This window comes from Metopolophium dirhodum, chromosome 1 (assembly GCF_019925205.1).
Source record: "Metopolophium dirhodum isolate CAU chromosome 1, ASM1992520v1, whole genome shotgun sequence".
Taxonomy (NCBI): domain Eukaryota; kingdom Metazoa; phylum Arthropoda; class Insecta; order Hemiptera; family Aphididae; genus Metopolophium; species Metopolophium dirhodum.
The window spans coordinates 145,519,196-145,573,115 of record NC_083560.1 but is presented as its reverse complement, the minus strand read 5'-3'; the positions used below and the strand labels follow the sequence as shown (position 1 = coordinate 145,573,115).

General features: G+C 28.9%; 3 protein-coding genes across 3 annotated transcripts; all 3 read right to left on the bottom strand.

The window, feature by feature from the left end:
• Nucleotides 1–6,728: 6,728 nt before the first annotated feature.
• LOC132933162 (uncharacterized) lies at nucleotides 6,729–7,442 on the bottom strand. The gene has a single exon (XM_060999480.1). It carries the CDS (start codon nucleotides 7,440–7,442, stop codon nucleotides 6,729–6,731), a length of 714 nt encoding a protein of 237 aa, XP_060855463.1.
• Nucleotides 7,443–7,467: 25 nt separating this feature from the next.
• LOC132933161 (uncharacterized) lies at nucleotides 7,468–9,607 on the bottom strand. Its single transcript, XM_060999479.1, has 2 exons — nucleotides 7,982–9,607; nucleotides 7,468–7,929 (listed from the first exon to the last, which is right to left on the bottom strand). Exons 1-2 carry the CDS (start codon nucleotides 9,605–9,607, stop codon nucleotides 7,468–7,470), a joined length of 2,088 nt encoding a protein of 695 aa, XP_060855462.1.
• A 28,739-nt stretch (nucleotides 9,608–38,346) lies between these two features.
• On the bottom strand, nucleotides 38,347–46,377 carry LOC132936886 (uncharacterized). Its single transcript, XM_061003670.1, has 11 exons — nucleotides 45,931–46,377; nucleotides 41,608–41,807; nucleotides 41,296–41,529; nucleotides 40,471–40,527; nucleotides 40,151–40,297; nucleotides 39,921–40,070; nucleotides 39,679–39,837; nucleotides 39,544–39,591; nucleotides 39,236–39,468; nucleotides 38,660–38,819; nucleotides 38,347–38,577 (listed from the first exon to the last, which is right to left on the bottom strand). The coding sequence occupies exons 2-11, from the start codon at nucleotides 41,795–41,797 to the stop codon at nucleotides 38,444–38,446; spliced, it is 1,512 nt and encodes a 503-aa protein (XP_060859653.1). The 5' UTR covers nucleotides 41,798–41,807; nucleotides 45,931–46,377; the 3' UTR covers nucleotides 38,347–38,443.
• Between the last annotated feature and the right edge of the window lie 7,543 nt (nucleotides 46,378–53,920).

The window sequence follows — 53,920 nt, the reverse complement described above, 5'->3', positions numbered from 1 at the left end:
ACTCTTTTGACACAATAAATGTACTGTAGCACACATTTCTAATATAGTGTGGATGAATCCAAAACCGCCTCTTTCTTTGCCTCTTTCTTTTTTTTAAGTATAAATAGGCAACAACAACGTCATCCTCAGATGAAGACATATTTAATTACCAAAAATATTAAATTACTGACTTCACTACTTGAGATACACTGGGAGACAACTGACTACTGAGAGGATATAACACTCACTAGACAACATAATAATAAAAAACAAACAGTTGCAGTTGCAAAGTATGTAAATAATTCATTCAATGAGAACACTGAACGCAATGCAATTTAAACTCGACTGCAACTCAGCGAGTTGCACGATCGAGTTGCGGTTGCAAGTTGCTTTGGTGAGAACAATCTCATAGATTTGAACAACATTTACAATTCAATTCGTAGGTAGGTAGGTTAGGGCTTTGGACAAATAACACTAGGGACGACGTATCGAATGCGTGTCGGACGGTTAATAATAATAATAAATAAAATATAATAAACGTTACACGCAATGCTACAGTATGGCCATTATTAATTGATACGGGTTTGTCGGTGGAGTGGTGGGCCTTATCACCGACCGTTTATCGTCGATCCTCTCGCTATCAGCGAATAACTTACAGTAAGCGCGACTTTTAACAAGCCGACCTCGCGTAACGTATCCCCACGATTACACGATACGGGAGACCTTGGGTCTAACATCATGTTGGTGCGCGGAAACGTTTCTGTGTTTTTCGGAGGTTCGTATGGGAAACAGAACCCCGATCCGCTGATCGAGTTTCGCTTCTATATTGCTCTACTCTACTACTAAGCTTATGACGACAAAAACTATTAACGTGACCGCTCGAAATTTACATAATATTTCCAATATATAATACGCATGGAAATGTTTAATGTTTTTGTAGATCGTATTGGTTATTATAACATTATATGGATTTGCTTATTATGTACCTAAAGTTTATTTAATGTGTTATAACCTAAAAATAAACATATATATTATTATCTGGATAACTGAGATGACTCACCTGCTAGACACCCAAAAAATACGGCGGCTATATGATTTGCATGGACGCCCGAAATGTTTTAATTTTTTTTTCACGTAATTTATCACTTAATTTTGCATTTTGGTGACAGTAATGAACGCTGCATACCTGTTGCTGAGACATAGAACCTGATGAAGTGACCCAGCTGCCGCACATTATCCGACTGACCTGCTAGACACCCAAAAAAATACGGTGGCTATATGATTTGCATGGACGCCCGAAATTTTTAAAATTTTTTTACACGTAATTAAATACTTAATTTGAGTTTTCTGCAGCACTAATGAACGTTGCATACCTGTTGCTGAGATATATAAGTCACACGTTGTCCGCTATCCGACGAAGTCGGATTGCCTACCAGGGCGCGACTACGTCCAATGTCGAGGTAGGTGACTGACCGGCTAGACCCCATATAAATCGAGGCGGCTGTATGATTAATTCGACTATCCGAAATATTTGAATTTTTTTACTTGATTTGGCGTTTTCGAAGGCAGTAAGAAACATTTAGGGCCTGTTTTACGGTCATAGTTTAAACCTCGGTTACGTCTAACTCACTGATTTTACCAGTGACTATATGATTTCCATGGACGTCCGAAATATTTTGAATTTTTTTACGTAATTTTTTACTTAATTTTGCGTTTATATTATATTAAAATATTCTTGATAATAGTAAATTAGTTATATATATATATTTACCCATATATATTGGCTTGAAAAACTTGATAATTTTATTTTCTAATGATATAGAGTTGAGGGTTTCGTCATACGTAGTACAGTGTTTGAATGTTGTAGGATTTATAAGTTTTTGCAAACGTTTTTCACTACAAATAAGCTCCATTTTAATTCTACGCATTAGATTTTCCATCGTTTTCCCTTTAACGTTGTAGAAAATGTCAGTAAAAGAATTGAAAAATATAATAAATATAAATATACCGAAAACAGCGTTGTTTAAAATTTTAAAAAAGTCGTTCCTGGCTTTTTTCCGCAACTCAGTGTTTAATGTATTTTACGAAGTCGGATAACCTACCCTTATTACTACGGCGAACGTCATTCGAGGTGACTGACCTGCTGGTAAGGGGTCATGTGTTCGAATGCTGTATGTTCGAACGTTATGTGTACGAAAAATTGTCTGTTCGAAAGATTATATGTTCGAAAAGTCGTATGTTCGAAATTATCGATAAATGAAACACGAATTTTACCAAAATATTTATTATTCGTTGATTCGATTTTCTGCGTATAAAATTAAATTTAAAAATAGGTATCAAAAAGTCGTAAAATAAATTAGTCGTTAATATACGTAAATGATTAATAAAAAAAAAACTAAAAACTTAAATTATATGATATTCCTCTTAGAAACTCAATAATACTTATTCCTAAATTTTTTAGTCTTAGAACTAAATTTTTTGTTCTTCGTTGCATGTTTTTCTTTTTTTACTTGTTCGGCCTTGAATGATTTGCTCTATAGAATTTTCAGTTTCACTCTGAATTTTTCGGAAATTGTAAACTCCCGGTTATTTTGATACTAATCTATAAACATTTTTTAATAGTTTAGTTGTTACAATTATGTTATGGTTATTGATATATTGTTCCTATACCTATTCGATACCTATACCTATAGTCGACGGTGCCATGATTCAGCTATATTTGTTGTTCTTGGCAAATTTGCATCAATTCTTGAAGCTACTGACCACAATATGTCAATTAGAAATAAGGGAGGGTGTCGTTAAGGTTTAATACGTCCGCGTAGTCTCATAGCTGGTTTACCATAAATGTAAGTATTTTCGAAGTATTCTAAAAGTGATTGTTATCTTTCGTTATCACTAAATAATAATTTCACAATTTCCCAACCTTCAATTACCTAAAAAATATATTAATACATTAAAAAAATTGCAAGTTCCCACGAATAATATTATTAACATTGCATGACTCTGAAATATTAGATAGTTATAAAATAAATAATAAAATTAAAGAAGGTAAGTGTTATGTAATTTTTTTTAATACGTACTTTATTTACTGGAAGAAAAGAAAGAGCAGGTAAATGCCAACAAAACAAATTAAATTCCGTGTCTTCCATATACTTTGTAGATAGCCCTTCTTTTTGAATATGGCACCAGATATTTTGACAAAAGTGAAAAAACAAGCAGAATGGGTTACAAAATGGAAAGACGTCATTGATCGCGTTGATTGAAGCTTTTTCAAAGTCCATTATTATTTCAAGTTCCTTATTAGTTTCGAAATTAATATTATTTTTAATCGCAAAATTATTAAACTCGTTTTGCACTGTTTTATAGTCATCTTCAGTTTGGTTGGTCATCAGTACGTATACCAATGGTACACAAATGTTGTTATTAATACCTCGTGAAATTGATTCATGTATTGTAAATATTTGTTTAAAAATTCCAGGACAAGCTTTGAATGTTCCATCAGCGAGCCGAAAATTTGATTCCCTCAAGTATATACAATTCTTAATGGTTGTAAAAATCATAAATTTATTATTTCCTTCGATTACATTTTTCAAAAGGAAAGGTTGTCCTGAAATTGTATTTTGAAGTTCCAAGGAAGGTATAAAATTTAATGAAACTGGTTCTAGTTCTTTTCCTTTTCTTTGTCTTTTTACGATTTGCTTGGATGCGTTTTTAGTTACTTGAGATGAAATTATATCGTTGCAATTCGCAATTTTGTTTTGATATATTTGATTTGGCGAATCTTGTGAATTTTGAACTCATTTTTTAATTTAATTTTTTAGAATTTTGCAATGATGTTTAACTGTATCTGGTGCGTGAGAATGATCATTATTAATAAAAAAATTATCTTGTTTATGTTCACTGTGCTCAAAATAATATTGTCCGAAATGTTGCTCCACATCGTTTTGTACATTTCCAATAATATAGATTATTTTGATCACGTATTCGCAGTCTTTCCTTATCAAACATGTATTCATAATTATTTACAAGTAACATTTCCTTGTCATGTATACTTTTAAATGTCTGTATACTAGCCATTAAAAAAAAAAAAATCACTTGTCTTACACAAATTGTATAAAATATTATTTAAAAACAACGTTCAAACGAAATTGTGTTCGATACTTTTGTAATGATGTATTAAACTGGACTGATAGATGACAGAAAAAAGAACTTTTAATAATATCTATAATGCTTTCTCCACGTAAAATCAATAAAGATAAGATTGTGTGAAATCCAATATAATGAAAACGCGATATTAGTGTTTTTTTTTGTTTAGTTTCATTTATCGACAATTTCGCACATACTACCATTCGAACAGATAATCTTTCGTACACTAAACATTCAAACATACGGCATTCGAACACATGATTTTCGAACACATGACACGCTACCGACCTGCTAGACACTCAAAAAAAGACGGCGGCTATATGATTTGCATAGAAGCCCGAAATGTTTTGAATTTTTTTTCACGTAATTTTGCGTTTTCGGCGATAGACATGAACGCTGTCCGCGATTCGACGCAGTCGGATTGCATACCTGACGACGTGACCCCGCCGTCACACATTGTCCGATATCTGACGAAGTCGGATAGCCTACCCTTATTACTACGGCGAACGTCATTCGAGGTGATTGACCTGCTAGACACTCAAAAAAAGACGGCGGCTATATAATTTGCATAGACGCCCGAAATATTTTACATTTTTTTTTTCACGTTATTTATTACTTAATTTGCGGTTTCTGCAGCAGTAATGAAAGTTGCATACCTATTGCCGAGACATATATGTCTAACGTCGAGGTAGATGACTGACCTGCTAGACCCCAAATAAATCGAGGCGGCTATATGATAAGTTCGACCGTCCGAAATATTTGAATTTTTGGTAAACGGACAGTTTGTACTATCTATTGTTTGAGTTTCATATCGCTGACACTTTGTACTATGAAAATAATTTGGTAAAAATCGATCGCGGACACTTTGTACGGTGATAATAAATTGGTAAAATTCGATCGCGGACGTTTTGTACGGTATGAATAAACCGGGATATATACCTTAAAAGATGAGATAAAATTTAATTGCTCAAAACTTTAGATTGCGAATTATGATCGCGATTAGTATGTGTTTGGTATCACAGGCCACAGCATTAAAAGTATTAAAATATTAACATATTCACTATATAAAATGAACAAAAATCAAACTAGCAAACTCAATCCAAACATTTTTAAAAATGGGTATGAATATACTATTTTAAGAAAAAATCAATCCAATATTCGTTGGAAGTATAATAAAGTGATGTGTACGGGGAAAGTTACAACAAACCTTAATGAACCGGTGAGTTATAAGTTAAAAATCATATTATTTTCATAATACCTAAATCATATTATTATCATATTTTTTTAAAATACTTTTGTATGTTTTCATAGTATGAATTATTTACAAAATGATATGATCATAACCACGAAATGAAATATTGAAGTTGAAAAACCTTGCATTAACTAATATGAAAAGCCGATCTCTTAATAGTAGAGAATCAACAAATCAAATTCTTCTATTTTTAGCATTTTTACCAGTTGAAGAAATACCTAATGAAATAGTTAATATGTATTTAACTTTTACTCCAGAACTATTTTCATTAATATTTTATTTTGAATCAACATACCTATATTAACGGAAAGAATGGTGCACCAAGATTTCCTCTTGAAATTTGGAATGTCAGACACCAAACAATTAAGAACTCACACAGGACGAATAATTTTAGTAAAGGATTGAACAGTTCGTTCAATAAATTGGTTGGATCGGTTAATCCAAGTTTCTGGACTGTTTAGCGGTCTTTGCAATTAGACGAATGCTCTAGTCATTTGAATAAAAACACAAGAAATAAAAACCAAAATACACAAAAGAAAATTCGTAATGCCTGTGTACAGCATGAAAGTAAAATAATAACTAATTTACAATTGCTCGAAATAATTTGCCATACGTTTAATTTTTAAATATATATATTATGACTAGCTGAATAACCCGGCTTCGCCCGTGTACAGTTTTTTTGTGTAACCTACTATAACTTTTATTTTATCAGTTTTTATATTTATTACAAGCTGCTTTTAGATAAGTTTATCCTAGGTTGCCCATGTATTGGAACAATCAGAAGTCAGCAAAAAATTACTTTATTTTAATATTTTGAAAACAAATTGTAAGATACAATTCTAATCGACGAAATGTTGAAATAAAATATACCCAAAAAATTATAACTTTCTGTAATTGAAAAAAATGTTTTACGTATTATTATAATTATTATTACTATTATTCCTATTATTACTATTTTTACTTCTTATTATTATTGTAAAATTATTATATACATTATGGTTTTATAAAAATCCACCAATATTTATATTGACATATTTCGTTCATCTCAATACCTCTTTATAAACAGTATTTTTGGTACTGCCTTTTGGTGCTAAAATAACCAAACTACTGGCAGAGCTAACTCTAGAACATGCGACATAGAACTGTCCATGTGAAAAACATTCTTCTCTTCAGTCAATCCCTGCCATGCTCAATGATTGTCCTTGAGACTTATTAATAGTCATAGCAAAGCAAACTTTGAGTGGGAATTGTATTCTTTTAAACTCAAAGGGATAATCAGTTGGAATTAACGTTATTCTCGGGATTAAAACTATATCTCCTCTAGCACACCAAGTGATAACTATAACTTCTATTACATTTTTGTGCAGAGATTTACTTGCAATCTAGTTCCATTACACAATTTAGGTGGGTTAAGATTTCTTAGTAACATTATAGGCGCTCCAATTTTAAGGATAAGTTTATGTGATGGAAGACCAGAAGGATTCAGAGTATTAAGAAATTCTAAAGGGTAATGGACAGCATCATCCGATTGGATCATAGAATCAAAAGATTTATATTCAACAGCTTTTTCATTAAATGCCTTTAGTAGAATTTCATTGATTTCGGCTGCATTGTCGTTCTTTGGAGTTAAGATGGCTCGCTCGCACAACCATTCGATGGGTTTCATCTTGATATTTATTATATCTGGGTAAATTCTGGAAGTTAGTTCTGATAAAGAGCTAACAACTGTACACAAATTTGAGGGAATAGTGATCTCACCTTCCAATGAAGGGAAATTTCCGTCTCCTATTTTAAGTAACATCTCAGCGAAAATCCCAGCAGATGTGTCACCTTTCACATGAACCCTCATATTTTTATGAAGTGCAACTTTCTGGATATGTGGCCACAAATACGAAGCTTTTAGACATGACTTTACTTCATCAGCCCTTGTACCCCTAGGTATAACGGGTAATGTTTGCCGAAAATCTCCTGCTAGCAGCACAGTGACTCCACCCATCAAATTATTATATCCTCTTATATCTTTTAATGTTCTATTGAGGGCTTCAAAGCCACCCTTGTGGGCCATTGTGCATTCATCCCAAACTATTAACTTACAGTCTTTTAGAACTTGTGCTCTGTTTGGAAATATTGCACATAGGTGTCTCTACTCTCGTTAGGTTTAATGGTAATTTAAATACAGAATGAGCTGTTTTACCTCCTTCTAACAATGTAGCAGCGATGCCTGAAGAAGCTACAGCCAAAGCTATTCCATGATCTTTTCGTACTGTGGCCAATAAAATATTTATGACAAATGTTTTACCAGTGCCTCCAGGTGCGTCTAAGAAAAATGTTTGGCCAGTGTTCTTTTCAATGCCCTCTAATATTTTGTTATATACATAGGACTGTTCATTATTTAGTAAATGTTCATAAAAATGTATATACTGTGCCAAAATATTTGAATCATAATTGATCTCTCGAAGGTAATCTTTATTTTGTAAGACTGCTCCACATCTTGATGGCTGAGGTAAACCATAATGTTGCAAAGATGTACCTCCCAGAGATAAGAACAGTATCTTCAAGAGTAACTAAGCATTTATTGTATACTTCATTAATAATTGAATTCACATTCTCGGGTTGTATATCCAACTCCACTCGATGTCGTATATCTTCTGAAAGACTGTCCTTGTATTTTTCCCAAAGACTTAAAGCATCTGACAATTGACAAAATATCAACATAATTGCAAAAAGTTCCCGTAATTTAAATGGAGAACCACAAAGCACAGTTTCTTCCATAGTTGTATCCCAGTGCCTTTCGTCTTCCAGTAAGCCTAGAGGCTTACACGCTGTCTGATAAGTAGGTTGAATTGTGCCGTTAACAGTTTTTAATTTCAAAAAAGATGTAGGACCTCGGACTTCATGAAGTAAAAGGCGAAGATAGTAACACTCGGTATTATTAGGGTGAATGGTATATACTCTACCCAGAGCTTGATCTCGTTTTATTCCCGGCCAACCATTTACGTTAATTCCACGTTTTCTTCTCTCAAATCTATTATTTTTCCATACATAGTAAGAGGGAACATCAACATAAAGAAGTGTTTTTGCAAAATCATCTGTTTTACATAAGTCGAAAAATGCTAAAAGAGTAGTTTTTGGTGGATTGTTAATCATGTCTGTTAAACGACTGGAGCCATTAGGGTTGAAATAAACACGCTGGCCATTTTCTAAATGCACGGAAAGATGGAAGACTGTTGGAAATCTCTCGTGGATAGGAAAAGCCAGAATTCTCCATACAGCCTCAGAGCTGCTGATATATCGACCACTTTCATAAAGCTTGACTTCATCATTATCATTTTCAAAACCAAATGCTGCTTGATCACTTCCTTTTGTAATATATTTACAAATGTATTTTATAGATTTTACAGAGTTACAGTACTCTACATTAATATGAGCACCAAATGTACGTGAAAGCACTGGGTTATACGGTACTACCCAACGATTATCAAGTGTATTACCATTTATTTCAACAGTAAAACCACCATTTTCTGGAGCTCTTCGCCTATACTTTGGATACCCGTCGTCTCCTGTCTGTGTTTCTTGAATGAAAGGTCTAGGATACTTCTTGCTACAGCTACCTGACTCCATACAGGGTGATCTATTGTTTGAATTACCGCAAGGCCCATGGATCATATTGGCTTTGATAATATCGTAAAGGAGAGAATCTTTTTCAGGATCAGGTATTTCCGCACTAATGATACAATCTAATTTATCTGGAGAAATGCGCTGTTTTAGCCATAACAAAATATGTATGTGTGGTAAACCACGTTTTTGCCATTCGACCGAATACATAAAACATTGCACTTCCCCAAACAAATTCCCTTTTGTTAACAATTTCATTAACGTCTTAACTTTTAAATGAAATATCCTAGCTATAATATCATGACGATCGTAGGACTTTTGTTCAGAAAGTAATGCATTTGAAACTTCTTTCCATCGAGGATTACATGTAAAAGTTATGAATAAATCAGGACGACCGTAATGACGAACGTATGTCATGGCGTCCTGAGTTTTTTCATGCATATACCGTGGTGAGCCAGTAAAAGATGACGGAAGAACTACCATCTGACCAAGATGGGTAAGATCGGTATCTTGTCTCCCAATAGCATCTCTGAGATGTATGTAATTATCAGCTCTGAGTTGCATTTGATTGTTTTTAATAAAATTTAAGCGCTCTGTTTCAATTTTAGCGTACATATTGTAGTAAACCGACGGTATTACTAATATTCTAAGTACATTCCCACGATAGGACAACAACAACAAGAAGGTTAACTACATCAACGATAGGACAACAACAACAAGAAGGTTAACTACATCAACGATAGGACAACAACAACAAGAAGGTTAACTACATCAACGATAGGACAACAACAACAAGAAGGTTAACTACATCAACGATTCCAGGAACCACGTACAATGTACGTACCTAGAGTTGACAGCGCGATTAAAAAACATTTTGCATTTCCACGAAAATACGAAAACAACCTATGAAAATAATCCGTGAGTGACAGCGCAATTTGAGGATTAAGTAAACGGATTATAAATATCTGCAAAACTTAATTAACTTGGTACCAATAAGTGCCAATCATTCGCTCGGGTTGTTTTTGCAATAACAACGTCCAGCCCGGTTCCTTTCAAATATCCACCTCCTGGACTCTACCGTGTACGTTTGTATCCGTATAGATTTTATATAAATATAAGATAGAATCTATAGTAAGATTAGATTTAGTACAGAGTCTGCACTACGCACACGCTGAGTCTCGGGCAGATGCTTTTCGCTCTGTCCTCAAATTTATATATGAAATTAATTACTTTTAAAATAAATTACTTATAACTAACTTGTGCAACTTGTCTCTCTACAACCTTCTCTCCTACATTAAACATCAACGTCGACGAACTCAAAAATATAAGCGAGCAGTGAGGGATCACTACAATATCAACTAAATATTGATTAAAAAGTGATCTAAAGTACAGTAAATGGTTGATTTCCGTTTGTCTAATCATGATGTGGTAAGAATAAAATTGCGATGCAGAAACTGTTTTCTGAAGTGGTAATTTAGTTTTTGGATCAATCTGAGAGATATTAATGGAATAACCATTCTCCCCATGACAGAAAAGTAACGGGTACTGAAGTGTATCGTATGAACGGTGCAATTCACTAATCCGTTGCAATTTGTTATCACGACTTTGTAACACAATATCTCGTTTTTCAAACTGTTGTCCAACTATGACCAATGATACTTCACTTGTTGTTGGTGCATCATAACGTCCTCTGTGAACATTATCAGGTTTTCTATCAGCGTGTATTATAATTTCAAAGTTTTTACTATTTTGAGGTACTCTTTCGAGTGTGGTTTTCAAGTCCTTTATGTATGGGTTATTATGGTGCAACATCGCTTGTAATTGTTTTACTAGGCTTTGCTTTACATCAGCGAAGTGGCTACATCTTAAGCGTGTTTCTCTCTCATCATCTCCAACGAAATAAATCTGTAGAAATTGAGGGTTTTGTTGAGGTAAAGCTTGCAAACTACCAATTAAATGATACACCTGACCTTTCACTTTGAATGTGGGCATAAATCCATCTTCGATAATTTGTTTCGCTCCAAAAGATGTCATTTGGAAGCAGTTATTGTATTTTCTAATACGGTCCATGAAATTTTTGTGATCAGGATGGAACCCCATAATCAAACTGTAAAGAGGTTCAGGAAGAGGTAAAAAAGACGGAAGTTGTACTTGACCGGCACTACAACACATTTCAGGCGCCTCTTCTTTGAATTTAAGAGCATCGCAGTATACGCATTTATGACTCATAGTACCCAAAGATACAGTTTCATCCGTCTCATAAGCTATTTCCGATTCATATTTCATGCCGGAAAAAGCTTTTATTTTCCATGGAAGGATTCGCCTTTCTGATCATCCTCCTGAATTATTTTGTTCATATCTATGAACTTGCACTCTATTTACTTCTGGATTTTTTTTTTTATACTTGGCTGCTGCTACTTTATGAACTTCTTTATTTTTGAGCTGATATTTAGTAGCAGATTGTATAAGCTGTTTTTTTCTGATATTATTTGTAAATCTCTTCCGTCGTTTTTTAGTATGCTTCTGAGAGCTGGGTATGTTATCAAACTCATCAGATACAGAGTTAGTCAATTCATCTTCATATGGTAAATAAACATCAAAATGCCCATTAGATAGGTTTTGCATAGAACTAAAACGAAATCTCTTTACGGGGTTCCTTTCTGAACCAAATTTTTCATACAGTTCACCATTGAGGTACACCTCAATAAATACCAAAAATAATTGTCCGGCTGCCACCAGCTCACATAAACCTCCATAAGTATTAAATTTTAACATATCACTAAAGTAGTCAGCAGAACTACGATAATTATTTCCATCACTATCATGTGACATTATTGAATAATCTTCCCAATTATTTATCACATGGGTTACTATCTTTTTACGTACTTCTTGGGCCTTATCTTGAGTGTCATATAACACAAAAGATATTGCCCTAAACAGGCAAGCTCCGTCACCAATAATTGGAATGATAGTGTGGGACATCATTATGCCATTTATGTTCAATAATTCGACAACCATATTAATTATTTTTTTATTAATTTGTAAGTATGTAAATTTTATTTTAATACACTTCAATGTTTAGAAAGAACCGTACATAAACTGGGGTGTGTATACGATGACGCATTAATATTCGTAATAATAAGTAAAACACCTTGTCCTTGTGTATGCGTAGGATATTTTACGACTTCATTTTATTTAAATACACTTTAAAACTTATAAAAAACCGTACATAAACTTTGTATGTGTACGTATACAAAGACGCTTATTATTCAAAAATAATAAGTAAAACACCTTGTGTAACTATACGTAAACGTATAGGATATTTCACGACTTAACAGCGTGTGTCGAATACGGCAATGATATCAAAAATAATTTACAACAGAAAGATATCTAAGATCTCACGACTTCATGTTATTTTAATACATTTCAATTTTCAATATGTAGAAAAAACCGTTCATGAAGTATGTAGGTAAGTGTGCGTATACGAAGACGCGTTATTATTCAAAAATAATAAGTAAAACACCTGAAAATAAAAAAACGCTAAAGACGTATCACAACTTCACAGCATGTGCCGAATACTACAATAATAAGTAAAACAGTTCGCAAGCCGTGAGTGTCGTTATACAAATGAAATATAAACGCTACGCGTATGTTGGTCAGTGGTGCGAGCGTAGGACAGCATGCCATAGAGTACAGCATGCCTACACTTCTACTCCTGTTGGGAAAGCCTGTGTGCGTCGTCGATTATTGCGGCAAGCGTTATAATAGAATCATAAATGACACGTCATGCCACCATGTTAATTTAAAATCGAAATTAATAATATTATAATGTGTTATCGATAAAGTTTTGAATATCCGAGACATATCTATATATCTGCTCGTCGGTCTATTGCTCTATCGTCTGCTCGTCGGCGGCGCGGCGGTTGGCGGTGTCGGCGGCGGTGACATGGAAGGGGAAATTTGGGAGGCCACGTCTAGCCACCGCGCGTCGACGGCTGCCGCACCGCGAACCCCTCACCAACCGTTAAAAATTAACTATTTTACCCTTTAAAATGCGAATTTCGAAAAATCCTTTCTTAGTGCGCCTATACATAGTAATAAGTACATTTACTGAAAATGTCATATCCATAGCTTCAGCAGTTCCGGCTAGGCGATGATGAATCACCCAGGACAAGTCTTTTTATATATACAGATTTATGTGGTAATAGTACAAACTGTCCTCCATATATATTTAATTACTTTTTGAAATAGTACAAACTGTCCGTGGTTTTCATTTTTTGTGGGTGACCGTACAAAGTGTCCTACAACCAAATTTTTTTAATTGATTTGGCGTTTTTGACGGCAGTAAAAAACTTACAGCTATCCGGTTAACTAATCCACCATCCTTATCACAAATCCACCATCCTTTCCATAATTCCAAAATCCTTATCACAAATTTTTTCACAGATCCTTCTCACCAGACCGACGTATACACCGTGTCTGCTCGAGTTGACGACCAGACCACAAGACCACTGCAGCTTCCGACATCGAAAACACTCATGACAATCACTAATCGACCATCCTTATCACAAATCCACCATTCTTATCAATAATCCAAAATCCTTATCACTAATTTTTTTCACAAATCCCGGGGGGTTTGGGGGTCTCCCTCAGCGAGGGGTAGTCTCCCTATATAAAGCATGTAACCCTGGGCGCCTCCCATGGCGACTTTTCGTACTGACTTAGTGAACCGCCAAAGAAAAAAATTTGACGGGCGGACTCCCGGCGGCGGCGGAGCCGTCGCTGCGTTATCAACGCTCCTTATCACTTTTCACGATTTTTTTCAAAATTTTTTCAGATTTTTCGTCTTTACGCCGTCCGAGGACTTTCTGCGTCCCCGCTCGGACCTTATTCACGTTCCTCGGTAAATTTACAGGCCGCGCAAGCCCTACGTTTCTCCCGGCATGCCCGCCGCCGCCGCCCGCGTTTTTTGCTGTTTTTTTCAAAATTTCGAGTTTTAGCCCTTTTCGACGCGTCTGCCCTCCCCGTCGAAGACTTGTTCGCGTTCCCCGCTAAATCTATAGGCCGCGCCCCGTTCGCGGAGAGCGCTTCCGTGGAGAAATCCATCGCCGTGGTTGCGACGTCGTTACGTTTTTAACGATTTTTCGAAAATTTTCGACGCGGGTCGCCTCAAACCCACATTTGAGAGGTCCAACCTCCGGGACGAAGACGTATTCACGTTCCCCGCTAAATTTATAGGCCGCCTGCAGCCATACTTCCTCCGGGACGAGTCCCGGGGCCGCGGGACGACCCCGAGAGCTGAGTACCGATATCGCCGACGGCGAGTGGATATTACTATATACGGGCATAAATACGTGCGTCGGAGGGTTCAATTTTTTTCGAAAATCTAGTCGTTTTGACGTCCGAGGGTGGCGGAGCCGGTCATCCGCTGCCCAAAGCTGTGGGATCGCTCGCTCAAAAGCCCTCTGCGGACGTCGAATCCGCGTTCATAATTCGCCGGGACGGCGAAACGGCTTTAGAGTCATAGATTCGAACCAGTTTTCAACTCAGTAGGTAGGTAGGTAGGTAGGTTGGCAAGGCTTTGGCGCGGATGACCCGGGGTCGTGGTTACGATGCCGGCCGCCGGGACTGAAGTTTATTTGCCACACTTTATTTATAACACACAAATGAAATTACAAGTAAACATGAGTTTTAAAAATAATTATATAATATACCTATACTTAAATGTATCTTCATATTAGAGATTGGTTATTAATGAAATCTATTTTAAAGAATTAAATATATGTATTCATAAATAAAATAATAAAGTATAAAGAAAAAAAAATACAAAATTATAATAATCTCCATAATATTATTAGAGATTTGTTGTTAATGAAACCTAGGTGTATACTTAAAATAAATACAATCAAAATATGTATATTCAAAACAATTTTAAATTTCAATAAACTGTGTGTCCCACATTAAATATATGTACAGAGAAAAGAAAAAAATATACAAATTAATAATAAATACATACTTTTATATTTACGTTTGGAGATAAGTTGTAAAATAATAAAGTACTAAAGAAAAAAAAAATACAAAATAATAATCTATTTGAAATAAATACAATTAAATTTGTGCGTGTACATAAATAAAATAATTAAGTATAAAAAAAAAATAATACATAATAATAATAATCTCCGCGTATTAGAGATTTGTTGTTAATGAAACAAATTATAAAATAAATACAATCAAAATATGTATGTTCAAAATAATAATTAATTTTAATAAACTGCGTATCCCACATTAAATATATTATGTACAAGGAAAAAAAAATACAAAATAATAATAAATATACATACTTTTATATTTACGTTTGGAGATGAGTTATTAATGAAAACTGAGTAGGTAACTATTTAAAGTTAATTTTATAAATGGTCACTAGTAGAACCAATATTTTTAGCAGCTTGTTTTTTTAAACGAGACGGAGCTTGAGCTAACCAAAGTTCTATTGGTTTTTTTATTTCTTTTAATGGAGTATCCCGAAATTTTTTCATCTTATTTATGGACTCTGTCAACAAAATTACAAGATGTCAAAGCTTTGTTTACTTATAAAGAATAAAAGATGGACTTTAAAAATGACTTACCAAATATTAAGCTACAACATTGCAGAGTGGAAAACTGATGTTTTCCTTTAAATCCTATGTACGAGTATTTAGAAAGAAACTTATCAGAAAATAACTTCTGCATAATTTTTCTAATTGTTTCTGATAAGGAATCTCCAACTAGTCGATTTAATGATACAATCTGAAATATTGGTACAATGCCAGTTATTATTATTATAAAAATAATATATTTCAGTTAAAATAAATAAATTAATTATTATTTTGAACATACATATTTTGATTGTATTTATTTTATAATTTGTTTCATTAACAACAAATCTCTAATACGCGGAGATTATTATTATTATGTATTATTTTTTTTTTATACTTAATTATTTTATTTATGTACACGCACAAATTTAATTGTATTTATTTCAAATAGATTATTATTTTGTATTTTTTTTTTCTTTAGTACTTTATTATTTTACAACTTATCTCCAAACGTAAATATAAAAGTATGTATTTATTATTAATTTGTATATTTTTTTCTTTTCTCTGTACATATATTTAATGTGGGACACACAGTTTATTGAAATTTAAAATTGTTTTGAATATACATATTTTGATTGTATTTATTTTAAGTATACACCTAGGTTTCATTAACAACAAATCTCTAATAATATTATGGAGATTATTATAATTTTGTATTTTTTTTTCTTTATACTTTATTATTTTATTTATGAATACATATATTTAATTCTTTAAAATAGATTTCATTAATAACCAATCTCTAATATGAAGATACATTTAAGTATAGGTATATTATATAATTATTTTTAAAACTCATGTTTACTTGTAATTTCATTTGTGTGTTATAAATAAAGTGTGGCAAATAAACTTCAGTCCCGGCGGCCGGCATCGTAACCACGACCCCGGGTCATCCGCGCCAAAGCCTTGCCAACCTACCTACCTACCTACCTACTGAGTTGAAAACTGGTTCGAATCTATGACTCTAAAGCCGTTTCGCCGTCCCGGCGAATTATGAACGCGGATTCGACGTCCGCAGAGGGCTTTTGAGCGAGCGATCCCACAGCTTTGGGCAGCGGATGACCGGCTCCGCCACCCTCGGACGTCAAAACGACTAGATTTTCGAAAAAAATTGAACCCTCCGACGCACGTATTTATGCCCGTATATAGTAATATCCACTCGACGTCGACGATATCGGCACTCAGCTCTCGGGGTCGTCCCGCAGCCCTGGGACTCGTCCCGGAGGAAGTACGGCCGCAGGAAAATAATAATTTTATAGATTAAATGAAATAATTTAAAAAAAAAATAGATATTGAAGTACAACGGATATTCAAATTAATTATTGAGTGAACAAATAATGAAAAAAATTGTTTTATTTTATTAATTATTTCAGAGAATAATTATTTTGAGAAACATTTTTATTTTTATTTTACTAAATTAATTAATTAATGTTTATGAATAAATAGTTGAATTTATTTAAGAAGTTTATTAGGTAACAATTTCCAATTTTAGAGGTAATTAATTGAAATAATTCGTGCTAGTCATTATAATAACTTTAAGAATTATTATTAAATTTTATTTTAATAAAAGGGGGTTAAGTATTATTGTTGAATATATTGGGGAATATATTGAGAATTTATTTGGAAGTTTTATTTAAAGGCCGTGAAGTAAGTCCTTATATTTTGTGAATTTTATTAAGACAATTGATGTCTGTATTTTGAAGTTTTATTTAAAGGCCGTGAAGTAAGTCCTTGTATTTTGTGAATTTATTTAGACAATTGTTATCTGTGTTGAGATTTTATTGATTTTATATAGGCCGTGTTGTAAGTCCTTCTGTGTTATTTGAATTTTACGACAATTGATGTCGAGTTATTTTGTTGATTTTATATAGGCTGTGTTGTAAGTCCTTTTGTGTCATTTGATTTTTACGACAATTGATGTCGAGTTATTTTATTGATTTTATATAGGCCGTGTTGTAAGTCCTTCTGTGTTATTTGAATTTTACGACAATTGATGTCGAGTTACTTTGTTGATTTTATATAGGCCGTGCAGTAAGTCCTGATATTTGTGAATTATTGAAGACAGTGAGTCTATATTTTGAATTTTATTTTACAAGGCCGAAATAAGTCCTTACGTGTTGAAAAGAGTAGGTTAAATTATAAAAAGAAGTAAAAATAATTAATTCAATTAATACAGTTAATAAGAGTTACTATTTTTGAATAGATGTCGTATTGGCTGATTAATCTGAATTAATGCAAAAAAAAAATTAAGAGTAACTATTTAAATTAAAGTTAATTTTAAGTCGTATTAATTAATTTAATTAAATTAATTCTAAGTTAGACAAGTTAAGTCAAAATTCTTATTAATAATTAATTTACTTTAAATAAATCATTAAATAAGTAAATTTGAGTTGAATTATTGAAGCGGTCGGATTGATTATGTATAACTAATAACAATTGTTGTTAATTATCTATAGTAAATCGTTTGCTGATTTGTTTATTTATTTAATAACTTAATTGTTATTATACGTACTGTAGATGTTGTTATTTGATTAAATTTCATTAGCGAATTAATTATTACGTACGATTTAAATAATTTTATACTAGCGTGTCAATTACATTTCAATTCTGTTTTCGTTTAAGTTTGTTTAATTAAATGATTATGACTATTGATTAATGAGTCAAAAGGATAATAATACTAGTTTAACTGATAGTGAAACTGAAAGTGTACAATTAATAAATCAGGAAAGTAGAGAAGTCGTTTTAATTAAATCAACGAGTTCTGAGACAATTAATAATAAAGATAGTGAATTAAGTAAACCAACATCTAGCCCTAAGGAAACCAAGAACGATGCAAATAACGATATAACTATTATAGCTGATAATAAGGAATTATTAATTGACTTAAGTACAGAAGAAAGCTGTACCGGAGAAAGGGACGTGTACCAATTTATTAAAGCTTGCGATTTGGCTTGTTCAGCCGTGGAAAAAGATTAAAAAGACCTAACCTAACCCATACTTATGAAATTTATTAACACCAAGATATTCGATCAGGCGTTAAATGTATGTCGATATAGGGACAACAGTGATTGGGAAGGTATTAAGTTAATTCTTTTAGATGCATTTGAACCACAACAATCGACATCTTCATTGCAAGTAGCATTAAATTCCGTACGAATGAGAAACAATGAGGACGTAGGTGCATACGCGCGTAGAGTAGAACAATTATATTTCAATCTATGTGTAGCAAGCACTAAGGGAAAAACTACAGACCAAGCTGATACAATTCGCGATCAATTAAAAGAACAGACACTGGTAGTTTTTATTAAAGGGTTAATACCTAGCTTAAAGACCATCGTAAAATCCCAAAAACCACTCACTTTAGAGTTAGCAATCCAGGTTGCTAAGGACGAAGAGACCGAGTCTGAGACCGATGCATATCAATATTATGGAGGCAATAGTTCAGATAGACAAGTAAACAACTCCACCGCGAATACCAGAAATCCTATCAAGCAAAATAATAATTGCAACGCTCCGAATAATAATAGACCTAATTATAACAGTAATAATTTATCTAGACAAAATTACAATCCGAGAGGAATTTTTAATCCAAATCCAAATTTTAATTGATCACAATATAATCGAAATACGAATTTTAATAGACCTGATATAAATCACGGTAATAGAAATAATGTTAACAGTAGTAATCAATATCAGCCTCGAGGTAACAATAACTTTAATCGCAATAATAATTATACACATAATTATCAGAATAATAACCACGCAATGGCCACTATATAATGTTACCAATGCGGAGGAAATCATTTCGCTCGAGACTGTGTTCAAAATCGTCATACTAATAACAATAGTAATTCGCGTCCAACTAACAAACAATTTCACGCGACAGCCTACTAAGTACAACGCTCCGGTAGACGTTATATGCACGAGTAGTATATATATGTATGTTCTGGGACAGTCCATATTATATCAATAAAAGATCACAAAGAAAACAATGTGCAAAAATATCAGAAAATCTAAATGCAATAATAATTAAAATATTTTTTGCAAAACTTATGAAATTAATTAATTAAATTCCAAATGAAATATTTCTTAAAATATTTTTTAAGAAAATCTAAATGCAATAATAATTAAAATATTTTTTTAATAGAATTGTTCTATTTAAAATAAAAATCTAAATGCAAAAATGTATAAAAAACTTATATATTTAAACGCGGCCGGAAATTCCGACCACGTTAAATATCAAATATTTTTTAAGAAAATCTAAATACAATAGTAATTAAAATATTTTTTAATATAATTGTTCTATTAAAAATAAAAATGTATTAAAAAGAAATTGATATTTAACGCTCACCCAAATAGGTTAGGGGACGCGTTATTATTATCTATTTTTCTAATCTTTTTGATTTTGATTTCTAATTAGTGTATTGAGATGGTTTACAAAATCATTTCTATCTATATTTATTTTATAATGTCCCCAAGCTAATGTATCAATACAATTTTCCAAAATAAATCTTTTATCATCATAAACACTTAAAGCTTTTTTGTTTTGTTCTACAGTAAAAATATCATGTTTCTTAGTTCTAAATAAATTTTGTTTAATATATTTTGATTTTTTTGTTAGTAAACAATTTTCAAAATCATTAAAACATATTTTATTTTCTACAACATTTTTTTTAACACCTTTAGCTTTTTTAATTTCTTTTTCAGTATCTAAGATTCGATGTGAATATAATTTAGATCTTAAACCTATAAATTCAGTCATAATTTTTCCATTCAATTCATCTTTGAACTTGCCTAAGACTTTTTTGTTAACTAAAGGTAAACCATAAATATTATCTTTTGGATAATCTGAAGTGTCAAAATGATCTAACATAATTTTCATATCTTGATAAAAATCATTAGTTTTTATTTCTAATATAAGTGAATCTGTATCTGTATATAACAATCTAACTCTATTTCTATATTTTTTCTTTATAATATTATAATAAAATTCATACATTAACATTTTAGATAAATCTAAAATACACATTCCTACATATATTGGTTGTTCGAAAGTTATTTTACATCTTTTCATATGTACTGCAGCTAAATTTTCTGTAAAAATTGTTCTTCGATCAAAATTTGGTTTTGCAATTAATTTTTCTAGTTGGACTGCATTAGAACATAATCTTATATCAACATGATTTCGAACATTCATCATAGTACGTCCATAAACACTGTTGTTCATTAATTTGAAATATTCTTTTTCAAACTCATTCTTAGCTTCTGATCTGAGATTAGTATTAAAATTAATATACACTTTTAACCAAGGAGATTGACTAAATTCTAACACTCTGTGAATTTTCTCTATTTTTAAACCTAAATTAATATATAATTTTAGTGTTTCATAATGTATTATATATTTTTTCTTGTCATACAAAGTTGTTAATAATTTTGGGAGTTTTTTGTCATCAAAACGTCTTTCCGGTGCTAAAGGGAAATCTGAATGTAGATCATGAAGATCTTTAGGGTAAGTTAAATCGACTTCTAAAATATAACCTTTACATGATTCATCAGAAATATTCATTACATTAAAATCATTCAGATTATCAACCCATTTGAAATCTCCAGTAGGTAAATATTTACTCATTGCCCACCCATAAAGATTATTTGCATCCAAGTATTCTAAAAATATTGATTCCTCTTTTTTTTTAAATATATCTCCCATGTATTTATTGTTTGCTTTTGAATACCTTTGACTACATTGAGATAAACCACCTCTTATTCCATTTTCAAACATCAACAATTGATCGACATCTGTTAATAAATCTAATTTTACTTTTGTCATTCTTAACATACTATTCCACGCAAATCCTGGTGTTGTAAAATACCACATAGGATCTAATTTATAATTTTTTAAAGAAATATCTCTAAAATTTTCTATTATATCTGTTAACAATAAAACATCAATCATATTATATAAACTTGTGAATTCACGCATATTTTGTATATTAAACACTTTCCAAATTTTTTGTGAGTTTTCATATTCCTTTTTAGTTATATTTTTATCAGTGAGAGAACTATAAAATTTTTCAATAGGAGGTAAACATGTTTCATTAAATTTTTCTTTACTATCCATATACTCATAGAAATAAGCTAACTTTCTAGTAACTAAATCTAAATGTTCTTCAGGAAAATATTTACTAAGTTCTTTAAATTTATTTTTTAAATTTAATTTCGAATCATTTCTTAAATTATTTGTTAATTTGTCTAAAGAACTAGGTAAAAATTTGAATGAATCTATAAATCTTAATTCTGTAGATAATTTTATGTCTTTACCATTCCTAGTTACTACACGTGATATCACTTTTGAAAAAGAAATATATTTTTCCTCATTATTTGCGAGCAATTTTATTTTTTCAGTATCGTTCCCAAATTCTTTTATAAATAGATGGGCATCATAACCTGAAAGATTATGAAAAACAATTGGAATAAAACGAGGATTTTGGTAATTAAGATTACATATAGAATGTGCTGCTCCTATATATTCTCCAGTTAAGTGGTCATGATCCCGAACTTTTCTCATATTTTTATTTTTATTTTCTATTTCGCTTTTAAGTTTATCTTCATACAATTTAAATTTTTTAACATCATCAGTATTTTTATAAGATTCAATATCGTCTTTAATTATTTTAAGTTTATCTTCATACAATTTAAATTTTTTAACATCATCAGTATTTTTATAATAATCAATAGTGTCTTTAATTATTTTAAGTTTATCTTCATACAATTTAAAATTTTTAACATCATCAGTATTTTTATAATATTCAATAGTGTCTTTAATTATTTTAAATTTTTTCTCTAACATTGGTGGTAAATCTGATAAATATCTTTCACAAATATGACATTTATTAGATTTATTATAATTATTTAATTGTTCTACATTCAATGATTTCATAGGAACTATTTTATCATATATTTCAGAAATAAGTATTTCTTCATTTTTCATACATTCATAAAATTCTTTAGCTACGTTTGGACCAGAATATTTTACAGTTGGTTTATAATCACCATTACTATATTTAATTTAATAACAAAAATTATTAGGTATATGTTTCTGATAACATTTTGTAAAAGACTCTGTATCATTTGGTTGACAAGTATATATTGGTTGAAGTGTACATTCAAAGTCAGCATAAATCACAAAAGGGACTCTTAATGAATGATTATAATTTTCAAATTCTAAAGTTTTATTATAGGGTTCTGGTAGAATTATTTTAGCTGCTTTATTATTAGTACAATAATGTTTATGTTCATTTAACATATTTTCTGTACCAAAACTATTTAAACACATTTTACAATAAAATCTTTTTTTAGTATTTTTAGTGTTTTGTCTTCCTACTAGTTTCCCTAAATCTTTAATCCAACAATAATGTCCTTTATTATCCTTATCATCCACTGTCAAATATAATAAATCTATATGATTAGTTTTTTCGATTTCATTCGTTTCTAAAGGTACAATTACTTTGTTATCTAAACAAAACATATTAATAGAAATATCTTTTGTTCTTTTAACAAATTTCGGAACGTCTGTGATTTTTACTGGAAATTCAATATCTTTAAATTCTTTATCAAATTCATGTTCCCATTTTTTATATTTAGTTACTCTATCTCCATTTTTTTCAACAGGATGTAAAGCAGAGAGTATTGCCCAAAGAAAACATTTATCATCTTTATTTTGAACATTTATAATAGCTTTTTTATTTCCAATATGTTTAGGTAATGGAATATATGAAGAACCCTTAAAAGGAACATATTTATTTATATTTATTCCCAAACTTAAAATTTCATGAAGTCTCCATTGAGATTTTTTCATTATAAAATCTTCTTCTTCTTTTACAATTTTAATTTTTGTATTTGTATAAAAATCATTTAAGTTAGAATTTTTTGTTAAAATTTTATTTGGTGTTTTAAAACTTTTTTCCTCATATTCCATATTTTCTTTATTAGTACCTCTCTTATATATAGCATACAACCAAATATTTACTTTTAAATTTGTTTGTTTTATTTTTTTTATTTTTAATTCATGTTTAACTCGTCCTATTACTGGATTATCTAAACGATTTAAAAATGTTTGTATATCTTTAATACCCATATTATTTTTAATAATATAAGTTTTTAATCTACTTTGAAATGCTGTTTCTTCATTTTGTAAAATAGGTCGAATCGTGTTGTTTTTTTCAAACATTTCTTCAGTAAAATAAAAAACTCTATGTGCTTTGGGCTCTCTTGATATTCTTGGTCTTATACCATTATTTTGATGACGAATAGACTGCAAATGTTTAGACCAACTGTTGTATTTAACAGTTATCTTACAAATATCACAAGTTTTATCTGCAGGTCTTTGTATGCTCTCTTGTCTTGTTCTTACATTTGTTGTTGTTGTACCTCTGTATGTTCGTCTAAATCGAGGTATAATTGTTTGATCTGGATCATTGTTTTGATGTCAAATAGATTTCAAATGTCTAGACCAATTTTTGTAACTAACTGTTAAGTTACATTTTTCACAAGTTTTGTTAACCATTTTATTATTGTTAACATTTCCATTAACACTTGTTTCAATTTTTTTATTATCCATTATTTATTATAGATAATATTATTGTTTTTTTAACTTCAATTTTTTAATAAAAATAATTTTTATTAAAAATAATATTTAAATAATATTAAGATCTCATACTAAATTCACACATTTTAATATTTCCTAAATCTTGAATAAACTTAATATCATCTAGAAAATGGTGAGTATAATCACCTGTTGCAATAATTTGATCATTGGCTATATGACAAAGTTCTAACCAAGTTGGTGAATGTAATAGTTTAGAAACATAAGGCTTTCCATTTCCAAAACCATCATCTCCTTGACTAATAATGAAAATATTTCCATCAATTGGAATTTTATTTAGATTATATTTAATACTCTCAGAATATTCATAGTATTCAAAAGCACAAAATTTCACATAACATTTATTATTTTTTTTTTGTATACTTTTTTTTATTTCATTTTGCATTACTTTCAAAAAATTAAAATTTTTTAGTCTATATTGATTAATTGGTACACCATTATATTTTGTATTAACTCTACAAGGTAAAATTGTTTGATCTATATCATTTTTTTGATGACGAATAGATTTCAAATGAGCAGACCAACTTTTGGAACCAATTGTTAAATTACATTTATCACAAGTTTTAGCAGGATATATTTTTTTATTTAATACATCCATTTTATTATTGATATCAATTTCTTTAACTAAAGGTTCAATTTTATTTAATCCATCCATTCTTTATTATATAAAATATTATTTTTTTTTACATTCAATTTTTTAATAGAATGATTTCTATTAAAAAATATCATTTAAAATTTTGTTTTTTGTAACTCTTGGTTATAAAAACTCCCTATAATCTCTTCATTGTTTAAATCTATAATTTTATAAGTAATAGGATTTGTGTATAAAATTTCATTAACTATAAATATTTCTTTTGTCCAATTATTACTATATTTATTACCAAATGTTTTTTTAGAAGCTGTTATTCTTACTCTATCACCTACACTAAATTTAATTTTTGGTTTAGGTTTGTTTTTTGTAGAAAATAATTTATGAAAAACATCATCTTCGTTAGATTTATTTACTTCACAAGGTCTCATACCAATAGATCGATGTATGTCTTTGAAATTATATTCATATATTAAACTTTTTAAAATTTTAATCCATTTTTTAGAATTTGTAACTTCAAAATGTAATCTTATTTTACTGTTTAATGTTCTGTTAAATCTTTCAATAATTGACGATTTTTCTTCATTTTGGGTGTGATACATTTTAATTCCATATTCTTGTAAAACTTTTTTAAAATGTTTATTTTCAAATTCCAAACCTTTATCTGCGTGGAGTAATTTTGGTGCTTGATGATTTTGTGATATAGCTTGTTTTATTATTTTTTGAAATGTTTCTGAAACATTAATTCCATCTTTCTTTTTGAGTTCTAAAGCCCAAGAAAATTTTGAAAACGTATCTATAGCAGTTATTATATAAGAATAACCCTCATTTTCATCAGAATAATTTCTCATTATAACTAAATCAGCAGCCCATAAATCATCAATACCTTTAGTAATTATTCTTCGTTTAGGAAATTTTTTTCTAACTGGTTTATGAAGTTCTTTAGCTAATATCATTTTATCTGTGTCATTTAATTTTTTATTGGAAATATTATGTCCAATTGTAGGATTTTTTATAAATTTACTTTTATTTGTGTTACATTTAAAACATATTGATGAAATTCTCCATCTACCATTAACTGTTTGAATTTTATTTGCATTAATATTTTTTGTTTGAATTTTACATTTAAGACAATATATAGTTTCGTTCATTTTTTATATTTATATTGAAAAAAATTTTTTAAATAGAAAATTTTTAAAAAAATTATTGAAAATAAAAAAATTTATATTTTCTAATATAAATAAGAAATGGAAATGGAAAACTTTAAAGATGCTTTAAATAAAATGAACAATGGATATACATTTATAAAATTTAATGATTTGGAACAAGGAAAACCATACAAAGTAAATAAGTTCATAATGATTGATACAAAGTTTGGAAAAAGAATAAGTGTTGTATTAAACGATGAATATATGTTAAATTTACCAGAAAGATATACAAATGAATTTACAGAAAACAAAATAACATGGTATAATACATGTTCGGAAACAAAATTGAATCTTATTTATAATTGTGAAAAAATTTTAAAGAATGGGAAAACAAGGCATGATTTTAATTTTAAATAAAAAAATAAATTTACTTTTATAAATGGTATTTATAAAAGTTAAAAAGGGTTGTATTCATTTAAACAAACCTATTCACAATAATGATGGTGATCATTTTTTAGGTCTCTATTCATTAGTTTTGAAAGGCAACAATTTTATTAATATTGAATCAGAGTGTTGTATAACAATTAAACAGAATATAATACATATAAAAACAGGTAGATATAGTATTGAACAATTGAACAAAGAAATAGAACCACTTATTATATCATTCTCTGATGAAACTAATAGAATTACAATTAAATCTCCTTGTTATTATAATTTAGATGAAAAATTAAAAAAATATTTAGGTTTCGAAAACAGTGAATTTGATTTTTCAATGGTTAGTAGTAAACCAATAATTTATCATCCTAATTCTAATGAAAATTATATAAATATAGAACAAGATTGTAGATTTAGATTAGGTAGAAATGGTGAAATACCAATGGACACAATTTTTAAAGGAATATACACAATAAATGAAATTGAAAATTTAATGAATTGTTACGATTTTCCTAAAATAACTATTGAATTAATTGATGGTTTTATAAATATTTCAGCCTCAATCGGTCTATGTTTTGATGAATATTTATCAAAATGTTTAGGTATTGATTATATTGGAGATTTTATAACAAATGCAATCCCTATAAATAAAAGATGGCCTGCTTCATTCGAAGTAGCACCAGATATTTTTTATAAAATAATAGGTACAAAGAAAGTAATGATTTATACACAAGGTTTTATAAAAAATATTAAAGGTATTATTTCTACTAAAAATAGTAAAACTCAATTAAAAGGAAATTATTCAATTGAGAATTTAAATATCTTATTCAATTCGATTATGAAGTTGGAAAATAATGATAACTATATTAAAATAACAACAAAAGATTATTTTTCATTTGATAAAGATTTAAATTTAAGTTTAGGAGGGATTGATACAATATATACACATTATGGAGAAAATTCATCATTAAATAATAACAACAAAATATTAGAAGTACATTGTAATATAATTGAAGAATCTATTACACATGATATTGATGAGCTATCTCATTATGATGAAGTTTTATTTTTATTTCAATATAATTCTAATAGTGTTTTGATTAAACCTCATAAAATGATATATAGACCAGTGAGTAAAAATCGGTTTCAAAAAATAGAAATTTATATTTTAGATTTGAAAGGTAATATTGTTAATTTTGATGAAGAATTTATTGGTGTTCTTGATCTAATAAAAAAAAAAATAAATATGAAAAGTTTTTTTCAAGATAAAATATCTTGAAAAAATAAAGTATGGAACGATCTTTTTTATAAAACTTCCTCAACTATTCCTCTTTCAATATCAAATGTATACACTGCACTAGAAATTAAACAAACATAACAAATTGTGTTCTCAGGTAAATTTTTACTGAAATCTACGTTTAAAATTAGTGTACAGTTGGTGACCGCAATTTGACTTTGGTGTCTACTCATGTTAACAACAAAAAATGGTCTCTTTTTAAACATTTGTTTATCTAAATACATTAATGGATTTTCTTCATGTGATTTATAATAGGTTTTTTTATAACTCATATGATCTTCATATGCTTGACAAATTTTCAAATCATTAAAATCAAGATTTTGCAATTCATTAGGATATTTTTTTCCATTAACTTTAAAAGAATAATTTACAACATTACAATCATCAAAAAAAGCAGCATTACTATCTTGATTGTCTAGTTTATTTTTTTGAAAATAAACAACACCAAAAAATGGATGTTTATTATTTCGATAATTAGATGATAAATCGTATCTTATATTTTTTCCAGTAAGATTTCTGATTTCAATACATTGCCATTTTTTAAAATCTAAAATAAACGGTTTCTTAATTAATTCATCAACTATTTGAATTTTTGTTATTTCATCATATTCTATATTTTGCATTTGAACTTTTAATTCTAAAATATTAACTTTACCACGTTTTGCTTTAACATTTTTTGACTCTGCTGTAGCTTCAGTGTTTGTTTCTAGAATCAATGCATCATCATCAGTATTTCTTGTAAAAATTATTTCAAATCTAGCATTGTAAATTTGTTTTATATCTTTCATTGACCCTAAACCTAAGTGTGATAAAGGAATGATGAGCTCAACACTTCCTCCTCCTTCAGATGTAGATTGAAATCCTGAATTTTGTGTAGGACCATTTCCATCAACAGCATAACTCATATAACCTTTTACTGTACTTAGTCTTCCAGTATTCTCACTTTCATCTATAATTTTATTATTTAATTTAATTGTAATTTTTTGAAACGAAAATGCTCCACCATTATCAGATAACATAACATTAGATTTTGCTGGATATTTAGTACCATCTTCTTGTACATATTCAAGTAATAAATAAAGTTTTGAATTTTTAACATTCAGAAATTTATCTTTACCATCTACTATAACTATTGTATTTCGGTTAGGTTTATTTAATTCTGTTGTGATTTGAGGTATATAACTTTCATATTGGCTATTTATTATATAATTATCATATTTATTTAAAATATTATCCATTTCTTATTTATATTACCAAATATATATTTTTTTATAAATAAATGGATAAAGTAAAAGTAAAATTTTTTATTGAAGATGAAAATAAAAAAAAATCTTTATTTGAATTACCTTCACGTGTTTTAATTATAGGACCATCTGGTTGTGGTAAAACAACCTTGTTGTATAATCTGATTATAAATTATTGGATTCCTTATTTAAATCTATATATTTTTACAAAAAATATTGAGCAACCAGTCTATAAAAAAATAAAAAAAATATTTGATGATATACCTTCTATAAACACACATTTTTCTAATGATGAAATAATATCTGTAGATGATTGTGAACCAAATAGTTTAGTGATTTTTGATGATTTTCTAAAAGAAAAACAAGACATGATAATTGAATATTTTATAAGATCAAGATCAAAGAATATTAGTGTTATTTATTTAACACAAAGTTATACTTCAGTAGATATAAAAACAATAAGAAATAATTTGAATGTTTTAATTGTTTTTAATCAATCAAATTATTATATTGAAAAAATATGGTCCGATTTGATTAGTGAAGATGTACCTTTAGAAAAATTTAAAGAAATTAATAGAACTTATTGTAAAAAATATGATAAAAAAAGTAAAATAAAAACATATGGTTTCATAACAATAGACTTGATAAAAAATTTAATCTATGACAATAAAGGTAATAAGATTTTATATATCGATGAATGATTATGTTTTAATTTAATTTTGTATAATAAATGGATATCAAACAAATTCAAAAAGAATTAAAAAAAAAAATTTAAAAAAATGTTACATTTGAAGATCAAACACAAAACAATTCCAAGGTAGGAAATAATTTAAAAAACACATCAGATGTAAAGATTCAGACAATAATTAATAAGAAAAAAAAATTACAAAATAGGTTTAAAGATAAATTTTTTAAACCTAATGAAAAAGAGACTGTTATTATAAAAAAAGATGATGAAGATGAAGATAATATTAAAAAAGAACAAAAACAACATAAATCTACAGATGTAAATAAAATAATTAATATTCAAAAAAATTTACAGGATAGATTTAGAAATACAATTGTAAAACAAAAACATGTAATTGAAGAACAACAAAAAAAGTATGGACCAATAATAAACGCATTAACAAATGTTAATACAACAATGAATGCAGTTAAAGATGTTGCTATTAAAACTGAAGGAGACATTCAAAAATTAAATAAACCCTATTATTATCAACCTATAAATCCAGAATTAAAAAGATTAACAAGTTCAGAAGAGACTTTTGGAACTCCAAAATATTCTAGTCAAAAATCAACAAGTAATTCTCCATTACCTAAAAATGTTATAAACTTAGGTGCTATTTCGACAAGATATTTACCAACTGTAAAAGATACTAATTCTTTTGGAATATATTATAATAAAGAAGATGATATTCATATGATTGGAAAAGATAAAATAAATTTTGAAAATGATAATATAATTTTAAATGGAAAAACATATACAGGAACTCTAGGTTTGTGGAGATTATTAACTCATGTAGATACTACCAATCCGAAATTTTATACAGATGATGATTTTAATATTTATAAAAATATATTAATTGAAACTAATTCTATATATCAAAACAATGATCCTTCAACGAAAAGAGCTAAATCAAGTCGTGGTGAAAAATATAATGATATGATTAAAAACATTTGGAGAGAAATGAATGGAATTAAAACGAATGAAAATAATGAAGAAACTATGGATAATAAAAAGAAAGAAAATACTGATAATAAAAAAAATAATAAAAAAATTAATAAAAAGAAAGAAAATAATGAAGATAATGAAATTATGGAAAAGAAAGAAAATAATGAAATGTTAGCTGACGATAATCAAATAGGGGAGGGTTTAATGAAATACACAGAAAATCGTATTGAATATCGTTATATTAGTAATGTAAACCAAGTTATAGATAATTTACAGTTTATTTCTGCAGAGGAAAGAGCTGGAAATAATAATTTTAAAAACGAAAAACTTGGTATTCTTCATTTGTTTAAAATAATTATGGAAAACCATATTGATACTCCTGAAGGTATTGAATATTTACTAAAATATGTAACTTGTTTACCAAATGATGTGAAAAATATATCAAAAGAAAAAATAATTAAACGTATACATTATATATCAATTGAAGAAAGTACAGGAAATAATATTTGCCATGATGAAAAACTTGATATTCTTAATATTTGTATTAGAGAAATGGAAAAATTAATTGATATACCTATTATTGGTGCAGATTATTTATCATCATATGTTTCATGTTTACCAAAGAAAATTATTACAGGTTCAGGAATTGTTAATTTTCTTTTGAATTGTTCAAGTTTACCTCAAATACATTGGCCTGGTTATAATTATTTAGGACCGGGAACAAAGTTAGAAAAAAATAAAAAACCTATAAACAAATTAGATGAAGCTGCGAGAGAACATGATTATTTTTATAAAGATAATAAAGATACTAAAACAAGACATATTGCTGCTAACATTTTAGAACAAAAAGCAATGGAAAGATTTTATGATCCTCATAGTTCTATAGGTGAAAAAACTGCAGCCATTTTTACATCAAATGTAATGAATGTTAAAAGACGATTTGGAATGAATTTAATTTAATTTATTTTTTTTTGTATTATAAAATGAATCTAAATTTAAATAAAAAACAATTTAATAAAATATTGGAAGCTCATAAAAATAATAAAGATGTATCAATTCTAATTGAAAATAATCAAATTGATAGTGGAAAAAATAAATTTATTCTTGAGCCAGAACAAATAAGAAAATTAAAAAACGCTAAAAAAAATAATACCAGATCAAGATTAGAACTTAAACATGTTCAAATTAAAAAAGGTGGATTTTTACCAATAGCTATTGCTGTGATTGAAGGCGTAAGTGCTTTGGCTGCAGGTGCAAGTGCAGTTTATACAGCAATAACTGATGCTAAACATAAAAAAAAATTGGAAGAAGAAACAATTCGACATAATAAAGAGATGGAAAAAATTAGATCACAAGGTTCTGGTTTGAAAAAAAAAAAAAAAATATTGAAAAAAAAATTAAAAAAATGAATAAATTTGAAATAAAAACATTTAGAAATAATATTGAAAAATTTGAAGGTATTTATACACGGTTTTGGATTTAAGAAAATAATATAAAAATTGACCCATTGAGTAATATAGATATAAATTACTTTGGAAATAAAATAAAAAATTATAGAGGGTGTTTTATGTTAAATGAATTACCTACAACACTAAGGGAAAATGAATGTGGAGTATTTAATTTAAATGATTCTACTCAAAATGGTTCTCATTGGGTTGCATGGAAAAAAATAAACAATACATTTAGAATATATTTTGACCCATTTGGTCATATAGTTGGTGAGCCACCAAAAGAACTTTTAAAATATTTGGGTAAAGATAATCTTTTTTGTACTGTTTCCCAATTTCAATACTATAATAATCCACCTATATGTGGTCATTTATGTTTAGAATTTATTGAAAATTATAAAAAATTTATTTAAATATCATAATTTTTTTTTAATAGAAATATTTCTATTAAAAAATAACGAGTTAACGAGTCGTTTTTTTACGTTAACGAGTCGTTTTTTTATGTTAACGAGTCGTTTTTTTACGTTAACGAGTAGTTTTTTTTATGTTAACGAGTCGTTGATGTACTCATATGTATGTTTTAATAATTCGATGTTAAAAAAAAATATATTTATATTATAATAAATAATAGAAATGGTAAATAAAAAATTGGAATTACTTTTAAAGTTGATTGAACAACAACATAAAATATTACATATCATTAATATGATTAATGAATACAATAACACTGACAGCGATAATGATAGTGATGATAATGATAGTGTTTGCGCCGGGAACGGTACAATAATAGAGCGTGTTGCCCGGTCTCCAGAAATAATTCGCACTCACACCGACCGACCTGTGTACGTGTGTATATCTGTATAGCGACTCAATAGAGGTGGACGGGGTCGCCGAGCAAAACTAGAGAGTGCCGCCAGTGTGTGGTGGGTGTGTAGATGTATCTGTATGTAGTGTGTGTATTTAAAACTAATAGTAGATAATAAAATAATGGTAACACGATTGTTGGTAATTAAGGTTGCATGAGTTTCTGTATATTTTATTAAAATAATAGTAGCATCAAAAATAACGAAAAGTATAAAAACATATGTAATAATATTATACCTAGCCCTTCTAGCCTAGTCGATAAAGGTACAGAATAAAATATAACATGAACGCTCAGGCCTTATGGTAAAGCAGAAACAAGGTATAATATAAATATGGCCCTTGTGGCGCAACAGAATAATAATATATATATATATCCTTACGACCAATACGTAGAATATAAAAATAATAATATTACAGCAACATAACTGTGTAAAATATAATAATAAATGGCTCTTCTAGCCTAATAGAATAGATACAATATAATAGCATTAATAATATATAATAAATAACTCACAGTTGTCGGTGATCTGCTGGCCAGCCGATACCTATAATAACTATAATAATGATGGATACAAATATAATAATTAATAATAAAAAACGGCACCCACAATGAGTCGAAACAATAATATTATGATCACAATAATAACGATGGCGATTAGCGCCTTACAAATAAAAATATAGTGGCGATTTGCGCACACACAATAATAAATAGAATTTTGGCTATTTGAGCCTTAAAACATTTACAAAAAATATAAATTTACGGCGATTAGCGCACGTACCGATTCCGCACACACTTGTTAACGGACTGGTAGACTGGACAACCGTGTTAAAATGATTGCGCAGCCGGTGCGGCGGCGGCGGTAATTAACTTATAATCTACGTAATGTTATATAATAATTCACAATCACACAATTAATACAAAAATAAAAACAATTATATGCGACGGTGTTGTGTGTGTGTGTGTGCGTGTCGGTCGTTGCGGTGTGCCTACGGCTCATCTACCGTCGTGGCGGCGACATATAGTGATGATGATGATGTTAAGAATTTTAAACGACTAGAAAGAATTAAATTTAAAAAACATAAATAATAATTATTTTTTAAACATATAATACTTACGAAGTATTATATATTCAGGTCTCGAGTTAAATAATCAATTAAAATCATTTAACTTCCATTTAATTAATAATTGTTGTTTCGAAACTATTTTAAGTTTTATTAAAAACTTATATTATAATGAAATTAAACTTTCACTAAACAAACTACGTAAATTAATACAAGAGGAATTACATGATTCGAATAATAATAATAATAATAATAATAATAATATATAGCTAGACTGATTATTTTTTAACATCCTGTTGTAGAATGTTATCTGCTGACTACTATACAGTGTGAATATAATACTTCATAAATATTATATATTAGAGTATACACCATGATACAATTATACTAGCTTAACACTATTTAAATAATGTTTGTTATACTATTATACATGCCCGAGTGTCGTGGCGCAGTGGGGAAACGTTAGGCTTTGTATGCATACATAGTAGGTTCGATACTGGCTGGGGGGAATTTATTTGTGGTATTTTCAGCTCTACACGACACGTGGCTTGTTCGATTATATGTTGAGTATAGTCGGATTTAAGACACTAGTGTGACCTGTGATATCATATCTAGGTTCTCCTCACTGGTCCCTGGAGTCTACAAATAACGCCTCCTCATTGTGTTGTGATACGATGACGGCTATATATCTTAGTAGTTCTGTTGTACAGATGTCAACAAAAAAATAAAAAATATAAAAAATAAAAAAATCGATGTCTGTACAATGGGACTACTTTTGTAAATTTTTTCCGTTTTTTTTTTTCGATTTAAATTATTATTAATACGGTCGTATAATTTGACCTTGTTAAATATTACAAGTCCTATATTTCATTTGATATTTGATATTATCAAGTCGGAACAACACAGATATGTTTTATATGCTTACACTACATATTAAAAGTTTACCCCCCGCTTCATATTTTTCATTTAAGTATAACTCCGTTGCTATTTATGTCAGAATCTTCATTTTTACATTAAACATTTTTGTTTTTAATTCTTTATAAGTCCCCCTCATAGTATCATAGTGTAAAATCGTTTTCAAAGATTTTTGGATTTTAATAACGCGTCCCCTATTCGGGTGAGCGTTAAATATCAAATATTTTTTTAATAGAACAATTCTATTAAAAAATGTAATTAATTATATTATTATATTCTAAGCATTTTGTGATCGACATCTGTACCTCCCATGCTAAGACAACATATTTTAATATTTCCTAAATCTTGAACAACACAAATATCATGGAGATATTTGAAAAAATAAGTATCGGTTGTATTTATTAAATCATTAGCTATTTTACAAATTTCAAGCCATGTTGGTGATTCTAGTATTTTAGAAGCATAAGGCTTTCCATTTCCAGAAATATTGTTTCCATGATCGACAATTAAAATATTTCCTTTAATTGGAATTGTATTTAGATTATATTTCATAATTTTAATATATTTATTTGTTTTAGTATTATAGTATTCATATTTACAAAACTTAACAAAGATTTCATTATTTAATATTGAGTTTTCTAATTTCGTTTTGCATTTCATTTTTTTGTAATTTATTAAAATCATTTATAGTTTTTTCCATTATTTTATTATTTATTATATTTTTAATTTTTAAATTAATTTTTTCAATTTCTTTTTAATACATTTTGCAATTAAATATGGTATTTAGTTTTTTTTATTTTTAATTATTAATATCATAAGTTTTGCGAAAAATATTTTAATTATTATTGCATTTAGATTTTCTGATCTTTTTGCACATTGTTTTCTTTGTGATCTTTTATTGATATAATATGGACTGTCCCAGAACATACATATATATACTACTTGCACGTATTGTAAAAAATCTGGACATGACGTCACTAAGTGTTTCAGGAAACAGAATAATAATAAGTATAAGAATGATTCGGGAAACTCGCAAAGATCGGGAGACATGAGTGGCGCTCGCAGGATAAATTTAATAGCCACAGTCGAGGAAGATTTCGACGATGTTTACACATCGTATCAGTCTTAAACAACAATCACGTCACTTGCCAGTCTCTCAATATAAGAAAAGAATTTATAGAATTACTCATAGATACTGGAAGCGATGTTAACTTAATAAAATTTAGTGCTTTGACAGGTGACACATTAGTACAAGAAAACAGAAAAATATATTTAAAAGGAATTAATGATAAGATAGTGTCAACAATAAGACAAATTAAGATAACTTTAAGATTTAATAATGTTAATATAGAAACAGAATTTCAAGTAGTACGTAATTCTTTCCTTATACCTAAGGATTGTATTTTAGGACAACAATTTTTAATGAAAAATAAGGCAGTAATTGATGTAGCTAATAATTCATTAATAATAAATAATAAAATAGTCAATAAGGTAATTAAGGATGATTTATGTTTTAAGTTGAACCCACGGACGGAAACAGTGGTCTCCGTACCAATTGCCGATCCGGCTATGGAGAATAAAAATATTATAGTATATAAACAGGAATTAATTAAGGATGTTTACTGTGCCAATGTGGTAGGAACAGTGAAATCAGGAAATAATATAGTTAGTATAGTAAATGTTTCTGAAGTAACCAAGGAAATAAATTAAAGTGTTATGAATCGAATATTATATGATACCGCGACAAGTTATGATATACATACGGTACATACTGAAATTAACAACGATAATCGTGTAAATAGGATATTTAATTTAATACGAAGTGACCATATGAGCATTGATGAGAAACAATCCATCTTTGAAATATGCGAACTGTAGGGCGATATGGGTTGGGATATAATATAATCAAGTAAATACTGATTGTTGCACGATGGCGTACGAATACTTTATTAATTATTAATATTATATGATATAAGAACAGAGTACACAACGGAATAATTATTAATCGACACTTTTAACATGGCGTCGTAGGGCGCATGCAGAGCTGGCATGCACACACGACGGGTGGCCAGTTAATACTAATACTATTATCACTTGTGCTATCAGACGCCGCCGCTATCACACTATTATTATTATTATCACATTATCATTATTACTTATTACTACAGAACAATATTCCGAAATATTTCATTTAGAAGGCGATCGACTCACTTTTACAAATGCAGCCGAGCATGTTAGTAGGTAGTATTTGTAGGTTCTATCCCAGTTTTTACAATTACAGGGAGATTTAAAAACGGTTATCCACGACTTTCCCCCTTGAACGATCAGATTTGTGGGTGGTTACTATCCCAGTTTTTTACTGTTACAGGGAGATTTAAAAACGGTTATCCACGACTTTCCCCCTTGAACGATCATATTTGCGGGTGCTTACTATCCAAGTTTTTTACTGTTTACTTTTTTATTTTAACTTATATACCCAAATAGTAATTAAATAACTTGTAGACTCATGGCCTAGTGGGCTAAGGCGTTGAGTGTAGAGTTTGATAAATTTGAATTTAGGGTAAGTATGTATGTTAATACTACACCCAGTATCATAGTCCACTAGGATATGAGTCTACATTTTTTTTTGTTTTTTTTTCTGTTTTTTTATTCATAAACTGCAATTTTTAATTTTATAATAAATTATGTTTCAATTTTCGGGTTATTATATTTTGTAATAACTGTTTATAATATTACTAGCTGATCCCGCTGGCACTTCGTTGCCCGTTAAATGTACCAATTCCCACACAGCAATTTTATATTTTCAAATTATTTTAAAAATATCTTACAGAAAATATGTATAATTTTAAAAATATAATTTTATTATAACAAAATATTTTAATGACATTTTCAAAAGATTTTTTGTCGTCTTAAAAACACTTTCAAAATATTTCAAAGACATTTTTAAAAAATATTCTTAACTATTTTAAAAATATTTTCACTCGTAATTTATAATTTATATTTAAAATATTTTTCAGGAAATATAATTATATAACCTTAAAATGTTTTAGTGACTTTTTATGAGTTTTTTTGTGAAAACAATATATTTTAATTATATTTTAAAAATATATTCTTAATTGTTTTTAAAATATTTTGCTTTATTAACTAACATTATACTTATTATTAATACTAACACATAGTATAATATATTATATTAAATAAAATAAAATTATTCATCATGTCAAATGAATATAGGTTATTGAATAAGAAATTCAAACAATCAAATAAATTAAGTCTTCAAAAGGTTTATATGAATAAAAAGAAATCAACTCAAACCATATCAAAATAACAAAACATGTCTATTTATTATAATAAATATAATACTGAAATAATGTCTTCTTTGACACATATATCTACTTTAAATTACATAGTCTTATATGTTTTTAATATTATACCATAATAACCTAATAACAATATTATAATAGTATTTATATAGTTATGCTATTTAGAGATGGATTCGTGTTTTTGCTGCTTTTTTTCTTCACGGAACTTTGCATTAGCCATGAACATTTTTAATGGACCAACAATTTCAAGATCAGTACAATTTTTATGTTTTGGTATGCTTCTTATTGTTGCTGAAATAATATATAAAACATTAATTTTTTTAATTGTATAACTTCAAGAGAACATGAATTATTTTATTTTAAAATAGTCTACCAAATATTAATGAACAAGAATTCAGCACAGAAAACACATTTTTCTTTTTTTGCCCAACATAAGAATGCACAGAGAGTATATTATTATGAAAAATTTTGGCCATTATCTGTCTTGTCATATCAGCAACCTTTGGACGTTCCAATCTGGATAGATAATTTATCTGAAAATGGTTTAAAAGTATGTAGGTATTAATATTTACTTTAATAAAATATATCATTAACTTGGTTGTTTAGTTGATAAATATTTTAGTCAGCTCTAAGGGTATTTAAATCTATTCCCCTAGTAATTTGTTAAACAATGTATAGTGAAAATTTAAATAAAGCAAATATTTGATGAGTTACTATTTGGTAATAAAGCTGTAAAACTAATAATATTTAAAATAATAATAATAAAAAAAAAAATCAATAAATTTAATTTAAAAAAAAATAATGAAAATTGTAGTTAAAGATCTTTACGTGTGTATCACTGTATAATGTAACACAACAAGTATACAATATCTCCCAATTCACCCGTCTATATACTTATTTTTTTTATGAGATGTTTATTAAATTAAAATAATTATGATAATATACTTACCATTTGAAGTCGAAAAGTATTATCTAATAATTTGTCTTCAAATATACTTAATTCTTCCAAAGTTTTTATTGGAAAATCAAATATATCATCTGTGGTATTATCATTGTATTCAACTATCTTCTTGCTTAAACAGTTATTAACTATGGTTTGTTCTAGTCTTTCTATTTTAATACCATGTTCTCTCATTTCATATTTTAAATTGGTAACAGCACGAAGAAGTAAATCTATTTTTTCTAAACAAATGTAATGCAATTAAGATTTAAAAACTATAATATAACACATATACAAAGAATAATATTAAAATTTACCATCAGATGTGGTTCTAACATTTCTGCCATTAGATACCTTAAAAGAATCTAAAATAAAGATGTAACATTTTATTAGGTATACTAAGTAACAGTAATCAAAAATACCTATATTAATTTATTTAAATTTAAATGTACCTGGAGTAGTGTTTACTATTGAATTGAAATCTATACGCCTCTTACATCTGTTTGATTTTACTAAAATATCACTATTATCCTGAGTAACATTCCAATTTCCTGATGGTGAACTCAAACAAGATACTGAATTTACAATTTTCTCGGGTATTTTAGAAGAACCTATGATAGAAATTTAAAGTTTTATTAAAATAGGCAATATAAAATATAAATATTTTATTGTAATTCAGTAAATAACATTATACCTGGAGTATTTGCTATAAAGGCCAATTGTCTTTCATTAGAACTTTTTGAATGTATATTAATTGTTTGACTAGTATTCCAATTTTCTAATGGTGAACTCAACCAAGATTCTGAACTATTATCATAACCTTTTTTGGATATTTTAGTTGAACCTATAATTTAAATATATTTTTTTTTTTTTTAAATAGGCAATATAAGTATTGAATGTAGTAATTATTAAATAATATAATACCTGGGGTATTTGCCATAGAGTTTAAGCCAAATTGTCTATCATTAGAATTGTTTGAATGTATTTCCTTTTGCCTTAAGTTCAAATTTTTTGTTGGTGTAGTCAAATCATCTACTAAATTCTTATTCGTTTTTTTTGGTGAACCTAAAACTAATACAATAAAGAGAATTATTCTGACAAACAATGCTTATATACAACAATTGACATAAAAAAGTGTTGTATATGTAAAAAGATCAATTCTGTACTGAAGTAAAATAAATTTGGTCTTACTACCAATATTATTATTAGGATCAAAAAAAAATAATAATAATAAAATAAAGTACCTGAATGCATTGAAGTTTTTCGTTTAATTGGATTATTATGTTTTTCATAACTACTATCTATAAAAACCAAGTAAATAAGACTATTATACAGGACGATTCACCATAATAGCATGTTTACCCAAACTTAAAGTTATTCAAAGTCTAACATATAATATTTAAAAAATATTATAAAAATTCTAGAGTTTTTTATTTAACACTTATTAAGGAGAGTAGCAATACAAAATTTCTGTTTTTCAAATGAGTACCCTAGTTTTTGACTGTAATTATTTATTTATTTATTTATTATTCAAAATGTTGAAGTATCTTCATCAAAATTTGAATGATTAGTTTCTAAATTATCAAAATTTATATATTAAGGTTAAGACCTATATATTAAGGTAAGACCTCAAAATCAGTTTTAAAAGAAAAATATATAAAATAGATTGAATAATGGCTCTAGTATTTATTTTACTTAGCTATTTTTACGAATTATAAATTTTGAGATTTTTATTTAATTACCCAAACCCATTAATATGGATCTATTATACATAGAAAACAAGGTTAAATAACTCATAATTCGTTCGAATTCAGATTTAAATATATCAATATCTTCAAAAATAACCTACTAAACAAGGTACATTAAAAAAGAACTTGTAGTCGGTACTAATATAAGGAGGTTCCTACAAAAAAAAATTCATGAATTTAAAGATATGGTCTTAATGTACCTTTAGATTTGTTTAACTGTATTATTTAAGAAAAAAAAGTTGAGCAAGCTTCTTTATTGGTGAATCACCCAGAATGTATTATATTAAATGAAATCATAAATAATCAAAGATTATATCATACCTTCATCAATGTTCACATTAAAGATGGGGGGATTATCAAGAATTGAAAAACTTCTAGTTATTTTTTTACTTAAACCATAGTTTTTTTCGTGGATTTCATTACAAGAGATTTCCTCGGTACTTGAATTCAATTTTTTATGTCTGATTTTTCTGGATTCCTTATCATCATTAGCAGAGGATAGTTCGGACGTTTCTTCAGCACGTTTAGCCTTTTTTCTGGCTTCAGACAAAGTATCTGAATAGATAATCATTTTTTTTTGATAAAATATATAAATAGTAAATAGGTAATTGCAGAATGATTTATTGTACCTACCAATATTTTTTGCTAATATTCTTGCTTTGAAAAAATCAAATTCCAGATTATTTGGATTACAACGACGTTCTATCATTTTTGTGTGGTTTCTTACAGTTTTGTTCGGCCAAGCACATACATTATTTTTATACCAAAAGTTTGGTACACACTCCACTGTGTTATCATCATCAAAGCTCACTACTATCCACATTTTGCAAAACCTATAAATGTAATGTTTATAATATAATACATAGCTTAAAATGAGTTTATAATTTATATAATCTAAAGAATAATAACTAACCCAAATATCATTCATATTATTATTTAATATTCACAAATTTTTTTCATTTTTTTTATTAATTTACATATTATATACATTCATTAAATACTTTATTTAAAATTAACAATTATGGGAATGTAGTATAGGCACAGATATTTTTTGACTATCATTTAATTTTATAAGCATAATTTTTCTTTTAATTTCATCTAAATTAATTAATGTTAATTCATCTGACAAATTATCAACTTCATAAATATTAAAAATATTTGAATTAATAGGTGTTTCATAAAAAGGTTTTTTAAATAAAAAAACGTTGCCCAATATGACTATTTTGTCCATGCCATTAACATTCACTATGTTTTTTACTTGATAAACATTATGGTTTTTACACAACACATAACAGTCTGCAATATTATTGGTTTTTATTGTAAAATTGTCCAAATATAAAGTTTTGTACTGAGATCCTGTTAAGTCTTGTAATAGTGGTCCTTTTGAATGTTCATTTTTACATATTGGAACATGGGTTGGAACATTAGTTTTGTTTCTATTATTATCATCCATATTACAATCTATTTTTTTATGGTGGCGTTTAATTACTTGCTGAAGTGGCAACTCATGCTTTCTGACCATTTTCTTTAATGTCTTCATATAATTTTCGAATGGGAAAGCACTTATATTGTCAAGAGGTCCAAAATGCTTATAGTCATCCACTATATGTGTTAGACCATGAACATTATGGGACACAAAGTGCTTACCATATAGCAATTCGAAGTTGACAACAAAATAATTTAGGAGTTCCTGAGCGTATTCTACGTAATCAGTGAACTCATTACTCAATAGTATTCTCATAGAAATGCTTAACGTCATAAAATGTTTATAGCAGTCTTCACTCAAATAGTTTTTAAAACATATTTGACCCGTGTAAATTAATAACTGTCGTAGTTCAGTAGCTTTGAATCTGCATAGTTCATTTAAGCCCCTGGGTTTTCGTGCAAACTCACAAGGTATGAACGGTTTTAATGATAACAGTAATGCAGATAATTCTTTACAAACCATACTTGGTATTCGTACACTTAAGGGTCCCTTATCGATCCATAAACCAATCAACTTCTTCATAACCCCCAGACACGTCAAATGCATGTAATCCAGTGCAAAATGTGTCACAATATTAATATTTGGTAGATTACACAAATTTGAAATGGAACTGCCAACATGATGCTCATCGTGTTTTCTTGTAATGTAATCATTGTGTGTTCGTTTGATTAAACTCGCAGGTGTTAGTGGAAAACAAGTTCGGTTTTGAAGGTATTCTCCTTCTTCTGTACAACGTGTACAGGAGTCAAACCCTGTATGACCTTTAATTTTTAATACAAAAGATCTGGCCGGAGCATCTAGACAAAAACCATCTATTTGAACTTTAATTATAGTTGAATTTATATTAATTCCATTTAACAACAATTCTCTAGCTTCTAAAATAAATTGGTCAAGATAATCATTTGAGCATTTTGGTTTTTCGTGGCCCCAATAAATCCCAATAAGAAAGACATTATTTAAAGGACGTATATAGCCAAGAATTGGCCAAAATTGACTTGAACTGCTTTTTGAAATAGGCAGACCATCAATGCCAACCACTATTTTTACCAAGTCTACATTATTTATTGGAGTTATATTAAAATGTCTTCTAATAGCCAAACTTAAACCAAAATGATGGTATACACCAGGATCAACCATAGTTAGGTTAGAAGTTTCATTTATTTTTCTAGTTCTTAATACACTACGAGAATCCTTAGGAAGTTCAGTTAAACCGGGTACTTTTTTAAGTATTAGCAATAATTCGTTAAGAGCATTACGCGGGATATTGAAGTTAATTGCCCAACTTGCCAATTCATGTTTTAGTGTTTCAACTAAGCTTGATATATTGTTTGAATTTAGAGAAGCATTGGGTGTAAACTCTAATGACAATACTGGACATTGATCTACAGCCTATAAATTAAACAAAAAATAATATTATTTTTTAGATGCCTACCTAAATATTATAGCACTAACAATTTAAAATTTTACCTGTTTTTAGAATAATTTAGTTCAAAATATTAGATAGGTAAGGCTTAGATTTTAATGTACATATAATAGTAGTTGTATAGGTAGTATACTATTAAGATATATATTTATACAATCAAAAAATGTATACAAATAGGTATGTGATAAGAACTTAAAATATATTATTTAGTAATACAATTTATTTATCAATGTTGTTGGCTGATGAGTTATGGCCTTATGGGTAAAGGTACCAACTTACATTAGGAAATTATATTAGAAACTGGTAGAATACAGTGTCTTCAAAACTAAAATTTAAAAAATTAGGTAGTTTAATATGACTCGTAAACAATGAACAAACATAGACCAAACAACCATGAACCATATCAGTAATAACAATTAATTTTAACTACCTATAATAGTTAGGAAATTGGCGGAAATTGGTCTATAAATTGACAAAATATGAGAAAAACAGAATTATTGTGAAGAACATAAATACATGTAAAATACAACACATTTAATTTAAAATCACATGAAACAAATAATTGATCAAATCACAGTAAAAATATCTGCCTATTTAACACTTTAAATCTGAGCTCTACTACATATAAAATAGACATTCTGATATATGCATAGATAATTATACTATAAATTAAACTATGCCTAATATGATAATAGGTAGGTAATATTATTTAACTGTTAATCATAAATACCCATGTATTCCACTTCTATATACATATACAAAATAGAATAGATCAATTATTATTTGGCAATGCAATTTTTAGAATATTTAAAACAGGTATAGGTACATTTAGTGAACTATTGTATTATATAATTGAATACAAAAATTTTAATAATTTTAATTTATTATACATAAACTAAAAACAGGTTAAATTATTTTGTTTCTACAGTAGTTTTTGTTTTTGTTTTAACTGACCTTAGATGTTATGTGTTGAGTCTTAAAATCATTTTTATTTAAAGCTAAACTATCTACTTCTAATAACTTTTCATTGACAGTGTTATTTAGTCTAACAGGAGATTCATGTAATTGCTGAAAGTTGTATGAATCTAGTTCTTCCATTATTCTCCGTTGCTTAGTCCTGGTGCTTGTCATGGTTAATAATTAAATAGACAACTATATCTATTAATTATTTATTATAATATGTTACAATTTGTTCCTAAATAAAAAACAATGTCGCTCAATTCAAGAGGTACCTAAATGCAGTCACATACATAATACAAGGGGATGTGTACTAGCAACACACTTGGTTTTTAGTTCACAAGAGAAAAATGTTAATAAATGTAATTCAACTAGGTAATAGGTAGGTAGGTAGGTAGGTAGGTAGGTACTTACATTTTTATAATAAGGTATATTTAAATATACCTATACTTACCTATCCACCAAATTTATTCAGTACATTATACTGATATATTATCTCGAATGTAATAATAATATAGGTACCTAATCATTATTATACTAATTATTATATTAATAAGGTAGGAAAGTAGACAATATAATAAGAGAAGGTATCTACACTTGGTAGTTGGTATACAACTTAATATATTATACAGGTTATAAGTAACTATAATAAATACATCGGAATTTGTCATATAAAAATGAAAACTAATTTTTTCTAAAATATTAAATTGAAAGTATAGGTAATTTAATAATTTGTACTATTGTAGGTAGTAGGTACCTACCTCATGCCTAGGTAGGTATTGAATAACACAATATGTAAAATTAATACTTAGTATACCTAACATGCTCGGTAATATGGCAGAATATATAGATAGGAATATAGCTTGATTTATTTTGTTGAAAAAACAACTCTTACAAAGAAGGTATTAAGGAAAAGGCCCGACTCAGCGGTCTTTGTGAACATGTTCGAATTAGGCACTACTGTTTACCAAAATTAAACATCTTTAATCGTATTGTCTACTGATACTCCTATAGTTCTCAAGTCCTGCAGTATCCCAACAGTATTAAACCTGATGTTAAATAATGGTATAACGTATAAATCTAAACTTACGAATAATATTGTAACTCGTACTCGTACTACTGCAGCATTAAACCGCGTGGCTGCATCTACTATCTAGCAAGACTGCTGCAATTTGCAAGAGAAAAATAGAGACTCTAGACTTCTCACGTACGACAGCTATGGCCTATTGGCTATTACGAACAACGGTCACTCGCTATATTATATCGACGGTACCGGGAACACGAACGAAATAACGAATAAGCGGACAATTATATAATAATATTTAATACTATGGGATCTACTATAAAATGTATTATTTTGATCACACACGTATAGACGGTACTACTATGTAAACTGTAAATTGTTTAAAGTATCACTTGGACCAGTCGGACATCTTATAGCCTGTGTACTTTGAAAACTGCTAACAAGTAACAACGTGACTTGGAACTTGAAAACGGTCAGTTGTGCTCATTGTTAGGTTAGGGGTCTTGTTGTTATATTATTATTCTTTGGTTATGCTTGTGGCGCAGTGCGCGGTGACGGACGCCGGACAGCATTATCACAATAATTGAGTAGGTATACCTACAACTCTCGCGTTTGGGACAATGAATCTAAAAATAACTGGGCACACATTATAAATTATAATGCTGATAATAATATTCTGTTCATACCACGATAGTACTATCTTAAATTGTGGTTCATAGCATGACTAAATTATTAAGTCATGGTTCATACCTTGGATCACATACTATGGATAGAGTAGCTCAGCTGCTACGGCGTATTTTTGTGTTGCCGATATTATCATAGAACAATAACTATGATAACATTGTTATTCAATATTCATCATTAACGACATTAACATATTACATAGGTAATATATAATTTCTTGCACTTCTAATGCATATAAAACATAATTTTGTCTATTTATTGGCAATTTTAATTGACCTATAATAATATTACTAATTTAATACCTACAGATATACAAAAACAACTATTATATTAGGTACGTGATAATAATGGGTGATATTATATACAATTTACAACAATTTTGACCAAAGGAATAATTTTTTATCGACATTTATAGAAAATAATAATTTTCTTTATATATTATATTATATAAAAACATTTTTATAAAAATGTATAACTATACAAAATAATTTGTAAATTTTTGAATTTTTGTCAACATCCTAATTTCAAACGCACATAAAAAAATATTTAGCTTAGATTTTCGATTTGTTTTTAATTTTCAAATGTTTGAACACAGTGATAATTTTTTTAACAGCTTTTATAAAAAAAAAACTAAAAATATCTTATGTTTGTAATATAAATATCAAAAACAGTCAAAATATTTTGAAAATTGTATCATTATAATGATATAATAAATTTTAATAAAAACATTTCATGAACAGCTAATTATTTTTTTTTTGTGAATAAATACAATTTTATTTTAACACTATAATTGGAACTTATATAATGATGATAACAATGGTGTTCTCAGGAATTTTCAAGAGGGGGGGATAATAATTACTAGGAACATATATTATAAGGGGGCTTAAAAACGGGAACGTGAGAAACGGACAGCAGGTAGTGGGAGGGTTGTTAAGCCACGAGACCCCTCCCCACGTATGAGCACGCTCGCATTATCAGAATATCTAAAATAATATCTCAGTCAGTATGATAAAAAAATATTTCTAAAATAAGTTACTTAAATATTTCAGATATGAACTATTAGAAAATATTTCTAAGATAAATTACTGAAAACATTTTAGAGGATACTATGAGAAACTATTTCTAAAATAAATTACTTAAAATATTTTCATTGAAGCTATTAGAAAAGATTTTTAAAATAAATTAGTAAGAATATTTTCGTGTTGATGACGAGAGAATATTTTGAAAATATAATCATAACCTAAATGCTGTGTGGGTTCTATATTACTCAAACTTTGTTCAATTCGTTATTTAATATTCGGCGTATGGTGTATGGTGTTCAAAATGTATGTTAACTTTTCTGTTGCCCGGGATAAAAGTTCTGATTCGCGGCAGTACATTATCAGGTAGGCAATCTACCTGCGGTAGATCGCGGACCTCGGCGTGCTGTTTGTACGTAAGTGTACGATTTAACTCTAAAGTATCAAAATTGTACTAAGTTTGTCGTTTTTACTTAATTCCACATACGGAGGATTTATATAATCAATTAATGCAAAAGCCTAACGCAACCGTACTGAAATCCGATGAATAAAAAAAAAAAACAAATTTGACACTTTTTATAATTAGCCTATCTTTTCCCCAGAGGTCTAATCTACACACAAACATTCATTTTTATCTATATTAATATATAAAATGATAGCCATAACTCCGGAACCACTTATCCCATAGCGTAAAAACTTCATAAAACAATATGATTTTCACAATCGAACGTTTTAAAATATGACGAAAAAAAACACGAAAAAACACCGCACTAAAAACAAATTATCACAATTCTTATTTCGCTGTAAAGAAAGAAGTTTTTAAATTTTACTTACATGTAAAATGAAATTGAAGCGAACAAAAATAGCGATACAAATTATATCATTATCTCGATTATCACATATTATTAGTATTGTACGCATTCCGCGTACGACGTCGGTAATAACAGATTATTAATAGATAATAATAATAACCTATTCGCGTTAACACACGCACGCACGTCGTACGCTGAAACCGCGCGCGCAAAACATCGTACTAACTTAAGAGGCCATAACTCCGGAACCACATATCGCACAGCGTACAAACTTCACAGAAACCATCTACATATCAATCTTAATATGCCCTAAAATTTTTTTCAAAATCGGTTCGGTGGATCTTGAGCTATAAGATTTATTCAAAATGTACACTTATTTTTATATATAAAGATATTATAATAACGCGCAGCTTAATCTGTATCAGTTTATTAGTAACCGTTATTATTTACAATGGACTTATTAAAAGAAATTGAAAGAGACATTTCAGAAAATGGGTATAATTCATCCATCACATTTTTATTTCAAGGAATTAGCTGAATTTTATACATTAATATCAAAATTTTTTTTTTTTTTTTCATTTATTAAATATAATTGTTTCAACAAAATGTTTGTTTTTACAATTTTTTTTTTTTTTTTATACATTTACATTTTCATACATTTCTTAATAGCTAGAGTAATACAATTTGTACATTTTATTTTATTTTTTTTAAACGAATTTAACTTATGAGTTGATTAGTTGTTTAGTTTTGTTCTGATGATACCGATGATGAAGATGATGAAGATGATTCTGGAGGTAGCAAGATATCTTGAGGTAGCCGTGGCTTTAGTCTGCGGTTTTTAGTTTTTTTCCCAATCTTGAAGTGAAGGGCGCCTTCTGTTGTTTTTAGTTTCGTGTGAAAATTTTTAAATTGTTCGATTATCCATGTGTTTATGTAAGGTATTCCAGTGTCGTTATGAAGTTGTGTGTTTCGCATGAACCATGGGGCTTTAAGAGCTATTCTGAGAAATTTATTTTGTATCTTTTGTAATTTTTTAATTTTTGTTTGGGATGCGGCTGCCCATATTGGGCATGCATATGTAATTAGTGGTCTTATTATTGATGTGTATATTAGAAGTGAGCATTTAATTTGAAGTGTTGAGCTGTAATTTATTAGGGGGTATAAGATTTTCAGACGTGTATAGGCTTGGTTTAATTTTTTATTTATATGCATTTTCCATGTTAATTTTTCATCAAGGTGTACTCCAAGATATTTAATAGATTGATCCTTATTATTCCATAGTATAGGCTGATTTTTGATTTTTAATTGGGTTGGATTTGAGTATCTTTTTAGGCTAAATATTTTAGCTTCGCTCTTAGTTGGGTTAAGAGCGAGTTTCCATCTTGTAAACCAGTCTGAGATTTGATCTAAAGAAATTTGTAGATCTGTTATTGAATTTTCAAGATTTTTATGTTGTGTTAAGATAACAGTATCATCTGCGTACATTGCTAATTGGCATTTTTGTGGAACTGGGATATCGTGGCAAAAAATATTAAACAAGGTGGGCCCAAGAACCGACCCCTGAGGGACTCCTGCTTTTATTTGATGTTTTTCAGAGGTATCAGTATCTATCCTTACTTTGAACGTGCGATTTGTGATAAATGAGGTTATTATATTATATAGATAGGTTGGCAGTTTTAGTTTTGTTAATTTGGATATAAGACCTTGGTGCCAGACCTTGTCGAAGGCCTGTGCGACATCAAGAAAGGCAGTGGTTGTGTATTTTTTGTTTTCAAATCCATCTACTATTATTTCTGAGATTCGCTGAAGTTGATGACATGTGGAGTGGTGTGGTTTGAAGCCGAATTGGTGATGTGGAATAATTTTTAGGCATGGTTTCATTCTGTGTAATATTATCCTTTCTAATAGTTTGGAGAGGGTAGGTAGCAGACTAATTGGTCTATAGCTTTCCGGTAAACTGTTTGGTTTCCCAGGTTTGTGTATAGGAATGATAATTGCTTGTTTCCAGGTGTTTGGAAAATATCCTATTCTTAAAATGGAGTTTAAAAGACTGGCTAAGAACGCAAGTGCTTTTGGGGTAAGGTTTTTGAGAATTTTATTGGTAATAAGGTCGTGTCCAGGACTTTTTTTATTTGCAAGTCTGTCTATTATCTGTTTTATTTCCTGAGGACTGCATGGCTGGATAGTATTTGTTTCTGTGGAGTAAATATTTGGAGAGTCTATTTCTTGTGTTATATCTTTGTTAGTGGCCTCAGTTGTAAAACAATTTTCAAAGTGCTGGGCAAAAATTTTGCATTTGTCAATGTTTGTTTCGAATTTTGCTAGTCCAGCTTTGAGGGGAGGAATAGTGTCTCTTTGTTTGAGTATTCTTTTTGTGGTGGTCCATAGGCTGGCGTCATTTGGATTCAGTTTTGATAGATATGTTTTGTAGGAATTAAATCTATTGTTATCAATTTCCCATTTGACTCTTCGTGTTAATTGGTTTAATCGTTTTTTAATTTCTATTGTTCTCGTTATTTGCCATATTCTTCTGGCTTTGTGTTTTTCTTTTATTAGGTGTTGAATGTGGAGTGGTAGAGAGGAGTTTTCTCGTGATTTACTTTTTTTTGGATTTTCAGGTGCCAAGGCTGATTTGATTGCATTTTTAATTGATTCTGTTAAGTGGTGTATATTAGTGTCTATTTCATTGTTATTTTGATGAGATCTGTTTAAAATAAGGTTTTTGTTGAGATTTTCTCTGAAAATGTCCCAGTTTATTGGCCGGTTTATTCATTTTGGGGTTTGAGGAATTAATTCCATTTGTTCGTACAAAGTGGTGATGACTGGAACGTGATCCGAATTTAGTTCATTCGCAACTTGGTGATATAACTGTGTTGTGAGATTTGAGACTAGAGCGATGTCTAATATATCTGGTTTTCTACCTGTTCTGTGGAAGGTGGGTTTGGAGGGTGGTGAAATTATAATTCTCAATTCAGATGTGAATTGGAATAGTTTATTACCATTTGGGTTTGTTATTAGGCAACCCCATATTTCATTTTTTGAGTTTAAATCTCCTAAGAGTATGGTTGGGTTTTCATTGAAAAGTACATTTATGTCATCTCTTTGAATTTTTTTGTTTGGAGGATTGTAGGCGGATATTATTTTAATTTCAGATTTATCTGTTGAAACCATTATGGAAATTGCTTCAATATTGATCAGTTCGGGATTGGTTAGCTGGTGATGTTTAATAGTTCTTTTTATTAGGATTGCTACTCCTCCTGATGAGTGGATGGTGTCTCTATCCTTTCTGTATATATTATAACCGTTGATCTTGAATGTTTCTGTGTTTTTGAGGTGAGTTTCTGTTATGCATGCTATGTCTATCTTGTGGCGGAATAGAAATTCCATAAGTGAAGATTTTTTGGATTTAATGCCATTTGCATTCCAGTTAACGAGTTTGATTTCTTTTAAATTTATGGATGTCATTTAAACCGGGTAAAGATATATTGTTTGAAATTGAGTTGAGGATGGAACTAATGATGGACTGTATGTTATGTAGAATGTTTTCAATAAATTGGGTTATTGTTTTTTGGAGGTTTTCGTTTAGCGATTCGGAGTATGTATGTTCCTCGTTTTTACTAGTATTTTGGGTAGGATTTGTATTTCCTTTGAGTATGTTTGCGTAGGAGTTCAGATTTATTGTATTCTTTGTGGGATTATTGGCGATTTCATTAATGTTTGAGTCTTTTGGTGGAACATTATCGATTAATTGAGGTTTTTTGATGTAGTTCATTTTTTTATTTTTGATATTTTTAAAATAGGTGCAACCCTTATAATTTGCCGGGTGAGCTCCATTACAATTTACACAGCTAGGTGGAATTTCTGATGTTTTATCGCAGTTTGAATAATGATGTGAGAGATTACATTTCACACATCGTGGTTGGAGTTTACAGGACATGTGTAAGTGTCCAAATCTTTGGCAATTTGTACATTGGGGAGGATCTTTCGATTTCCGACGTGGTTCAGTTATGACTATGCAATTTAGAAGCTTGTTGAGTTTGAAAATTTCTTGTGATTTATGATGATTAGTCAGTTGAACTGCCATTAGTGGGGTTGGGGTTTTATTTTTGTTGGTAAGTCTGGTTACTGATTTTACTGGATATTCTAGGATTTTTAATTCTTCCATTACTTCAAATTCGGTTATCGACATTGGCAAATTTCTTATGATTGCGGAGATATCTTTCTCAGTTTTCAATCTATAGGTATAATACTCATATTTTTTTTCGTCTAGATATTTGGTTAGTGCACGGAAGTCATCTACGGTTTCTAGGTTCACTTTTATTCTGTCAAATTTAGATGTGGCGATAAATTCATTACTAATGATTTTCGATATTTCGTTGCGAAATTGAGAATATTGTGTTATGTTTAATATGAATAGTGGGGGAATTTTGAGAGTATCATCGGTGGTTTGGGAGTGTATTGAGTGATTGTTTTGATTATCAGTTTGTGCGATATGAAGTGTATCGTCGTTGAAGGTAAACATTTCTTGATCATTGGTTTTGGTGTTATCTAGTATGGAATATCGATTTGGTGTGGTGAATGAATTTTTGGTTGGCGAGTCGTATACTTTTGACGTTCTTCTGGGAGATCTAAAATCGTCTTCGGAGTTGGGAGTTGACAACATTTATCAAATTTATAATTTATTAATTATTTTGTGGTTAAAAATGTATAAAATGTTTAACTTTTATGGCTAAGGATTTAAAATTTAAAACAAGGCTCCACGTAAATAGGTTATATATAAATTACTTTATTCACAATAATATCATCAAATATACTTGGTAATATCATAGGCTGACTGACCGTTTTCGCTCAGAATCGTTTTTCTTATACAATGATATTATATCATTGAATTCAAATTTAACACCATCCATTACAGTGACCCACTTGTAACCTACTGTACAGCAGAGCGACATCCACTTATCCACCTTTTTTAGATTTGATTTTAGTTGTGTTTTTACAGTGTAGTAGTGTTGACTATGCTGTATTTTATTTATTTGTTTAAGTACTAATAATTAAATTAAAACTGGAACATATATTTCAATCGATAAAAAATCAATCAATAGGTACGTCAACTCTGTCAAACATTGAAGACACATAGAAGATCCACTAGTGTGAAATATAAGCCAAAATATTATCATCTTATTCAATAATTAAATCAATACTGCACACATAATTGACGCCGTAGTAGTTAAATCAATATTCAGCATACATCAACAGAATAAAAAAAACATTTGTATTGGATACCTTGTTGATCAACCTTTATCTGTTATTATTTTATTCATGTGTAACGTAACTAAACGATATCTAATACTAAATGTATTTCAATGGAATAAGTTTATAACTGATGATAGTTTTAATATAATTGTTCGTTCTTTATCCACTGTTCAGCCTTCAAAACGATTACATTTAGAAAATAATTTTTATTATAAAATATGTGCAAAATCTGAATCAGTTAGTTTATATCATAATAATAACAGAATCACATTATCCAGTGATAATTTA

Bases quoted from the DNA above. Each gene is read 5' to 3' on its own strand.
- LOC132933161 (XM_060999479.1), bottom strand. From the start codon at position 9,607: ATGTACGCTAAAATTGAAACAGAGCGCTTAAATTTTATTAAAAACAAT. The intron at 7,930-7,981 runs GTGAATTCAATT...TTACTCTTGAAG, and splicing joins TGGATATACAACCCGAGAAT to ATACTGTTCTTATCTCTGGG.
- LOC132936886 (XM_061003670.1), bottom strand. From the start codon at position 41,797: ATGTGGATAGTAGTGAGCTTTGATGATGATAACACAGTGGAGTGTGTA. The intron at 40,071-40,150 runs GTATTATATTAT...TTTAAATTATAG, and splicing joins CTCTATGGCAAATACCCCAG to GTTCAACTAAAATATCCAAA. The intron at 38,820-39,235 runs GTAAGTATATTA...AACCATTTTCAG, and splicing joins ATACTTTTCGACTTCAAATG to ATAAATTATCTATCCAGATT.
- LOC132933162 (XM_060999480.1), bottom strand. From the start codon at position 7,442: ATGGCCCACAAGGGTGGCTTTGAAGCCCTCAATAGAACATTAAAAGAT.